Below are 66,108 nucleotides of genomic sequence, written 5' to 3' on the forward strand. Positions count from 1 at the left end.
TCAGTTAAGCGCTTTTTCCTGTCCTTTATTCGTTTCGCCTTCGGGCTTCTTCTTTTGCGCTGCTTCACTTTTGTTAAAATGGACCAACTAGCCGAGCAAAAAGTTCCATTTCATTATTCATTGTTGCGGACCCAATATGAAACATGTATCGGCATTGGAGCTGTTTCCTCACATCGCGCAATGGAAACAGGAAAGCATGCTGCCTTTATGCGAAATCACAGAATCGGCACATAATTACATAAATATGAAATATCAGGCAACATTGGCAAGACAAATTGTTACAAGGGTCTAACAACTGACGCGGGGTTTCATATGCGATCAGCGGCTACACTCGCAATGTATGATGCTTTTATAATCAGGTGAATAAGTATTCTTCTTGCAATTATTTTTATTGTTATTGTAACTCCGGAATAGTTCGCTCGAAAGGCAAATTAACTCATTTTGACCTCATGATTATGCGGCAGTCAAGTGGCGATCAGATGTCACAATAAAAGAATGGTTGCTTCGTGAGGTGTTAAATTGTTTTAATCGGGTCAATGGCAAATTTATGGCACGGTTTAATTATAAAAGGTGAGCCTTCAATTTAACTTAATGTGACGGGCCTACTGAAATTGTGATAAGTGTAAATGTCTTGCCATGTGGTCTTTTATGGGTTCCATTGCTTTGCATATGTCCACATATGAGAATGCCCAACGCAAAAGCGTGCTGTAATTTAATAGAGGTAATAGAAAATCACTATACGTGTTAGTTGCAAATTTAGCTTCTGCTAGGGTGACCACTAACGTTTTCAAAGGAGCTGGACAGGTGAAATATTGCCTGTTGAGATACAAAGAAGTTTAAGAGACCTGTTTATTTATTTTAATTCTGAACAACACGTCTGGTCGCGCGGGAGATTTGTCTACGGCAGTGTTATTACTCATTCGTAAGTTTTCAGAGAGATAAATGTAAAAGAGACCGTATCATCTCATTCAGTGAGGTAGCATAGAACAGGGCAGAAATAACCAGTATCCGGACAGTCTCCGCATATAATAAAAAGATTTGATTTGAAACATCAGGAATCACATAGGCACTGCGAAACGAGGGAGTTGGAGTGTAAAAATGCACCTGAAAATATAACGAGCAGGAACAAAGGACACCGTGGGCCTATCAGTGTAATATGCACATAAATCCTGCTCCCTGGTGGTTCATTTCGCAGCGGTTCAGAGGAGGAAATTCTGAAACACAGTTCCCACTTTGAGCCCACTAAAAGAAAAAATGCACCAGGGATAAACACAAGTGGCATGTGTAAAGTTTAATCTTATCGTTACATAAAGGTGTAATTTGTTCGCAGTTGCAGTCGAACGACTGCTTGGGTAATTAGTGCATCTTAGGAAGAGAGAAATGAGATGCCCGCTTGCCGGTGGCGGCTGAAGAGAGAGAGGAGATTGCCAGGCACTGCCGCTCCCGCTGAGAAGGTTCGTTTTTTACTGTGATCTCATGGCCTGAGGGTGGCGACAACTAGTCTGTCTCATTTCCTCCTATGTGAAAGTGAGGCGGTCGTAGAAACGAAGAGAAAATGAGTTCGTCACGAGCAGACAGGGAAAAGGTAACGGCGGCGCTCTTCAAAGGCTGTCTCTTCTGCTTTATTGGTTATCATGGGCCTTAGCACCGTGGATAAGGTGCGTTATTGCTTTATTTTTTTTTTCACATAACCGTAATCGTCGAAGCAACGGGGAGGGAAGAGCTGTCATGTAACAAAGCAAAAAAAAAAGGCGGCAAACTTTGCAAACAGGAATCTATTGAGCTGACGCACAATGAAAATACAAATGTCGAGTTAACTAAGCTGAAAGAAAAAAAAGGCAAAGTGCTACCATTGAAAGCGAAACAAAAACTAGCAACAATGTAAGAACGCATACAGAGAAAACGGAAGCACCGGCTAATGCTTCAGTCTTCGGTGGTAAAATAAAACATACACTCGCAAAAAAAATGGTTTTTAAAAAACTTGACGTTTCGGGACCCCTACGGGTCTCTTGTTCACAATTAATGATGGACGGAATGGGCCGCTTCTTATATGCGCACTTGACAGCGCAATGAGTGGGCGTAGTTATCCGGGAGATTACCCTTCGTCCTGTTAATGACATGATCCGTGGTCTGTATATAAAAAGATTCTAAAAGCAGTCGTGACGATGTGGGTTTCATGGTATCTAATATGGTATCTAATGGTAATATGGTATAATAATACAATAATATAATAATAATAAAATATAATAATATAATATAATAATGGTAATATGGTATAATATCTAATTCAGTCTTTGCGGCAGGGTGCTTCCAGTAGTCAGATATATGGGCACTGACTGTTCTAAAATTTGTGCTAGTAATTAACTGGTGAAGAAGACTACTATTGCGCAGATTTCGAGTGGCTTTGCAAAAGCTAATGATGATGGTCGTCATGAAACAGAACCAGACAAAACAATATTCTTCGAAGTGACAAAGCTGCGGGGACTGGCTAGTGGTTGTGCGGTTACAGTTTGAAAGAGAGAACTAAGTGGGAATGTTATAAGTTAGTTTTATTAGCTATATTGAATTCACGTCGTTATACTCCCAGACTTATGCTGAGTACTCTAATTGGAGCGTGCAAGACATTTTTTAAGAAGCGGTTTTAGTGAAAAAGGAACTGTAATAAAGCTCAGTCTCAGTATCCAAATGTGCGATTTGAGTTAGCATCAGGCAAATATCGCGTGTTGCGTAAATCAGAGAAAATCGAAAAAAAAAGTCTCTCGGCTTAACCGCGTTTTTGTTTGGGCTCAAATTTCGCACAGAGGTTGCATTTGGTGGTCAGTTTTGTTTTATATTACATTTAGGTGGGGTACTTGCCTGATTCAGTCAGAATTTTTTGGAAAACCCCATCGTATGTGGCGACGACGATCCAAAACTGAGACATCGCAGCAAAGGTACTCGTAGCGCCATCTCGCACCCACCGGAGAAACCCAGCTGTGCTAAGTGGAGAGCTCGTTTCTCCGATGGCTGCGAGATGGCGCCACGCATACCATTGCTGCGAAGTCTTTCGATTTTGGTTCTCCGTCGCCACAGACGATGGGGATTTCCAAATAATTCTGCCCGAATCAGGCAAGTACCCCACCTAAATGTAGTATAAAACAAAACTGACCACTAAATGCAACCTCTGTGCGAAATTTGAGCACGAACAAACGCGCGGTTAAGCCGAGAGAATTTTTCTTCGATTTTCTCTGATTTGCGCAACAGTCGGTATGAGGCTTATTGGTTAATGCTGAAGTTGAAGTCGACTTCCCTTGTTAAAAGGAGAAGCTGTGACTAAATACTGTGCCAAAATCTTGACAAACGGTCGTTATTACATGTACTGAGATTAATGTAATCATGATAGCATCTTTAAATAAAGACACCGCACAATAAACGGAAGTTTACTGCTGTTCGGTGTATAGCTGGACGGGCATCCCAAACGTCGTGAAGCGCTTATCAGTTTGCATTCTTAGTGTCTAGTTCCATTGCCCGCTTTCATCGTTAAAGAAGGATGTTATTCAAGTCTAACTGAAGGGCTTGCTGTCACTGACATTTCTAAATATCGTAATTGCCGGATTGGCAGAATGAATACTCAGTGAATTTGAGCGAAGGTGAAGTGTGTGTTTAAAACATCAGCTTTTATTAGCTTTGTTCATGAGAGATTGCACTTCGTTATACCAGGAAAGCTAGCGATTCGAAAACAGCAATGAAGCCCAGTTAGAAACCGAAAGACTATTATGCCTACGTACACAAGCTAGATTACTATGTTGCACTAAGCTTAGAACTGCAGTTTAGTTTATTCTGCAAGAGTACATACTTTACGTCTCTTTTGCCACGTATTAATTTAATTAATTAATTATTTTACCCTCATGATCGGGGGCATTACAGAGCGGAGTGAATGATTGGAACGAATGCAATAAAAAAAAGAAAATGCGAAGAAGACAAGTCAGTTATCTACATATGCAATAAGGAATGTCTTCAATGCTGGAAATCGATCCAGGAAGGTGGTTCCACTCCTTGGATGTTCGGGGAATGCACGAGTCGCGGCGTGTTTTTGTCCCCAATGGTGCAATTCAAACCCCGTGAACGTGGTCCAGACGAGATGAGATGTACGACGGCCAAGCGATGAGTGCGGTACGAATCTTGGGACAAATATTAAAAATAATATGGAATAAGCAACTGCGAGAAAATTCCCGACGAGAAGCTATTGAGGGTAGGCTTAACAAACGTTTCATTGATGGTATGCTAGTAGTAGTATGATAGTTATGCACAACGAAATGTGCGGAGTTATTCTGAACAAGCTCGATGCCATGAGTTAGGTACGCACAACGTGGGTACAAAATGAATGCAGCGTATTCTTGTTTGCTACGGATAAGTGTCTTGTACAAGAGGAATTTAATTGAGCTGGGGACAGAAGAAAAAATTACGACGAAGATAACCAAGCCTGTGATTAGCATTGTTGATTACTGTTGATTATTGTTGATTACGGTTGATTATTTTTGTTCATTAGTGTGATGATTATAAACAAGCACTCGATTCTGAATCTTTCAAAATATTTTCAGAAAATTTTTACGCCAATCTGCTAAACGCTTTTTTGAAAGCCGCAAACTCCAGAGCAGGGATGATTTTTTTTTCGGCGGAAAAATGCACGTTGCTGACAGGCGCGCAGGGATAGTAATCTCCCCGCAATATTAATGGCCGTATAGATGCCTTACATTAATTTATTGAAGCACAGCTAATCGCCTCAGGATTTTAGCCATTCCGTCATTTTGAGGTATTTTATGTTGGCCATACACAACTTAACAAGAAAAATGTAAGAGGGCCCTCAGCGAAGCGGGAGATCTAATTTCTTCATACTATGGGCTCGTAGGTACGAGAGCACGGACCCACAGCACCACTACTACTTCGCTCAGCTAGACAATGGATCGCACGTCGGTGTCATTGGCGACGTTGTCCGGAAGGTGAGCTGCTTCACCAAAAGTTAGTGTTTTCCCTTTCTATATGTTGGCTTTCTCCTGGGTCTGATCTCATTTCTGGCCTTTTTCTGCTTTCATAGTGACCCACATCATCATCATCATCAGCCTGAATACACCCACGGCAGGATAAAGCCATTTCCCGTATCTTTCCGTATCTTCCCTGTGCCCGCTGCGGCCAGCTTATCCCCGCAAACTTGTTTATCTCATCCGCCCACCTAACTTTCTCCCGCCACCTGCTACGTTTGCCTTCCATTGGAATGCACTCCGTTGACCTTAAGGACCAGCGGTTATCGTGCCTTCGCATTACATGCCCTGCCCAAGCCCACTTCTTCCTCTTGATTTCGACTAGGATGTCATCAACCCGTGCGGATGTCATTAACACGCGGGGAGAAAGAAAGGCTGCTGTGCGAGCCGACATTTTTTTTCCTGCTCTTACTTTATCTAAGGCTTCAAGGAAGCTTTAATGGACCTGCAACCGAATAGCAGGCACATATATATTATTTCTAGCGCATTAACACAGAGCATGTTACGTGTCCCACCCGAGCGTTCAAGTGCACCTGAGGCTGAGATCGTAGATTGTTAGAGTTCCAGCGACTTCAACCTACAGTAAGTGCAGGCGCGTGTTTTCGGAAGTCATCTTAAGTAGAGACGGTAATTAGCACAATTGGACATGGCAGCGAGAATGGCAGAGAAGCTTAAATCTCTTTCTCACGAGTTTACACCTAATGTATTCGCAGATCTCCTGTCGGCAGGCTTGAATCTCTTGCTATTAACGTTCTTTGCTATCGTCAAAAGCGTTTTCCATTGGTTTTCTATTGCAGCTGCAGCTGCTCGATGCAAGCGATGGAAACACTATAAAAGAAAGATTTTGCTACATATAGGAAGAATGGACTATTAGTTTTAAGATTTCGATACCCGTACCTTACAGTTTTCTAGTATTCAATATATTTGCCCAAGATTGTTGGACATGACTAGAGAGGGCATCATACTTCGCTCTTCGCTGTTTTGGTGACTCTGTGGGCACTCCACAGGTGGCCGACGTGGCTGCGGGTGACCTCTCGCGGACGTCGGCCCGTGACGCACTCGTGGACTTCACCACCTTCATCCTGGACGACGCCGTGACGTTTGTTTATTCGCGCGGAACCAGAGAGCCGGGGCTCTGGACGGTGCTCAAGCCTTTCCCCACCTCAGTGAGTCCCAGATCCCCACAGTGCTTGATACGAATGTTGTAAGAGAATCCGTGGGCATGTTTACACGTTCGAGACTTGAAATTTGGTGGAACTGCAGCATGATGGTCAAATTTTTAGGGGAATCCCCCAAGGTGGAGTAAATTTTTAATAAGGGAGTAAATCCTCATTGGCATCCACCCAAGCGCAGCCATACGGCTACAAAGGAAAGCTATACAGCTTTCTCAGAAACTTCGTAGTTAAAGAAAAATTCGTTCTGGTCCGGGGTTCGACCCCGGGGCCATCGCTTCATCGGAGCAGTCGCTCTACCAATTGAGCTAACCGGGACGGCAAGCTTATGATAGGACGAGAGCTGCCACTACCATAAGCTTGCTGTCCCGGTTGCCTCAGTTGGTAGAGCGACTGCTCCGGTGTAGCGGTGGTCCCGGGTTTCAACCCCGGACCAGGAAGAGTTTTTCTTTAACTGCGAAGTTTCTGAGAAAGCTGTATAGCTTTCCTTTGTAACCGTATGGCTGGGCTTGGGAGGATGTCAATGAGTAATTACTCCCTTATTACAACTGCAGCATGACTGTGAGGAAAATTGGGGGAGGAAGGTAAATATGCTTGTGATTACAGTAAACTGCTTCCTGACTCGGCGTTTATATAGTGAGCTCGAAAAACGTAATATTGAAGTGAAAAGACGCTTACAAAATTAAACGTGTTGCAGCACACTATGCGGGACTGTCAATTTATAAACGTTGCTCCGAAAATGCTTAAGGACCGCGTGAGAATTCATAGGCATATGCTAAAATTACTTTCAGTTTCTACGTTCAGACCTACTTCAACACTAATACCGCGCGAGGAGTTGCTGACCGTGCTCTTTTCATACCGCAAATTCTGTCATCATCATCAGCCTGACTACGCCCACTGCAGGGCAAAGGCCTTTCCCATGTCTCTCCAATTAGCCCTGTCTTTCGCCAGCTGTGGCCACCGTATGCCCGCAATTTCTTAATCTCATCCGCCCGCCTAACTTTCTGCCGCCCCATGCTACGGTTGCCTTCGCTTGGAATCCACTCAGTTATCAAATTCTGTAGCTTTTTTTCGTTCTGAATGGCGTGAGCGGCATACATTGTACCCGAAAAATGTCGTGTATTCCCTATAGACTAGAGACATAAATTCAGCATTTGGTAGGAACGTTATAACATTACGTATATTCGGTTTTCAATGGGCTCCTTGCCAGAGAGAAACGCAGGTACAAGACACGCGACTGCTGTTTTGTACATGGTCGGCAGTTTCACTGAAAGCGACTCTGAAAACAACAGTATTCAATTTTCGTTCGGTAGTTTTAGAAAAAGAAAAATTTTCGCTTCCGGTTCAAGGTCCGAATTCTTGGCGTGAAGACCGAAAATGAGTCCGTGACCACCGTTGGAAAGAGAACGGCAGTGTCGCCTATCTTCAGAGATCTGTTGATATAAATAACTTACATGACGTGACTGCAGTTTAGTTGCGGAAACGGCCGGTGGTGCTGATGCCTATATTTTAGGAGCACCCACCGTTGAGCGAGTTGGTGCATTGCAAACAGGTACAAGCGCACAAGAACATGGACAAAGAAAGACTGAGACAACACGAGCGCTACTTCCAACTGAAAGTTTACTGACACAGAAGTACATTAAATACACCTCGCATCATGACGTCAGCTGATAGCACTGCAGACATCAAGTGGCCGCGCACAAAATCTTCGTTTCTTTGGTAGTGAGTGTAACAGATGGTGCCCTGACGCAGGAAACCGGGTGCATCCTGTGTCAGAGCACCATCTGTTACACTGAATCCCAAAGAAACAAAACTCTTGTGAGCGGCCACTTGATGTCGGCAGTGCTATCATCTGACGTCATGGAGCGAGGTGTATTTAATGTGCTTTTGTGTTAGTAAACTTTCAGTTGGAAGTAGCGCTCGTTTTGTCTCAGTCTTTATTTGTCCATGTTCTTGTGCGCTTGTACGTCTTTGCCTATATTTCACTTCATGAACTTTTCTAGCTTATAAAAGCCCTATTTTCAGTGAAAGTATCTTATATATATAAAAGCGTGGTGATCTATCAATAACGGATAGCTTCAATCTTTCCTAAGTGGCCCTCTAATAATAAAGAAAGGCCCCTGGCATCGCGGATGAGCAAGGACAAACCTCTTAATTCATCTGCGGGGGATCGTTTGCATGCTCTAGCAGTCAAACGTTCATTATATACGAGGTCGACACTACTAATTTCGTTATATCCGTGATGATCTACCTAGACTCTGTATGTCCAAGGTAACACATGAAAGTTTGTTATATCCTAGGTCGTATATATGATGGTTCGTTATATCCTAGTTTATCACACGAAATCTCGTTATTGCCTAGTTAGCGTACTAGGGTTGGTTACATTCGAAGTAGTATACTAAGTTCGTGCAGGTAGTATACTAAGTCCGATCGTAGCCTGGTGGGCAGATTGCCACCTTCTCAAGTAGCACAGGTAATCGGGCCAATATTGGGAATGAATAGTTTCACTCCGGTCCTTTGTTGGTCCGGCCGTGGCCAATGTATTTCCAATACTGGGCCGGTTCGCTGTGCTGCTGGGGTTGTACTGGCTGCCAACAGATGACGCTAGGCGCTTCAGCTTGCAGTGACTCTTCTAATGCCAACGCATTAAAAATGCTTATGTCCCACACGAGCGCTAACCACCAGGTGAAATTTAATTCGTGAGATAATTTCCGGCGGGATGCAAAGAAATGCGAACAGTGCGGCGCCTTCGCGCTCCGCTTTTGCCGTTAAGGCGAGAGCCTTTTATGCCTCATCGTTGTCGACAGAAGGTTGCCAGCAGAGGTGTCACGCTTTTCGGTTGGTCGAAATGGTTATGACGTTAGAGTGCGCGGGTTCGAAGTAATGAGGTCACCCACGGATGCCTGACGCCCCCTTTTGGAGCAGACTACAATTAATAAAAAATAGTTGTCGTCCGCTCCGAGAGGCGGCGCAAGGCGTCTGTGGGTGACCACATTACATACATAATTACTGCAAACAGAGCCATGGATGCAACCGAACTCATCGAAGCAGAGAGATTCGTGCAAAAGAATCAGTCAGCCTTCAAAGTGTGTAGTCAAATGATGCACTAGTACAGCACAAACAGTCTCGCAGTCAATGGGCCTTTTTCACGTAGGGAGAGCGCCCCTAGTGGCGGCCGCCGAATTACAATTGGTGGCTCGGTCGGTCGGTTCTCGTCGCGCGGTCAGCAGCAGTCGGTGCGGTCGGTTCGGTGTTCCGTCCGTGCGTTGATCAGTTTCTGAAGTTGTCGTGCTCATCCGAACGTCGCCTATAATGTTCCAGTATGCTTTTACCTTTAGTGCTGTGAAAATTTTCTTTTTGTTGAGCTGACAATGGATTTCGCGCAATTTTTGGACGCGAGCAAGCAGTGGAAGAATGATCTGAGTAATGTGTTGCCGGTTAGTGACAATGTGTTTGACATGCACTTTGGCGCATCGAACAGGCTACTGCGGAAATGACGGCCTCTCAAAGAGGAGAAATACATTTGCCGCATTTAATATTGCCTCCTTCAGCACTCGTCCGAGGGCGAGCTGCTGATACTGAGGTAGCGAGCGACAGCCCCGACGCGGCTGCATTCTTGTGTTTGAAGATCGATGGTTTGAAAGCCCGATCGGGGTAGCTAGTCGAACGTGCTCGCTGTTCGGTAACAAGGCTCTGCCAGAGTGTTGATGATGCGCAGACGATCTCGCAACGTAGTACAGCGCTGTGGAGGTACCGAGGCTCTTACTAACCAGCGTATTCGTCTTGCTCGCGAGCGCACGAGAGTTCCGCTGAGGAAGCCGTCGCCTCGCACTCGCATAGTCCACTGCACTGCTATGGTCTGAAATGGGCACAATCCACTGCAGCAAAAGATGTCGAGGCGACTGCTTTCGCAGAGAAGTTGCTCCTGAGGAAGGTACCCGGCGTTCTGGAAACATCGCCGTCGTTTCGGCGAACGCACGGCCGCACGCACGGCGCACGCACGGCGCACGCACGGCGCACGCACGGACGCACGCACGCACGCACGGCGGAGGGGAGCGCACGGCCGCGGCCGTGCGCTCCCCTCGAGGCCGGCCGTGCCACGGCGCGCGCACATTCCCGCAGGCGTGCTACATTCCTTTTACCTTTCACCCTATCTTTTAGGCTCCCTTCTATCCGCATGCAGCAAAGAAAAAACTGCGCGAACGAGCCAGGGACGGCGAAAAGGCAAAGACGCACACAAACACTCAGTCTTTGTCTCTTCGCTGTCCGCGTCTCGTTCCCGCAGTTCTTCGCGTCTATATGAACCAACTAGCTCGACAAGTTCTACTGAAGTTAATATAACCCACGGGGAGTAGTTGACAGACCCGTGCAGTTTCCGCTTATTCTTTTGTGCAGCCACTCCTTCTACACTAGCAAACGGACAACAGAGGCGTCACACCCCGTGTTTCACGCTACAGCTTCTTAGAAAACTGAATACAAGAAGAAAATGTGCTTGCGCCTGTCACAAAGTGATCGCTGCAGAGACGCGAGCATGCTGCCTCGCAGCTAAATCAACATTCACATGGCACATTGCCTGCACCCACTTGCCCTTTTGCTGCATGCAGTGATGCCACTGGGAACTTAAAAAAATCTTAATTTCCTCGTTTTCTGCTAAAATTAAAGCATCTCATGGCGGCGCATCGCTGAGGCATCTCGCCAGCAATTTCAGCAGGAACGCAAAGCGCAGAGTTGGCGACAACCGAGCAACGCAACCAGCCGCTCAACAGGCCGACGAACCACCAAAAAACGTGGCGGTCGCGCGCTTCCCGCAATGCATTGCATGCGCATGCGCAGAGGGCCACCATGAAAAAGGTCCATTCCAAACAGTGCGTCAGGAAAGGCTTTCGCCTTGCAGCACTTTAGAGAGCCAAAGTGCCTCCTGGATTTTTTTTCATCCCGCTTGTGCCTTGATGTTAAGAAAAAGAGGATACAGACGCCCCTGTGCACACACAGTACAAAAAATGGACAGTGCTTCAAGAAAAAAATGAGCAGTCGCCGGTTTTCAGCGAATACATTTTAATAAATAAAGCAGCGAAGATTTTGAACTAATACAAGTTGAAGAGTTAGAGGTGTAAAGGTCCCTCTCGGGACGAAACAGCAAAAAAACCGTAAATAATAGAACGAACAACGGAAACGTGCCTAAATTTGGTGGGGATAAAATACAAATCACAAAACAACCTACAAAGCATTGGTGATTACAAGACGGAGAGCCGAATATGGTATTTCAGGATATAAGTACTTGAATAAAATCGGAACGTGAATGACGTTTGAGGACCCGAAACAAGTGACCAAAATCGATTTTTATGCTCAGTGCATGGCCAGTGCAATTTTATGCATGGCCAGGAATCCAAACGCTTTCTTAAAAAGAGATTGCGGGCTTGCACAAACCTGCTTACGACGAATTTCCGGGTCTCGATGAACACCCTGGTTAATTCATGACATTCTTTCCTGATAATGTGGTTGGTGGTTTGTGGGAGATTAACGTCCCAAAGAACCTCAGAGTATGAGGGACGCCGTAGTAGAGGGCTCTCGAAATTTCGACCACCTGGGGTTCTTTACAGGTAATAGCAAGCTCCCTCAGGGTGCGTTCGTTAGTATTACATATTACTTATAGTGCTTGCTGATATTCCTAGAAACTGCAGTGTTGCCGATATTGTTTTCGTACTCTTTAGTTCTGACATTAAAGCGCCTCCCAGTCTGACCAATGCACGTCTTTTTATAATTCTAAAAGTAGCACAAAAAACTTATTGATTGCAATGCCTCTGCTCAAAGACTGACACATGTCGGCGATGGCAGCGCATTGTCAAACTGCAACATATTATATCTATATTTTCCTGCGAAATAAACCTAAGTTGGCAGTGAGAGCTCAAGTCTGGTGCCGAGTTCCAGTGCTTGTTCATTTCGCGCTGTTGTCACAGTGGGGCACCAGCTGGCTCGCCAGCTCAGACTTAAAGAGAAAATTTCTTGCCATTACTTTAGCCTCTCACAAGCAGCGTAGAAATTCCGAAGATAACAGGAAAAAAAGCGTACACTTTTGTATTTGCTCTACATTTCCCAAGCCATTTCTTGTGATGGGCAAAAATATGGTTAAGGGTGATCTTCGACGCAGAACTTCATGTTGCTCACCGAGTACGCCTTCACTACAGGTCTGGATGCTCACATTCGCCGCTATGGTCCTGGTCGGAGCGTTTCTTCTCGGCTTCAACGTGGCCCGGGCGTTTCTCACAGGCGTCCACTGCCCTCCCAAGCGCGGAAGCAGAGTGATTGCCGTTGCCACGCTGGTCCTGCAATCGCTACTCAGACAAGGTGCTACGAATGTATAGCTTTCTTTCTTTTTAATTTATTGCATGTGCACAGGGTGAGCAGCATAGCAGTGTAGAAGTAACTTGTGGTTTCTGCAGCTCGTAAACGCCAGTACAGGGTTGGATTGAAAACGGGCCAAATGGGACCAGCCGCCACATCCAGTCGTCGCGATGAACGGTGTCGATGGGGCAAACCACGGCTGGTGTTTCCTTTTCAGCTATTCTCAAGGATTAGCGCTTGTTTTTTCAGGTACTAATCATCGTAATCCACGTAGTACTGATGATGAAGCTCTCAGGCTTAATGGCGCATACCCACGTTGGGGGACTGGCGTTGTAATAACCGTTATATCCCTCTTCGTCTTCTTTAGCGTACAGGGCAGTGACCGCTGCAGAATGGATGTCAACCCGTCTTTGATGGTCGATTACGAAACAACCTTATGTTTTTCGAAAATTCCTAAATAGTAGTTTGATAGCGTTGTTCCGAAGTGGTGTTCCAACGCTTTTACCCACAACGCTTGCAAAACATTCTCTGCTTCCAGTGCGTGGAATTGGAAGCATCCAGTGCTTGCCTGGAAACGATCTATGCAAGAAAGGTGAATCATTTGTAGCAGCTTGATGCCGACGCAGTTCGTCAGCTGCAGCGTTGGCCTAGAAGTGACGCTTTACGCCATGGTGTTGAACATAAATGTTTCAACAGTGAAAGCTGTATGACGTATACACTCGATCTATTCTAATGAATTCTGTTCCATAACACGGCGGCGATGTTAACAACTAATTGGGTACATATCCCATCTGCGCTTGAAGCATCTTGCTTTACCTTACTATTACTTTTAGAATGCATTAGTGTCTGAACTTATGGTCAAACAGGGCAGATGTTGTTTCATAAACCTCGAAAGAATTCTTCAGACCGACTGTAAGACAAGAAGCCCGAAGGTGAAACGAAGAAGGGAAAAGAAAGAGCGCTCTTTCCTGTCCCTTCTTCGTTTCACCTTCGGGCTTCTTCTTTCACGCTGTTGCACGTATGTTGTATGACAAACAGTACTAGATGGACAGTGCATGTAAAAGAATGGGTTTCGACCATTGAAAATTCATTTGCCATGCTGCAGCAGTTTTCGCGATGCCCTGTACAAAAGATCGCAAAAAAAAATTCGGATGTTTTTATCGCAACGTACACCACTTGAACTAATACTACCGCCATTCCTGGAGTGAGAAATTTTGGATGCAAAAACTGCATTCTCTGGTGGAAACGTTTCCTGGTCCAACTGATTTATGGCACAATGCGGTCGATTTTAGTTGGTTCCTAATGGAGCCCGCAGGGAATTGTTTCACAATTCAGTTGAACTGGGAAAGATTTTCACTAGAGATTCCTTTCACTTTTCCTATGAAGAAAGCTCAAGAAGTGCATTCTGCTAATAGTAGAGCGCTCCCCATTTCTCCACCCCTATCCGCCCGCTCCAAGAGTTGCCAGCAAGTCGACCTTATTAGAAAACTTTCCATAGCAAAATTTTTTTTACCCGCGTAACCTGAAATTTCTTCCGTGAAATGTGCAATCATGTACAAAAGTTTAGAGGATGGGGTATTGGAGAAATAATGGGGACCCTTAATATCAATATGTGACGACAATGCATTTGCACTAGGTCTGCTCTTTTCTTTTAATTCCATCTGTTCATCTTATCTTTTGCTATGCTGCTTGCTGAGTCATTCGTAGTAATTTGCAGTTTTTCTCGGTCCTACTTTGGCATTTCAATTTTTTCTGAGTCATTCTCAGTCACTATATTTTTTGCTATGTCATTTTTGGTCACTATTAATCCTGATCATTTTTACAAAGTGTTTTGTTAGGTTCATCCTCTGGAAGCCACTTTTCGGCTTCTCCATCATCTCCTCTGCAAATGGAGATGGGGATTTTCCTCTCCTCTCTTTGTCACCCGCGAGTCTTGGCAGGGGGCAAGTGTACAGTCCCGGCCACATTATTATGGAGCACGCTTCAACAACCAAACTCCTGTAATGCCTTACCTAGCAAAAATTAAGAAGTACTTTATACATATACTAGCACATGCCGCTAATTCGCTCCCTTATGTACCTAGCAAACCACCACATCTTCCCTACGGAACGCGTGAGAAATTTTCAAACGCCTAAGAGTGCTCAGTCATTCTTTGGCCACACCTGCGAACAACACCACGATGACGGGCACGCCATAGTGGGGCTTTTAATGATAACACATTAAAGCATTTCCTTCTGATTTATTTATCTTGCTGCACAGCCACGTGGTGTTCGAGTGTGAGGAGGGTGCATGTCGCGTCACGTTTACAAGTGTTTCACAGTCGCAATTGCATGACGGCGGAGAAATTAGTTTTCCTCAAATCTATAACTTGTGACCTTTTTCCCACGATGGTACGAAGGCCGGAAATGAATCTAGCAGCTCCGTCACACCATAGCCGACGGTACAAAACCATGCAGACTCCTCTACGAAGGGAGGACCGAGGCCTTTGCTGGGCTGTTGGTACGTGGTGTGCCTCGTGCTCAGCACCGTGTACTGCGGCCGCCTGACCGCCTTCTACCTGCCCACACTCGAACACACACCGTGTGCTGCACCGTAGTGTCCGTGGCAGGGGCGCGGGGTCCGTCGTGTCGTTGGGAGCCCTTTTCGTGGCCCGCTTGCGGCGACACCGTGTGCTGCACCGTAGTGTCCGTGGCAGGGGCGCGGGGTCCGTCGTGTCGTTGGGAGCCCTTTTCGTGGCCCGCTTGCGGCGGCACTGCGTGCTGCACCATAGTGTCCGTGGCAGGGGCGCGGGTTCCGTCGTGTCGTTGGGAGCCCTTTTCGTGGCCCGCTTGCGGCGACACCGTGTGCTGCACCGTAGTGTCCGTGGCAGGGGCGCGGGTTCCGTCGTGTCGTTGGGAGCCCTTTTCGTGGCCCGCTTGCGGCGACACCGTGTGCTGCACCGTAGTGTCCGTGGCAGGGGCGCGGGGTCCGTCGTGTCGTTGGGAGCCCTTTTCGTGGCCCGCTTGCTGCGACACCGTGTGCTGCACCGTAGTGTCCGTGGCAGGGGCGCGGGTTCCGTCGTGTCGTTGGGAGCCCTTTTCGTGGCCCGCTTGCGGCGACACCGTGTGCTGCACCGTAGTGTCCGTGGCAGGGGCGCGGGGTCCGTCGTGTCGTTGGGAGCCCTTTTCGTGGCCCGCTTGCGGCGACACCGTGTGCTGCACCGTAGTGTCCGTGGCAGGGGCGCGGGTTCCGTCGTGTCGTTGGGAGCCCTTTTCGTGGCCCGCTTGCGGCGGCACTGCGTGCTGCACCATAGTGTCGGTGGCAGGGGCGCGGGGTCCGTCGTGTCGTTGGGAGCCCTTTTCGTGGCCCGCTTGCGGCGACACCGTGTGCTGCACCGTAGTGTCCGTGGCAGGGGCGCGGGTTCCGTCGTGTCGTTGGGAGCCCTTTTCGTGGCCCGCTTGCGGCGGCACTGCGTGCTGCACCATAGTGTCCGTGGCAGGGGCGCGGGTTCCGTCGTGTCGTTGGGAGCCCTTTTCGTGGCCCGCTTGCGGCGACACCGTGTGCTGCACCGTAGTGTCCGTGGCAGGGGCGCGGGGTCCGTCGTGTCGTTGGGAGCCCTTTTCGTGGCCCGCTTGCGGCGACACCGTGTGCTGCACCGTAGTGTCCGTGGCAGGGGCGCGGGTTCCGTCGTGTCGTTGGGAGCCCTTTTCGTGGCCCGCTTGCGGCGACACCGTGTGCTGCACCGTAGTGTCCGTGGCAAGGGCTCGGGGTCCGTCGTGTCGTTGGGAGCCCTTTTCGTGGCCCGCTTGCGGCGACACCGTGTGCTGCACCGTAGTGTCCGTGGCAGGGGCGCGGGTTCCGTCGTGTCGTTGGGAGCCCTTTTCGTGGCCCGCTTGCGGCGACACCGTGTGCTGCACCGTAGTGTCCGTGGCAGGGGCGCGGGGTCCGTCGTGTCGTTGGGAGCCCTTTTCGTGGCCCGCTTGCGGCGACACCGTGTGCTAGGGGCGCGGGTTCCGTCGTGTCGTTGGGAGCCCTTTTCGTGGCCCGCTTGCGGCGGCACTGCGTGCTGCACCATAGTGTCCGTGGCAGGGGCGCGCGTTCCGTCGTGACGTTGGGAGCCCTTTTCGTGGCCCGCTTGCGGCGACACCGTGTGCTGCACCGTAGTGTCCGTGGCAGGGGCGCGGGGTCCGTCGTGTCGTTGGGAGCCCTTTTCGTGGCCCGCTTGCGGCGACACCGTGTGCTGCACCGTAGTGTCCGTGGCAGGGGCGCGGGGTCCGTCGTGTCGTTGGGAGCCCTTTTCGTGGCCCGCTTGCGGCGGCACTGCGTTCTGCACCATAGTGTCCGTGGCAGGGGCGCGGGTTCCGTCGTGTCGTTGGGAGCCCTTTTCGTGGCCCGCTTGCGGCGACACCGTGTGCTGCACCGTAGTGTCCGTGGCAGGGGCGCGGGTTCCGTCGTGTCGTTGGGAGCCCTTTTCGTGGCCCGCTTGCGGCGACACCGTGTGCTGCACCGTAGTGCCCGTGGCAGGGGCGCGGGGTCCGTCGTGTCGTTGGGAGCCCTTTTCGTGGCCCGCTTGCGGCGACACCGTGTGCTGCACCGTAGTGTCCGTGGCAGGGGCGCGGGTTCCGTCGTGTCGTTGGGAGCCCTTTTCGTGGCCCGCTTGCGGCGACACCGTGTGCTGCACCGTAGTGTCCGTGGCAGGGGCGCGGAGTCCGTCGTGTCGTTGGGAGCCCTTTTCGTGGCCCGCTTGCGGCGACACCGTGTGCTGCACCGTAGTGTCCGTGGCAGGGGCGCGGGTTCCGTCGTGTCGTTGGGAGCCCTTTTCGTGGCCCGCTTGCGGCGGCACTGCGTGCTGCACCATAGTGTCCGTGGCAGGGGCTCGGGGTCCGTCGTGTCGTTGGGAGACCTTTTCGTGGCCCGCTTGCGGCGACACCGTGTGCTGCACCGTAGTGTCCGTGGCAGGGGCGCGGGGTCCGTCGTGTCGTTGGGAGCCCTTTTCGTGGCCCCCTTGCGGCGACACCGTGTGCTGCACCGTAGTGTCCGTGGCAGGGGCGCGGGGTCCGTCGTGTCGTTGGGAGCCCTTTTCGTGGCCCGCTTGCGGCGACACCGTGTGCTGCACCGTAGTGTCCGCGGCAGGGGCGCGGGGTCCGTCGTGTCGTAGGGAGCCCGTTTCGTTGTCGACCTGTGTCGACAGTGGCTGCTGGTCCGTGCTGTCACTCGTATCGTGTGACACTTGTCGTTGAGCAAGAAGCCGCCGCAGATGGTCTCTCTCGGCCAGCAGTTTTTCGAATTCCGCCCTCTCGGCTTGGCGGCGGGCGTTGTCGTCTATGATCCGCGTCACGATGTCGTCCTTGCGGCCGCTGCACGAAAGTCCTCGGCATCGGAGCTCTTCCACCAGTTGCCGTTTCTTCAAGGTGGTCAGTGCGTTGCGTGCTGCCGATGCCAGAAGGGACAGGAGCTCCAAGCTCACCGTCGGCGTTCTGCTGTGCTCCACGCTGTCGACTCGGTCTTCGTTCAGGAGTGACGCCTCTGCAGATCCTGTCGGCTGCGCCATGTTAGCAAGAAGTGGCCGGATTCTTTTCGAATTAAGAAAACAGGTTTAATTTAAAACTTAAGGATACAAGAATGAGATAACTGGATTATTGAAACGTAGGAGGTTCGGCGGATCTGCAGAGTTGGGAGGGCCTCGCCGACGCGTCTCGTATCGTCGGCGCCTCTCGGTCATCTCTCTTCTCAAGCTGCAGCGGTGGGGCTTTTATAGCCTGAGGAACGGTGGCCCCTTCGAACCGGCCAATCCAAAGGCGGCACTCGACGGCAGTCCGAAAGGACCAACCAGCGACCGCGCGGCCAACCGCTTCAAACTTTGCCGCGCGCAGTGGCGTCCGGGGGAGGAGGAAACGGCGCCTCGCTGTCTGGCCTCTTGCGACAAGTCCAGGCGTGTTGGTTGAAGATACTTCTCCTTACGACTCCGCTGCCGTAAGGCGCAGCATCGTGGCTTGTCAAGGGGGACGCTCGTAGGAGAAAGTTAGGATGCGGGGCGCCTCGTGGTCGCTGAGCAGGAGCGTTAAATGTCGTGTGCTGGCGTGTTGGGGCCGCGTGGCTCGTAAGAAATGTGAATGCTGACAGTCGAATTGAGGGGGGGGGGGAGGGGGAACAGGCTTTGCACAATATGAATGCAAAGTAGAGAATTTCAAATTTCGCACATGTATGGGCATTCACCTATTAATGCTACCGCGTCATACACTTAAGGCGGAGCTTAAGTCTCCCCTGCATTTCTTTTATTAACGATGAACATGCATCGAAATGAAATAGAGATGAGCAGCCTCATCAGGAGCACGCGATTGGTCTGCTGCACAGCTAAGAGCGCATTTAACTTTGGCAGCCATGGTTAAATATGGGTGTCGACTGCGTGTGCTTGGCCAAAATACAGGGGTACCTGCTCGTCGATCCAGTGGCAGGTCTCCGCTTCGCGCTTGCACCTCCCTCCGTAAGGGCCGCGCTGGTCGTTTACGTCAAGGCGTACGACACGGTGCCGTGTTACCGCGCGTTATACGAGGTGCAAGGGCCAGCGAGATCAACTGATGGCTGATGACCCCGCGATGCGTCCATGCGCCGCTTCGACCTTTGGAAAATTTCATCACTTGGAGTGACTGCTGTGCCGTTATGACCCTTTTTTTTTGCAGTCCGCTGTTCTAATCCAGCCCTAGTATTGCTTTATTTCTGCTTTCGTTACTGGGTCATGCGCACTTGTTTCTATTATTGTGAAAGCAATACTACTCGCACTTTCAAGCCTTCGCGTGATCCTGCCGCAGTTACGTTTGACCTTTAGCGGAGTGAATATGGGCGACCAACTCGCTCCTTCAGATAGCTCGGCTGCAGTTACGCCGCGCACCGGTGGCGCTACTGCCACTGTGACGTCATACCAGCTGTAGATTATGGGCGACTAACTCGCTCGTACCGAGAGCCCGGCTGCAGTTATGTTGTGTGTTTGCCGCGCTGCGCACCTGTGGCGCTACTGCCGCTGTGACGTCATTCCAGCTGTAGATTATGCTTTCTTTCTCTCAGTCGCAACAACATCAAAAACAAAATATAAAAAAAGTTACCGAAGACGCTTTGAGTCGTCGCCCAGCGGCGGCCGGTAGCCACGCGTGACCTGTAGGTGCGGCGCACTGCGTTCCTTCAGTTGGAGGCGCTGCGCTTTTGCTTTCGCAACCTACCAGGCTTAACCAAAGCTAAGCCCCCGCCAATTTTTTAAGTAAATGTGCTTTTCTTTCTCAAAGAGCAGAGTAATTTTTCGGAATTAAAAAAAAAACAGTCGCAGCCCTTGGAGTTTGGCGTGGTTGCGCTGCATGCTCACTGACACTTGGGAAACCATCTCGCATGAACCATTTATTCTGCTAAAACCGCAGTAACATCAGAAGCCTACATGCTCCTCTATGCGCACTCGCAGAGGAAAGTAGATTCGGAGGTCCGCAGAGACCGTGTCGTCTGCCGTTGCTGAGCACGCAGAACTCTGAGACGTACCTAGGCAATAAGGTTCGCATACAATATACGTTATGCCCACAGGTTGGAGAACTCATGCATCGACTCACTGGGGCTCAGTCAGGCTCACATTAATTCATAATTTTAGTGGTGAGTGACTCGGGACACGCATTAAGATTATGATCTGAGTCGTGATTGAATCCGGGCTCACATTAAGATCATGATTTGAGTCGTTAGTGGGCCCGGGCTCAGGCTCAGATCATGCTCTGTGTTTTGGGGACGATGCGTGCGCTAGTGCGCTAGCACTTACAGGGGCCATTCCCGCATTCAGCCATTGTGTGTTTGTGTGAATGTCCATCTGTTTGAAGCCTATTTTATGGCAGGCTGCTTGCTCACCTGCCCACTGGGTGGTGGGAAGTCTACCGAGGTGGGTGTATATATATATATATATATATATATATATATATATATATATATATATATTGTTACGAAGAAGTGGGCTGTGACGCGGGACGGAGCGCTCGCGCTAGGCTCGCAGCCATAAAATCATATTTCATCGGTCATCATGTCGCTGCGTTCCTTGGCTTGCCACCTCGTATCATTTGGTGCGAGGTGCAGCGTACATCATCATCCTGGTCCCTGGAGCATCGCCGCCTTCTGCTCGCCTTGGTTGTCGGCCGAGGGGACCTGGACTCCGCCGCCCGGCTCACCCCAGCTCGACTCGACCAGAACTGACCAGCCGCTTTCCCGCCGCCCAACCACAGCCCCGGCCACAACGCACGATGACCAGGACCATACGCGCTATGACCAGACGACGACAGGAACCAAGACGGCACCCCCGCCCAAGCTGCCCGCCGAGTCCGTAAACCTTGACCTTCAGCTCTGGACGACTGACCGCTAGCCCTGAAGCTCCGGGGGCAACTCTTCACCAGAACATCTAATCCATCGTGGTGGCAAGCCTTTCATCTTCTTCTATTCTTTGTGACCATCCTTACCGTCAGCTCATGCTTCAGAATTCACGCAATCGATTGGGACGATCGCTCGGCGGCCCAGGGTAATGTTACGAAGCAGATGAATAAGTGGGCTATGGCGCGGGACAGAGCGCTCCCACTAGGCTCGAAGCCATAAAATCATATCTCATCGGTCATCATGTCGTTCTGTTCCTTGGCATGCCACCTCGTATCAATATATATATATATATATGTGTGTGTGTGTTGTTATTATTGTTATATATTATTGTTACAGACGTGACGACGACGACTCCGGAAGCCGGGACGGAAACGAGAAAGTAAAAGCGAATGTTGATTTTTCGGGGGCTAGCGTCTTCCAGCAAGCGGCTGCCTGTCTCTGTGTTCCTGCGTCGGTAATTGTAACGTTTCGGACGTTACTGTTTGGTGGAGGTTGCCGATTCGACTCCCCAACGTCCTCAACAGCACCGCCACAGCCGCTGGAGCCTCGCCGCAACCGCCGCCACGCCGCACTTCCACCACTACCCATAACCTTGCAGCACGCGGACCCTTTAAGCTCGGCTGCCGAACGACCTCAGTCTACTCCCAGTAGACCTTCTCAACCATACTGGGAATCGCGGCCCTTGACTGGCGCAGCGGGCGAGGATGTTGATGACTGGCGTACTCACTATCAAAGGGTGAACCTGATACAACCGGTAGGACACTGCCGCACAACTTGCAAACGTGGTTTTCTTCCTGACGAACACAGCCCTGATCTGGTTCGAGAATCATGGAGCTACGATAACCATGTGGGAGAGCTTTGTCACCGAATTAAAACAGTATTTAGGCGACTCCGTCGCCCGAAAGAGACGAGCAGAGCAAGCTCTAGGTCATAGTTTCCAGCGGCCCGGCGAAACATTCACTACATACGCCGAGGAAGTCCACGGATTTTGCAAGACCATCAACTCTGGCATGTCTGAGGAAGATAAGGTCGGTCATCTCCTGAAGGGCATTGCGGATGACGTTTACAATTTCCTCATTGCCAAATATGACCTGGCAACCATCTCTGACCTCATACGTCACATCCGCACGTTTGAAGCTCTGAAGACACGACCCATAACGGCAAGATTGGGCGGCTGGTGAATGTAACAACCTTAGCCAGCGTTGACGACACCCTTTGCTGTGACCTTCTCTCGACTATCAGGCAGATCATCCGGGAAAAACTTCATCGACTGAATCCCCACACCCGGGATCCAGCATCCGTGTCCTCTCACCCCTATCTTTCCCCAAGGGCCACCTCCGCACTCCTTCACTGCTTCCCTCCGTTAATGAAGCTCATGTCTCCGCTTCAAACGACCACCGAGGATCGCGTTTCGATGGACATCTTTCGTCGCCGCGTTCCGATCCATTCTACGAGAATCCCCCGCGAGCTCCCCGCTTTTCTAAAGTACCACCTCGGCTGGCTGATCAGCGTGATAATGACTACGTTTATTCTACACCTCCTGATACTTCTGAACCTTTACAGGAGTAACGTTTCATCAGCCTCTGCCATTTGCTAATGGTGTGGCACCCCGGGACATATTTCCCGGTACTGCCGCAGTCTCCCGCCTTCACGGTACGGGCGAGTGAATCGTGCCGCACCCAGTGATCGCCTCTTCGACATCTCTTGCCGCTGGCCGGCTCCTTCGCGCAACCATTTCCAGCCTGACAGCATCCGACACCACTCCCCGGCCTCCGACCGAAATGCTACCCCCCGCCCCTCTCTCGTGCGCGCCGTTCGCCGTCACTACGGCGCCGCTACGCATCGCCACGGCCTGAAAACTAGTCCCCGCACCCGATGCAGCTGAGGTCACTAGACGCTATTCACAGCTCCCAGATATCCCACCCGCCGTTGTTATGCTTAAAAACAAGAGACATGTATTTGTAGGTGGTGTTTCAACTATGGCGATTGTTTCGTGGCTGTCTAATTTAGGATGACTCAATTAACTGAGGACTTCTTTTATATGGGAATTATTGGATGTTTATTACAGTCTGGGCTACATAGGTCTGATTAGGAGGAATACATGGCTGGGTCTGCTGCGTAGCTGTTCAAGTGGGGACGCCGTGGAATCCGAGTCGTCTGCCACTTGTCTATAAGAGGGTGAGGAGGACGGCGGCCGTCGGGCCCGTGCGCTCGGCGCATCGACTGCGAGGGTGGCTGGCTGCTGCTCCGACAGCGGAGGTAGCGGAGGGTGCGTTGCCGGTACAGCTGGCGCCATCTACAAGAATGTCTTGTAACATTCTCCCTTTTTTGTAGCTTGCCGTCATCCAACCAGGCAATCGTGAAGTCGCTTTGGGAGCATTCTTGTTCTTTGAGGTCGTGCCGGCGTGCGAGTCACATCAGGGCGCTGCTGGGTTTCTTGCTGTTCAGTATCATTGGTTTGGTTGTCTCCCGTTTCAGCATTTCCTTCTCGATCGGGGCATAGCGACATTCTGTCGGTGTTAGTGCTCTGCTGGCGAAAGATACAGGTTTTCCTTCTTGGATGAGAGCTGCTCCAAGTCCGAGGTCGCTGGCGTCACATTGTATATCAACAGGCTTTCGCGTGTCGAAGTATGCTAGAATAGGAGCTCTTGTCACTGCATCTTTTGCCTTCTAGAACGCTTGTTCTTGTTCTTCTCCCCAGTGCCACGGTGTGTCTTTCACTGTGAGCTTCCTCAGTGGTTCCAACACTCGTGAAATTCCGGGCAGGAATCTGGACAGGTAATTGATCATTCCGCACAACCGCTGTACGCCTTGGACATCAGTTGGTCGAGGCATTTCTTGAATTGCATTTGTTTTCTCTAGATCCACTTTCAGTCCTTTTGTCAGCACGTGTCCCATGAAGACTGTTGTGCTCATACGAAGTTGCGTCTTGTTCTTGTTCAGACGTATTCCAGTCTGTCTGCATCTCTGCATTAGGTTTTCGAGCTTTCTGTCGCGATCTTTAAGAGCATCCTTTTCAATTTCACCAACTCAATAGACGAGGATGTCATCTGCTATGCACAGAACTCCGTTTAGTCCTTCAAGTGTCATTTGCAGTCTCTTCTGAAATATTTTACTGCTGACCGCTAACCCAAATGGTAGGCGCAGCCATCGATATCGGCCGTTGGGCGTTTGAAATGTGGTCTTTAGACTTGACTCTTCATCGAGGCAGCATTGCCAGTACCCTTCTTGTAGGCCTAGTTTTGAAAAGATCTTGGCTTTTGCAAGCTCTGGCAAGACATCGTCGAGAATGGGCAATGTGTGGCGCTCTCGTTCTAACGCTTCATTTAGCGCTTGTGGGTCAATGCACACTCTCATGTCGCCATTTTTCTTCATCGCCACGACCATTCGGCTCACCCACTCGGTTGGCTCGGTGACACTTTTGATTACTCCTCTTCTCTCCATGCTTTAGAAGGTTTCTTCAAGCTGTGGTTTTATGCTGACAGGCACTTTGCAGCTTGTTATCGCTTTCGGGACTGCATCCTGTTTTGTTACCAGATGTACTGCTCCCGGCAGTGTCCCTAGTGCTTCTCCAAGGACGTCTGGGAATTTTTCCACTATGCGCTTTGTGAAGTCTTCCTCTGGAGCGTTAACTGTAGCTACCAGATCATAATCGATTGTTATGAGACCCATGGTTTCTGCTGTCTTCCTTCCAATGAGAGGTGTGAGCTCATCAGCAACAACTACGAACTCCAGGACATGCTTCTTTCCATTTTTGGCAGTGACCTCAAGTTGGGCTTTGCCTTTGGAGCAAACTTTGCTTCCGTTCCATGTCCGCAGTGTCGTTGCGCTCGCTCTCAGCTGCTGTGGCTGGACGTATTTGGCTGTAATCACATCAACTGCCGCTCCACTGTCTACTTGAAACTTCACTTTGTTTCCGTTCACTTCCAAGAGCGTGTAGACTGAGCTGGGCTTTTCGCTCTTAACTGCCAAGATGTCCTCTTCGTCGCTATCGACCTCCAGACTAGCCACTGCCCTGCTGCCTTTGCGCACTGTTGCGAAGTGGTTTGGCTTTTTGCACTTAAGGCACACTTGTTTCCAAGCTGGGCAGGCTGTTCTTTTGCGTTCGTGGCTCCTTCCGCAGTACTTGCATTTCGGAAGATTTGCCATCAATGGAGGTTTCCTTTCTTCTTTCAGACTTTTACTGGCATAGTTGCGACGGTTCTGCTTTTTCACAGTGTGAAATTCGCTGTTGCTTGCAGCTGATCCCTCTTTAAATGCTTTCATTTGATGTTTTGTAGCCTCATGAGCAAGACGCTCGCGCTCTCTCGTCGTAAATTCCACAGACGATCTGGTCGCGGATCAATTTGTCTCGTTCGTTCCCGAACCCGCAGTCGCGCGCTTTCAATTTCAGGTCGGTCAGAAAGTCATCGAACTGCTCTTCCTGTTGCTGCATTCGTGAGCGGAAGACGTATCGCGAGTACAGTTCGTTATGCTTCGGTAAGAAATGCACGTCGAGAAGGCTTATCACATGCGTGTAGTCAAATTCTGGGTGTGGTCTTGCTCCTGTTGTTTTCCCGAGGTCCAAAGTGTTATAAATGTCAAGAAGCGTGGAGCCTCCGACGGTCAAAAGAAGTGCTACTTGCCGGTCGGACGGTGCTTTCGCTGTGTTGGTTGCTTTGAGGTACAGCGTGAAGCTCTGCTTGAAGGCTCTCCATTGTTCCGCTGCGTTGCCAATGGTTTCGAATTTCGCAAGTGGTGGAATCTTCTCCATGTTGAGGCGTTGGCGGTAATTTTACACTTCTGACACCATGTTTCGTGCCTGTCTAATCTAGGATGACTCAATTAACTGAGGACTTCTTTCATATGGGAATTATTGGATGTTTATTACAGTCTGGGCAACATAGGTCTGATTAGGAGGAATACATGGCTGGGTCTGCTGCGTAGCTGTTCAAGTGGGGGCGCCGCGGAATACGAGTCGTCTGCCACTTGTCTATAGGAGGGTGAGGAGGACAGCGGCCGTCGGGCCCGTGGGCTCGGCGCATCGCCTGCGAGGGTGGCTGGCTGCTTCTCTGACAGCGGAGGTAGCGGAGGGTGCGGTGCCCGTGCAGCTGGTGCCATCTACAAGAGCGTCTTGTAACAGCGATAGTGGACACATTGCAACTATTTTTGTGATGAGCGTATCTTTTAAGAACATGTTACGCCGCAAAGTGCTGTTTATATGAAAGCGAAACGTGATTTTTAGCAAGTGAATGGCGCCCTGTTGCGTTGTAGGAGTTAGGCGTATTTAGGGTCTTCACCTGGACCTGATGGTATACCTGGCGCGTTCCTTCGCCGTTACGCTGAAACACTGAGCAAGTTCCTCGTAGTTATATTTCAAGCTTCCATTAGTTCTGCGTCCATACCTGACGATTGGAAGACTGCACGTGTGGTGCCCGTCCTAAAGAAGGGTGACCCGCTTTCTTTATCTAACTACCGCCCCATATCTATATTATGTTCTTCTTGTAAGTTCATGGAGCACATTGTGTCTAACCTCATTTCAAAATTTCTTCAAGAAAATAACATTCTGTCGCAACACCAGCACGGCTTCAGGAAAGGGTTTTCTACAACTACTCAGTTAGTCACCATATTTCACTTCCTTGCTTCCGTCGTGGATAGGGCTGGCCAGGTAGACTTAATTTTCTTAGATTTCAGCAAGGCTTTCGACCTAGTACCCCATAATAAATTAATTGAGACACTTGAACTGATAGGGCTGCCAGATTTTATTATTGCTTGGGTATCGAGGTACTTAATACAACGCAAACAGTACGTAACTATTAATGGAGATGATTCTTGCGCTCTTCCGGTCACATCTGGTGTCCCTCAGGGCAGTGTGCTTGGGCCGCTGTTGTTTTTGATATATTGTAACGATATTGTAGATGTGGTTGATGAACCTGTACAGATTCGCATGTACGCTGATGACTGTATTATTTTCAATGAGATCCGATCAGCTGACGATCAGGCAATACTAAACACGTCCCTTAATAGTATCCACGCATGGTGCAATCGATGGGGCATGAAACTTCGAAAAGACTGTCCTACTACGTGTTACAAGATAACTTAATCCATTTAAACGCTCCTTTTTTCTGGGTTCAGGAGAAATTACCGAAGTAACTGAATATAAATATCTTGGTGTTACATTAACAAACAACTTAAGCTGGAACACTCACATTTCTAACACTTGCTCGTCTGCCTTACGAAAACTTTGCTTGTTGCGCCATAAACTAAAAGATTCACCACTTCAAGTTAAGAGACTAGCATATGAAACCTTTATAAGGACTAAAATGGAATATGCGTGCATTGTATGGGACCCGTATACTCTCACTAACATAAAAGCACTTGAGCGGATCCAAAGGAAAGCTGTGATACGCAATACAATAGAACTGCGTCTGTCTCTGCATTAATGCATTCGAATTCCATACCAACCCTTCAGTCCCGGCGCAAGTTTCTTCGGTTGAAATTCTTATTTTTGTTATTTAACCATAAACTTGGAATTAATTCTTCGCCGTATCTTAATCTACAGAACACCAGACAAACCCGACACTCCCACCCCCTCTCTCTGACCCCGTACTTTTGCAAAGACTAACTTATTTCAGCACTCTTTCTTTCCGCAAACCATCAGTGACTGGAACAGCTTACCAGCTTCGTGTGTACGGTCTCTTGATTTGATAAGTAACCATTGTTAGTTTGTTTTTAGTTTATTTTGTTAGTTTCTTTTTCTTTTCCATGTCATTTCGCGCTGCTCGTTTTCTGTTTGCACTTTGGTATTATTGCTCAATTTGTGTTATGTTCTGTATCCACTCCTGCTTGGGCCTCACGGCCTGCAGTATGCCATAAATAAATAAAATAAATTTGTTTGTTAGAGATTAAAGTCCCAAAGCAACTCAGGCTATGATGGACGCCGTAGTGAAGGGCTCCGGAAATTTCTACCACCTGGGGTTCTTTAACGTGCACTGACATCGCACAGCACACGGGCCTCTAGAATCTCGCCGTCATCGAAATTCGGCCGCCGCTGCCGGGATCAAACCCGCGTCTTTCGTGTCAGCAGCCGAGCACCGTAACCACTGCGCCACCTCGGCGGGTCGTTGTAGGAGTGTGTAGTGTTAATGTGTGTCTGGATGGAACAGTGTTCTTGGCGGAATTCGCAGTGCTTCCTCACTCTACGCATGATGCTATTCTAGTCATAGACTTTCTGAGCATGTGTGGCGCCACTGTCGACTGCCGCACGGGCGAGATAAGCGCTGAAGGTTGCCTCACACAGAGCTTCATCGAGACATCTCCGCGTTGTGCCGATGTGCTTTGTGTCTCCACTGATACCATCATGCCTACAATGTCTTTGCTTTGCGTACTGGTTCCTTGTTCCAGCAGTGTGCCTGAGCATTTTGACGTACCGTCAAGCCCAACTATTCCAACTGCGCCAAGAAATCGGTTTTGATTCCCATTGCGTGGTATCGGTGACCCTAGGCTGCACACGCTTGTGGACTATTAATTGCTCTCGGCAGCCGGTGCTTTTGCCAACTGCTATGAAGCTTGCCGCTTTTAGTGAAGACATTCCACCATCAGTGGCTCTGGTAACGGATGTGCAGGACGACCATGTTGCTGCGTCCTCGGTACGCTCCCGACTTGGTATGACGGCTATCAAATCGCTCAGCACCGCGGAGCGTGGTGCTCTGGCGGACTTGCTGTCGACGTATTCAACCGTGTTTGACTTCTCGCAGCCGGACAGTGCACGTCCCATTCCAGCGTTCCGCATCAGTCACCGTATTGATTGAAGGAGTGTACGATGGGGGGCTAGTTGGTAATCCATGATCTAAGAACGAAAACCACATAAAGGACGATACACAGGGAAGAAGTAGACAGGACGAGTGCGGACTTGCAACTGTTTAATTGAAACACATCTTCCTTCCATCACCAACCCTACGCATGCGCAACAAGCAATCACTATCTAATCGAGTTCAGGAACTTCAGTTCCTTCTTGTACAGATGGACCGAAGCCTCGCTTACACACCTTTCGGCCCATATCTATCAATCTGCCAGTCTTCGATGACCTCACGTGTTTTCTGGTCCTTGGCCCTTCCGATTATCTTTGTACGCTCAAAGAGTGGCGTGCATTTATTGTCACACGAAAGACAGTGTTTTGGCAAATGCATGCCGCTGCGAGAGCCCAACGAATTTTTATGTTCTTGTAGGCGCTTATTAATGCAGCGTCCCGTTTGTCCCACGTAAACTGAGCCGCAACTAAGCGGGATTTCATACACTACTCCCATTCTACAGGACACAAACTTGATTTTGTGGTTAACACCACAGCCTGCTTTTGTTCTTGATTCATTGTTAGTTAGCGCGCACAAACGGGACAGCTTACAAGGCGCCGAAAAGAAGATTTCCACACCGAATGTTCTTGCCACCCTCTTCAGGCCATGCGAGGTCTTATGTACATAGGGCAGTACTTCAAACTTCCGCCTCTCACGAATGCCAGGTTCTCGAGCACTAGAAGTTGGGAGGAGGGTTTTCAACAGAGACCCGGCAGCGGCCTGCAGAAGCGACGAGGGAAACCCAGCAGAACTTAGGCGTGCGACTTGAGCGGATAAGCTGAGTGAAACCTTGTGAAAACAGGACTTAAATAATGATGACCTGAAGGAGGATGAAGCAATTCCTCTCTTAATAAGCTTAGAGTGACAGGAGTCATAGGGTAAAATGGCCTTTTTTGTTCTAGGCATGTACATCCAACACAAGTGGTCCGGTTCACTGAAAAACAATCTCAAGTCCAAGAACTGTAAGCAAGAGTTCTCAGGCAATTCTACGGTAAAATTCAAATTGGAAGCCTTGGATTTAAAAGACGTTAAAGCTTCATGAGTGACCTCTTGTAGGTTGTCATTAGGATTCATTTTTAAGAGTATTAAAAGGTCGTCTACGTATCGGAAAACTCGCGCGATGCGGTCGTCAGTTAGCGCCCGTGAGAGTGAACAGTCAACTTCCGCTAAATATATTTCAGTGAGAACTGGTGCCACACTGACCCTATACAAATGCCTCGTTTTTGCACATAGAATTTATCCTCAAAACTCACTAGCGTTGAGGAGAGGTACACATTGAACAGTTCCATGAAACCTTCTATCGAAATGCCGCAGGCATTTTGGAACCCCACAACCCCCAAACGCTCTATACAGTTGCTGACCGCCATGAGCAGTTCATTGTGAGGAACCGAGTAAAACAGCTCCTCAGTGTCAACCGATAAGCCGTAATTAACACCTGGCATGCTCTCTTTGAAAATTTTCACCATTCCGTCCGAGCTGATGATCTTGTAGGGGTCTTCAGGCGACAGACTCTTCAGGTGTCTTTGAAGGTATCGGCTAACAACTGCCTGCCAGGTTCCTCTCTCCGTTACGATTGCTCTGAAGGGGCATTCCAGCTTATGACTCTTTGCACTAAAGAACACAGTGAGCACATGTACATTGTTACTCATCACTCCATTCTTCATCCGCTCAAGCTTCAAATAATCTAAAAGCGCAACCGCTTTGGCCTTCGCCTTCGTCGGCGTCACATCCGCAACTCGGAAGTTCTTGTTGATCGCTGTTAGTGCCTTCTCCCCGAATAGTTTCCGCGGTAGGACCACGAAGCCGCCTTCTTTGTCGGACAAAAGAACCCGTAGCCCAGAATCACAAATTGAGCTAGCCACTCTTCTCAGCAGGGAAGTGCAGTCCTTCTTTTTCTGATAGGTGTTGCTCACTGAATCAACTTCTTCCGAAAGGCAGCATCCTTTCTCTTCCCCTTCTACTTTGTCAGCGATCCTGTGAACCGAAGCCAAAAGCTCAGAAAAAGAAGGACTGCACTTTCCTGCACATGTGCTCACTGTGTTCTTTAGTGCAAAGAGTCATAAGCTGGAATGCCCCTTTAGAGCAATCGTAACGGAGAGAGGAACCTGGCAGGCAGTTGTTAGGCGATACCTTCAAAGACACCTGAAGAGTCTGTCGCCTGAAGACCCCTGCAAGATCACCAGCTCAGACGGAATGGTGAAAATTTTCAAGGAGAGCATGCCAGGTGTTAATTACAGCTTCTTGGTTGACATTGAGGAGCTGTTTTACTCGGTTCCTCACAATGAACTGCTCATGGCGGTCAGCAACTGTATAGAGCGTTTGGGGGTTGTGGGGTTCCAAAATGCCTGCGGCGTTTCGATAGAAGGTTTCATGAAACTGTATGAAACCATGATGAATCCCAATGACAACACACAAGAGGTCACTAAGGAAGTTTTAACGTCTTTTAAATCCAAGGCTTCCAGTTTGAATTTTACCGTAGAATTGCCTGAGAACTCTTGCTTACAGTTCTTGGACTTGAGATTGTTGTTCAGTCAGCCGGACCACTTGTGTTGGATGTGCATGCCTAGAACAAAAAAGGCCATTTTACCCTATGACTCCTGTCACTCTAAGCTTATTATGAGAGGAATTGCTTCATCCTGCTTCAGGTCATCATTATTTAAGTCCTGTTTTCACAAGGTTTCACTCAGCTTTTCCACTCAAGTCGCACGCCTAAGTTCTGCTGGGTTTCCCTCGTCGCTTCTGCAGGCCGCTGCCGGGTCTCTGTTGAAAACCCTCCTCCCAACTTCTAGTGCTCGAGAACCTGGCATTCGTGAGGGGCGGAAGTTTGAAGTACTGCCCTATGTACATAAGACCTCGCATGGCCTGAAGAGGGTGGCAAGAAAATTCGGTGTGGAAATCTTCTTTTCGGCGCCTTGTAAGCTGTCCCGTTTGTGCGCGCTAACAATGAATCAAGAACAAAAGCAGGCTGTGGTGTTAACCACAAAATAAAGTTTGTGTCCTGTAGAATGGGAGCAGTGTATGAAATCCCGCTTAGTTGCGGCTCAGTTTACATGGGACAAACGGGACACTGCATTAATAAGCGCCTACAAGAACATAAAAATTCGTTGGGCTCTCGCAGCGGCATGCATTTGCCAAAACACTGTCTTTCGTGTGACAATAAATGCACGCCACTCTTTGAGCGTACAAACATAATCGGAAGGGCCAAGGACCAGAAAACACGTGAGGTCATCGAAGCCTGGCAGATTGATAGATATGGGCCCGAAAAGTGTGTAAGCGAGGCTTCGGTCCATCTGTACAAGAAGGAACTGAAGTTCCTGAACTCGATTAGGTAGAGGTTGCTTGTTGCGCATGCGTAGGGTTGGTGATGGAAGGAAGATATGTTTCAATAAACAGTTGCAAGGCCGCGCTCGTCTTGTCTACTTCTTCCCTGTGTATCGTCCTTTGCGTGGTTTTCGTTTTTAGTTCACCGTATTGATACTAGATATGCACACCCGATTCGCCAGGAACCGTACAGAGTGGCGCCTGTCCATGCGAAAAGTCATAAATGAGCAAGGCCATGAAATGTAACAAAAAGGGCTGATTCAGAAATATACCTGTCTTGGGCGGCTCCTGTGATTGCAGTCATATAGAAACACGGAACATGGCAATTTTTCGTGGATTACCGCCGCCTGAATGCAATCATCGATAACGCCCCGCAAGGATAACTTCATCTATTGCTCGTTCTCGTTCTCCACCATTAGAGGGGCTCTGTTCAAGACCTGCCATCATAGGATAAAAGACAGCCTGGATGCGCAGATTTCACGCCTTATGTCCGCTGGCTACCCTCAACATGTGATCTCCCGGTCGTGCGAAAAGATGGCCAATCACATAAAAAGCCCCACCGGCCAAGCTAAGGACAGGCAGCGAAAGAAGTTGGCCGTTATACCGTATATTCATCGCACTGCTTTAGGTCTAAAAATGGTTGCTGCTCGTTACCGTGTCGATGTTGTTTCTTCAGCACCAAATAAGCTGAGCAGGATTTGTCGTGCGGTAGATGAGAAGGCCTCAAAGCAAAACGCTGGTGCGCGTAAAAAATGTGCAATCAGTCACGAAAACCCCTATGTCACATGCAAAAGGAACGTGGTGTACATGATTCCCGTGTCATGTGGGGCTGTGTATATCGGCGAAACTGGTCGATGCATGAACACGCGCCTCGCAGAACATCGCCGGGCTTTAGGAAGTGGCACAGGTACGCACCTGGGAAGTGATGTGCGTAAGCACGGGGAACAAGACAAGTCCTGCAAAGCCCAATTGGATCTAACGACAGTGATCTTTTCGCATCACGACCAAAAGACCAGGGAAATCATTGAAGCCTATCATATTGCTAAGACAAAGGGCTGTGTCAGTGAGCCTTCAATTTTGTTGTCGGAGAAGGAACGAGCGTTTTTAGATAGTAACGGCAAATCTCTTTTTCTGTCCCGTTATGTTTGGTTTTTTATGTTTTTTGTGACCCCTATTTATTTCCAGCGTTGCAATAAACGTTTTTTGTTGCTAGTAAGCACTTGTCGTGAGTGTTCTTTTCCTTTCGTCTGCGTCTTGTCGCGCTTTGAAACCCATCATGAATGAAACCCATCATGAGTAGGAGCAGCGATGGCGTAGAGGTAGAACATCCGCCTCGCGTGCAAGAGGACCGGGGTTCGAATCCCGGTGCCACGCAATTCTCCACCGGATATAAAAAAAAACTCCGCGTGTCGATGGCATTGCATAACCAGGCTTGGAGTGCGGCCTGATTTCGGTGACCAGAACCGACAACGCACTTCCTCATCAGAACAGGATTTGGCCACCCTGGTGTAGTACTTGGCCACAACCTTCTATGAACAAACCATTTAACCCTCGGCCCTCAGTCCCCAGCGGCTGCGGAGCAACTGACCAAGGCGGCGGTCAGATCTGTGACGCAGCGGAGGGTGCTAAGAATCTCTGGCTCCGGACAGGCCGCCATTGGAAACTGAACCTGGCAACGTTTAACTCAAGAACCTTATCAAGTGAGGCTAGCTTAGCAGTGCTGCTGGAGGAATTAGCCAGTATTAAATGGGATGTCATAGGGCTTAGTCAGGTTAGGAGGACAGATGAGGCGTATACAGTACTAAAGGGCGGGCATGTACTGTGCTCTCGTGGATTAGCAGATAGGCGAGAACTAGGTGTGGGATTTCTCATAAATCAGGATATAGCTGGCAACATCGAGGAGCTTTACAGTATTAACGAGAGAGTGGCAGCTATCGTAATCAGGCTGAATAAGAGGTACAAGCTGAAGGTGGTGCAGGCCTATGCGCCTACATCAAGCCATGATGACCAGATAGTTGAAAGCTTCTATGAGGATGTGGAATCGGCAATGACCAAAGTAAAATCACAGTACACTGTACTGATGGGCGACTTTAATGCAAAGGTAGGTAAAAAGCAGGATGGAGACAAGGCGGTAGGTGACTATGGCATAGGTTCTAGGAACAGTAGGGGAGAGTTATTAGTAGAGTTCGCAGATAGAAATAATTTACGGATTATGAATACCTTCTTCCACAAATGAGCAAACAGGAAGTGGACGTGGAAGAGCCCCAATGGTGAGACTAAAAATGAAACAGACTTCATACTGTGTGCACACCCTGGCATCGTAGAGGATGTGGATGTCCTCGGTAAGGTCCGTTGCAGCGACCACAGAATGGTAAGGTCTCGTATTAGCTTAGATTTGAAGAGGGAACAGAGGAAACTGGTGAATCGAAAGGCTATTAACGAGTTAGCATTAAGAGGGAAGGTAGAGGAATTCAGAATGTCGCTGCAAAACAGATTTTCCGCTTTAACTGAAGAAGACGACCGTAGTGTTGAAACAATGAATGATAATCTTACAGCTATCGTTACAGAGTGCGCCGCAGAAGTAGGTGGTAGGATGGTTCGACAGGATACCAACAAGCTATCTCAGGAGACTAAAGATCTGATTAAGAAACGTCAAAGCATGAGGACGTCTAACTCCGCAGACAGGATAGAACTAGCAGAGCTATCTAAGTTAATAAATAAGCGCAAGGTAGCCGACATAAGAAAGTTTAACATGGAGAAAATCGAGCATGCTCTAAGGAATGGAGGTAGCCTAAAATCAGTGAGGAGAAAACTGGGCATAGGTAAAAACCAGATGTATGCGCTAAAAGACAAACAGGGCAATGTCATCAGCAATATGGATAAGATAGTTGAATTAGCCGAAGAGTTCTACACAAATCTATACAGTAGCGAATGTAATCATCAAGTTACTGAGGGAGGCAGTCGAGCACAGCAATGGGACATCCCGCCAGTAACGAAGGAGGAAGTAAAGAAAGCCTTAGGAGCAATGCAAAGAGGGAAAGCAGCTGGTGGGGATCAGGTAACCGCAGATTTGCTGAAGGATGGAGGAGAGATTGTGCTACAAAAACTAGCCACCGTGTATAGGCAATGCCTTGTGACCTCGAGAGTACCAGAAGCTTGGAAGAACGCTAACATTATTATAATTCATAAGGAAGGAGACGTCAAGGACTTGAAGAATTACAGACCGATCAGCTTATTGTCCGTTGCCTACAAGGTATTTACTAAGGTAATCGCTAATAGAATCAGGACAACCTTGGACTTTAGTCAACCAAATGATCAGCCAGGCTTTCGTAAAGGATACTCGACAATAGACCGCATTCACACTATCAATCAGGTGATAGAGAAATGCGCAGAATATAACCAACCCCTATATATAGCCTTCATTGATTACGAGAAAGCATTCGACTCAGTGGAAACCTCAGCTGTCATGCAGGCATTGCGGAATCAGGGTGTGGAAGAGTGCTATGTGAAAATATTGGAAGATATTTATAACGATTGCACAGCTACTATAGTTCTCCATAAAGTCAGCAATAAAATTCCAATAAGGAAAGGTGTCAGGCAGGGAGACACGATCTCGCCAATGCTTTTCACTGCCTGCTTACAGGAGGTATTCCGGGGACTGGAATGGGAAGAGTTGGGGATAAGAGTTAATGGAGAATACCTGAGTAATTTGCGATTCGCTGATGACATTGCCTTGCTAAGCCACTCAGGACAAGAACTGCAAAGCATGATCAATCAGCTAGACAGGCAGAGTAGAACGGTGAGGCTAAGAATTAACATGCAGAAAACCAAAGTAATGTTCAATAGCCTTGCAAGGGAACAGCAGTTCGCAATTGGTAGCGAGGTGCTAGAAGTAGTAAGAGAATATGTCTACTTAGGGCAGGTAGTGACCGCAGATCCGGATCATGAGAGGGAAATAACTAGAAGAATAAGAATGGGGTGGAGCGCGTATGGCAGGTTCTCTCAGGTCATGAATGGTAGCTTACCAATATCCATGAAGAGAAAAGTATATAACAGCTGTATCCTACCGGTACTCACCTATGTGGCAGAAACGTGGAGGCTAACAAAGAGGGTTCAGCTTAAGTTAAGAACAACGCAGCGAGCTATGGAAAGGAAAATGATAGGTGTAACGTTAAGAGATCGGAAGAGGGCGGAGTGGGTGAGGGAACAAACGCGGGTTAATGACATCCTAGTCGAAATCAAGAGGAAGAAGTGGGCTTGGGCAGGGCATGTAATGCGAAGGCAAGATAACCGCTGGTCCTTAAGGGTAACGGAGTGGATTCCAAGAGAAAGCAAACGTAGCAGGGGACGGCAGAAAGTTGGGTGGGCGGATGAGGTTAAGAAGTTTGCGGGGATACAGTGGCGGCAACTAGCAATGGACAGGGTTAATTGGAGAGACATGGGAGAGGCCTTTGCCCTGCAGTGGGTGTAGTCAGGCTGATGATGATGATGATGATGATGAATGTTTACCAACATGCCCAACTTTTTGCCCTCCTCCACCTCGCGCTTTTCATCTGTCAATCTGCGGTCGGGATACTGGCAGATGCCGATGCAGCAAGCGGACAAGGAAAATACTGCCGTCATTAAATCCGATGGTTTGTTTGAATTTAGTGTTATGACATTTGGTTTGTGTAACGCACCCGCAAAGATTGAGAGATTCACGGGGGCCATATTATGCGGCTTCAAAAGGCACATCTCTGTGCGATATTTAGATGATGCCGTTTTCTTTCGCCGGACATTCCGAGAGCACTACGAGCGCCTCGTGATAGTCCTGGACTGCTTGCAGCAAGCTGGCCTTGCTTTCTATTGCAAGAAATGCCGCTTTAGCGAGCGTCAAGCATTTGTGCTCGGCCACTTCGTCGATCGAGAAGGCGTCCGGCCTGATCGTCAGAAGTCTGCGGCCGTTGCAGCGTTTCCCTGCATCACGTCCGCAGCAGAGGCATGGTTTTATTTTGTGGTGAGAAAGCTGTAAACACCTTCGGCAATCACTTTTAGAAGATGGCCCACCTTGTCCTCGTCAGTCATATTCCTGTTGACAAGCCGGCAGAGTCGGAGCTATTCCTCGATGTATATTGCGCACGTCTCACCCGGGCTTGAGCTCTTTATGCTAGTATCATCTAGGCTCGCTTCTTTTTGGCCGTAGTATTGCCGAAGCACTTGGTAATTTCGTCTACAAACCGGGTCTAGGTGGTCAAGGTGCCTTCATGTATCTCAAACCAGAGCAGGGCGATCCCGGCGAGAAAGAAGACGACGTTACTCAGCTGAACTCTCTGGTCCCAGCGGTTATACTTGCTCACTCGTTGGTAATGAACCAGGCAGTCTTTAACGCCGTCCTCAGATTCACCGGTAAACGGGCGGGGTTTCCCGCTGCGGCCGCCAAGCACTGAGTGGTCGAGGAGATTGGGTCAGACCTTCCTTAGCGGGCATGACGCTAACTTCCGGCGGGAGGGGTGGAAATGCAGCTAAGCACGTGCTGCGACGAAGGAACAGGGTGTCCAGGACGGCGTACGCAGCCGACCTCCACCAAATATTGTTACAGAAGGAATGTGTTTATTTACACGTGAATGCTTGGCGGACCAGGGGTAACGCAGCAGGCAGCCAAGCGAACGTCCTTCGCGCGTGTTCAGCTTCGTTCTTTTCTATTGCGGTTCCTCTTCTACCGCGGCTACCACGGTTCTAAGGCGCATTACAATATGTCGCTGTGCTGGGGCGCGGGTGCTTTGCCACCCGTTTCGGTCGGCTTGGGGGCATGCCACATGGGCACTTTGTGAGCCCACGTGTGTCTTGAGTTGAAACGAGCGAGTGAGCCCAAATGAGTTCATAGACAAAATAAGTGAGTGAGCCCAAATATGTCTCGAGCCGAAGTGAAGTATTGAGCTCAAATGAGTCGAGAGTCGAAATGAGTGATTGAGCCCAAACCGGTCGAGAGTGGAAATGAGTTGTGGATGCATCAGGTGGTCTAAATGAATCTGAGTTCATTAGTTCCAGTGAGCCCGGGATTATGCGAGCCTGAGTTTGAGTGAACCCATACGCTCACCAAACTTTTGTGAGTGAGCCTGAGTGCGCACTCGTGATTTTGCCAACGTATAGCTATCCCTTGCCGTGACTTGCGCTTATTTGAACAGCCGCCTCATTCCGCGCGCGACAACACGGCGGCGTGCGGCCGCGCGGCGCTGGTGCTGAAGCTCCAGTAACTAAAGCGGTAACTGCAGAAATATCAGTAGCAACTGGGGTGCCTACCGCAGCTTTACTAAACGCAGCTCGCCGCCGACGTGCTACAGACAAGGCTGGTTACATCTGTACCCTGTGGCCTCTATGCTATGCCCGGTAGGCACTTTTGCAGATAGGCGTATTCGTCTTCGATGATTCGATGGGTGGCCATAATTGTTTGTCGCGAGTCGCGAAGCAGGCGCTTGGCACCGTGTATGTAAACGCTATCGAGTCCAGGAATTGGGTTAACAGGAGGGAGAGGAGAAATACAAATCTATTTCGGATTGACGCCGTCGTGTCTCTGAGACAAAGCAATTTTCAACGCTGTCTGTCAACTCTATCCACAACCTTGCGCGAGGCTAGGCGCTGCGGCAGGCTCATTTCGCTGAGACTGAGTTTATTTTTTTAAAGCCCAGTCATAGAGTTAAGGTAACTTGCTTAGCCTGACGTCTGACTCGAAATGGAACTATACGGTTCATGGAAATGAAGTTTCTTCAGCAGATAAATTCAGTACATTAGAGAGTCGGAAAGATAAACGACACTTACGGCCAAGCCTGTGGTGGCAAAGCATAGCCAGAGTTGACCTGGAGTGTGACTGAAAGCTTCGACTTGCACGCCACAACGGAGCGGCAGTTCCCAAAAGACTATTGATAAGCGAGCCCTTCAGCTATGCCTGAGGCATGAAAAATCGCCTACATGGCATTTGCCGCACTCGTACGCAGGTGATGCGACATAAAAGGTTGAACTATGGAGATCGACAACTGCTTGTGTTACCGGCAGACAGGGAAGGTGTTCTGTTCAGCAAGGGCAAGCTTGCTGTTTTATGAATTGTTTTATTACGAATTGAGGTAATCTCTGTAGTTCTAAACTTATTATTTTAGAGACTGTCCTCAGCGTGGCCACTGAAGGCCAGAAATGTGGTCTCTTCGGTAAGTGAGAGATTTCTTATTTTCTGCCATGGGTCTGTGTTGCGTATGTCAGAGAAGGGAGATTGTTGTCGTCTCTACTGACATATTTGAAGAGAACAACGCTAATGCGACTTCAAATTTTATGTTAGATCCGGGGTGAGAGAGGTGAAAAAAGTTTGATAGACTGCGGCAAGATGTGCTTGTAATTATTATTACTCTGGAAACATGCAGTTCTGCTGTATAGTTGTTTGCGGCACAACCAGGTCCAGTTCTGCTAACTCGACATTACACTGATGACGTTGACACGATAAACATGGCCGTTTCAAGATTATTGCGCGCAATGCGGGAAAGCTTGTGTGGTCAATGAGTGCTGGGACGAAATTTTTAGCTCTTGCTAGCTGAACGTATCTAACACAATTTCAAGGTAGCCTGCCAGTACAAACGCCCTTGATATTGCATTTTATAATTACATTAACAAACAAGGCATCTAAGAAACTGTGCACAAACGAAAAGTTGAAAATGCTATGAAAGTGGTGAGTTTCCCACGAAAAAAACTGATTTTCTTTCTTTGTTTCGCTTTACAGCGGACATACATAAATAAGCAGAAGTACTGAAGTACTGTGGTAATTTATTGCTGATAGAAGCTTTTGAAGACCTTAGAGGACGGAAAACACTGTTTGAAGCTTTCTCGTATCCTTTCAGCACGCTGCATGCCGGATCCTAAAGACTGCGTTATCAACACGAATCTCCAGAAGAGAGATTAAGGATCTACAACGTACCTTCCTCAACGACAACTTTAACTTTTCTGGTCTGAACTTCTTCGTAGTCGTCGTACGTCGCCACTACAGATGTAGCACCTAAGAGAAGGAAAACGCATACCGCTGCGGTCGTCATGCCTTGCTTGCTGGAAGATATGATCTGTCCAACGGCTGCGCAGGAATTTATGAGCATAGCGTGCTGTTCAGCTGCATAAAAATTATAACAGTGTTATGCGCATTTGTAAAAAAGGTTAATGCCCTGAAAGCATTCGAGGTCAGGAATATTTCAGCATATTCAGGGCTCACAATGTTGGCGACTTCAGAGTAGGACGTCTGGAAGCCGAAATTAATATGCAGTGATTTTACTTGCTAGAAATGCTTCGATGTTCGTAGGTTTTCATATCTTGATTTTGTTTTTCTTTTGTGTTGCGTTTTGTGTTTCTTTACTTATTGTATACGCTCAAGGCGAATTGAGAATTTATTACACTTTCCGTTACTTTCACGCAATAAAATAAACAGCAGCAAGGGAATGTGATTAAAAAAATTGTAGATGCTACAAATTCATGATGACAACACTGGCTTCGAAAACTGAATTCTTGTTGCGTTGTATTCTTTTCGGCAGTAACATTGAGAGATATGCATAGTGACTGCTTGCGTTAAAATGCAGTACATTTGTTGGTTTCCAGAGTTATCTGTTATATTCTGTTAGACATAAGCAGCTCAGCGGTTAAACCTTAAACCGAAGAAGGAGTTCTTCCTCTGTATTCCGCCAAATAAAATAAGAAAAAAAGCTGCGCGCAGTTGGTTAAAATGATTTGCATGCTGAACTCATTTACTATCAACTGTGAAATTCTCGAGAAATGCACAGTGTCGCGTGTGCACCTCATTAAATCCTTCAGATGCATAAATTAATGTTAACTCCCTACGCCAAAGAAGCTCAAGAACGCATTGGTTTCCTGTGTTTTGAGATTAGACCGCCAGCTCATGCATTTTTTTGCAGTTCAATGAAAGGTAATAAGGGTAAAGCACTCGTTTGAAAGAACTGCTGCATTCTTTTAATTTTGCATGTAACAGATTTTCATGACATATATGGCACGCTAGTGGCAGCTAGTTTTTCAACATACTGCCTCAGAGCGATGGCACGTATTAGGCCACACAGCCCCTCTCATGGGCGTTAGGACGCTAATCGATATCCCACAGCCGATTTTGTTTTCAATGAAATTTTTATAAATTATTGGCAGATGTGTCGACGCAAATGAATAGACCATAGCCGTACAAGAAATGCTGTATATTTCATGAAAAAAAACATGTCACAAAAGATAGAACATGTAGAATTTGTGATTTCTCAAAATTATAAGTGTGGATCCGTGTAAAACAAAACATACAATTCTTTTTGCAGGAGAGCAAGCTGCCGGGCTAGTTGGTGAAGCATGTTATATAGAATTCAGCGCAAAAAAAACGGACAAGGGACAAAGTAAGGGACACAGAGACGTTCACGAGCGCTAACGACCAACTCTTTATTCATGTTGAAGTACAGGGGATATATAGGAAGGCAATGGCGAGCATGCGTATAGAGAGGTACAGAAAATGCACATCTTTCAAGCAAACAAGTTAATCAAAAAACGAATCTGAAAAAGCACATTCAGCTTATTATATGTGTACAATTCTTGGATCCTGAATCTTCGCTAATATATATTGTATTAAATTACAATTAGTAGATATAATAAAATTACAGTATTTCACTAATTATACGCGTACTAATCAGCGTGAAGCAGCGCAAAAACTTTTTTTTTGCGTTTTGGGATTTGGCAGCAAGAAAAATCGCCAACTTTGTTGCAAGAGTCATTCGGACCGAGAAGGGCAGTTTTCAAGACGATAACGGGACAAGAGAGGACTTAACATTCCATGCTGCCTCCGTTCTTCCCGCCCTTACTCTTGCTGTCTATTTCACCTTTCTGCTGCGTCAATGACTAGTCCAGTGTGGCCTCATGATTAAGTTCAGCAAAGTGGTTGTTTGCGTGTGTTGGTAAGACATGATATGAAGTTGAAGTGCCCAGCCAGACGAGGACGGTGAGAGACGAGAGACAAAGGAGCGCTCACTTTCACCAGTTTATTGTGAACCGCGAAGCAGCTTCGCGGTTCACAATAAACTGGTGAAAGTGAGCGCTCCTTTGACTCTCGTCTCTTTCACCGTCCTCGTCTGGCTGGGCACTTCAACTTCATATCATGATTAAGATACCGTGTTTTTGGTATATACTAATACCTTCTGATATATGCTAATTAATTCTTGAAGGGCTGCCATTTTAGTGCGCAGGCTCTTCGTCAAAAGTCCAGGCAAGAATTTCAGCCATTTCAGCACTTTCGTTTCTTACTTGTGATCCTTGAAAGTCAGCTTATCACCCTCTTAAGGCCACTTTAGGCCGATGGCCAAGTCTCTGGCCTTGGCAACGAAGCAAGACGATGATTTTGTATGCGTAAAAATGTGAGCTCTGCTTGATACATGACTTAGTGCCTAGTCCTAAATAAGGACTGCAAGCAGCACAGTTCTTATATTAAATAAAGGCCTCACTGGTGTTTGAAGCGTTGGCGAGAAATGTCGTTAGCGAACCTTGACTGTTCGCGAAATCCACCCATGATTTATTCGGTATATTTATTTTGGGCGCTTAAGGATAAGCAAAACAAAGAACCAGCAGAGAGACAAACTACAGGAAAAGGTCAAAAGTAGGCACGTGTGAACTCGCGGAAAGACGGTTGCTGGAAGTAGGATGTTCGTGGCTTGTAAATATTTTGGGAAATAAGAATAGAAAAAAATTGAATAGGAAGTAAAAACAAAAATTTAACTTCGTATAATGAATTCCATATGAAATAATGGGTAAACAAATAATTGATAATGATAATAGTTTATTCATATAAGGATTCAAACTTTCACATGCTGGAGCCCAGATAGATAGATAGATAGAGAGAGAGAGAAAGGCAGGGATGTTAACCAGAAAGGATTCCGATTGGCTACCCTACACAGGGGAAGGGAATGAGGGGAATTAAAGAGGAAAGAGAGAAGGAACGGGAAATAATCACAGTCTGTCAATCAAGGCAGTCTCTTTCAAAAAACAAAAGAGTGCCTTGTAAGCCTTGATGGCAGTTGACTGTTGTGGCCACGGACTGAGGATCTTGGCCTCTGTGAAAGGGCGAGGATCCAGGCGGTCCAGAGCACAGCGCAGCTTATGTCTTTCGGCCATAAAGGCAGGGCATTCACAGAAGAGATGAGTGATTGTCTCTTCACAGGCGCAGTTCACACAAGAAGGGCTGTCGGTCATCGCGATCCGGAAAGCATACTTATTCGTGAAGGCAACACCGAGCCATAGACGACACAGTAATGTTGTTTCACGACGCGCTACATCACACGGAAGACGGAGGCGCAGTCCAGGGTCCATGGATGGATGGAAAAACTTTATTTTCGTCAGAGAGCATGTGTGGACGATTCCGTGTTAGATGGCCATCAACCCATGGCTGACGACGACCTGGGTGACCCACTCCACGGCCCTGGTCTGGACGACCGGATCTGAGCTGGCCAACACGGCCTCCCACTGCTCGAGGGAAGGATCACGCATAATGTCCGCCGGTGGCGGTGCTATGCTACAGCTCCATAATATGTGGTCATAGGTTGCCAATTCGTGACACCATTTGCACTCCGGCTGAATGTCCGGGTAGATTTTGCTCAACACGTATGGGTTTAAGAAACATCTAGTCTGCAATCGTCGCCAGACGCATTCCTGCGCCTTCACCAATTGCTTGTCCGGGGGTGGGTAAATCCTCCGCTCAAGTCTGAAATGATTAGTAATGTCATGAAAGGATACCAGCCCATATCTCGTGGACCTTCCCGGGACGTCTGGCTCACCTACTCGGCTGACGAAACCTCGAGCATTCATGTGAGCCGTCTCGTTCCCAGGGTTCCCAGAGTGTGCAGGTACCCACACAATTTCCGCCTCCGTAATCCCTCGCTCCGTGGCCCGATTCAGCAACCGCGCCGCTGTGACAGATATTCTGCTCCTCGCCAAATTTCGGATGGCTGTTTTTGAATCGCTGAAGATCAGGTCAGCATTACTAGCTAGTGCTATCGCCGCTTCCTCTGCAGTTTCTGGGGAGCGGGTTTTGACTGATCCAGAGGCGATGAAGCGTCCCCGCCCGTCCACCACCGCAATTGCAAATGCATCCTTGTCCTTATACTCGGCGTCATCTACATAGACTGCCCCGTTGTACTTCCCGTACTTAGCATGTAAAGCTTTGGCTCTTGCATTCCTGCGGTCCTCGTGTTGTATTGGATGCATGTTCTTGGGCAAATGTTTTATGTGCAAGCCCTTGTGCATTTCCCGCCTCATCTGAATTTTCGTCTCACCGGCTGGAACGTCAACTCCAATTCCGATCCTTTCCAATATGTCCCTTCCTGCTTTTGTTTTTGAAAGCCTACCGAGCTGCATCACCAAGTGCGCCTCCAGTAGTTCTTCTAGGGTGTTGTGCACCCCTAATCCCAGCAGCCTTTCGGTAGACGCATTGTGAGGCGATCCAAGGGCCGCTTTATACGCCTGCCTAATCACAGCCTCCACCTTTCCTTTTTCCGCCGCGTCCAACTTCAAATAAGGCGTCGCGTACACTATTCTACTCAGCACAAACGCCTGCACTAGCTTACACAAGTCTTTTTCCTTAACACCTCTATTACGATTGGTGATTCTCCTGATTAGCCGCACGGTAGCATTGACCGTATTTTTAAGCCTTTGCAAGGACTCGCTATTCTTCCTGTTAGTCTGCAGATACATACCCAGGATCCTGATCGTTTGGACCTCAGCGACCGGTACTCCCCCCACTTTCACCTCTAAAGGTGGTGGCGGCATATAGTGCCTCGCATGTGTCCCTCTTGGTTTATCCCTCAGCACAAAAAGCTCGGACTTGGGCTGAGAGCACGAGAGTCCTGCTTCCCCTGCTAGCTCCTCTACAATATCCACCGCCTGTTGTAGAGTTTCTTCCAATTGTGCGTCACTGCCTCTTGTTACCCATAGAGTAATGTCATCCGCATAAAATGTATGTTTAAGTCCCGATATCCCTTGCAGCCTGGGTGGTATCTTGATCAAGGCTAGATTAAATAGGAAGGGCGATAATACCGACCCTTCGGTGTCCCCCTGCCCCCCAATGGGAAGGGATCCGATTTCATTTCTCCGACTACAATCTCCGCAGTCCTACCCTCCAGAAACGATCTGATGTACCGGAAGGTTCTACCCCCCGGTCCTATGTCCGATAGGTTCCTCAATATTGCCTCATGGACAACACTGTCAAAGACCTTAGTGAGGTCGAGCCCCAAGATAGCCTTGGTGCCCCTGCCGTACCCAGGATCAACCACGTCTTTTTTGAGTTGTAACATGACGTCCTGCGTTCATAAATTAGCCCTGAAGCCAATCATTGTTTCAGGTATCAACTCATTGTCCTCTACATAACCCTGAAGCCTGTTCAGGACTACATGCTCCATCAATTTGGCCAAGCACGACGTTAGCGAGATTGGACGCAGATTCTCAATGCAGAGCTTCTTCCCCGCTTTAGAAATAAATGTAATCCTAGCATGCTTCCACTCTGGCGGAATGTCCCCGGTCGCCCAATATTTATTCATCAAATTCGTGAGTGCCCCCACTGACTTGAAATCCAGGTTCCTCAGCATTTTATTAGTAACCCCGTCCGGACCCGCTGCTGACGTGGTACGAAGCTGGCCCATTGCAACTCCACCTCCGCCACCGTAAAGTCTGCATCTAATTCAAGGTTTTCCTCTCCCGAGTAATCCGGCAAGCAACCGCCCGCCTCTCTGTTTATGTAACAACTTCGGAGTTCATGTATAACTTCCCCAATCGTGCCTTGATACCGATGCACTAACCTAGCCATTTGCCCCTTCTGCGCAGATTTGGTTGCCGCCGGGTCCAAAAGGTGCCTCAACAACTGCCATGTTTTTTTGCATCCGAATTGCCCATTCATCCGGTCACAAATCTGCCCCCACTGTTTGCACTGCAACTCCAATATGTAGGTTTCGATTTCTCGTTCTAGCTTGGCCATCTTCCTACGGAGGACAACATTATGCCTTTGTTTCCTCCACCTCCGAAGGAGACTCGCATGTGCTTCCCACATGTGTAACAATCTAGAGTCAGCCGTAAAACCCTCCTCCTCCGTCGGAACCTCCTCTGTGGTACTCTTCATGGCCTGCTCCTAAGTCCTCGATTTCCCCGTTCACTGTGTCATTCCTGTATTTCCGAAATCGGTCCCAGTCCGTCACTCGGGTTCCTTTCACCGTGTCTTTGTGCTTAGCAGCACTAAATATCGTGGAAAGGATATAGTGATCACTTCCCAGTGGCTGTCCGGTGTTTACCCACTTTGCATCCCTAATACCATTCACAAATGTGAGGTCTGGAGAGGTGTCTATGCTCACGCTGTTGCCTATCCTGGTATGATCTAGCGGGTTGTTCAAGATCGTCCATCGCAGGTCCTGGGCAACCTGCCAAAGCTTATTTCCCTTCGGGCTGGCTCGGATGTAGCCCCACTCCGGATGAGGCGCATTGAAATCTCCCACCACGATGAGTTGAGACCTAGCCGCTAGCCGTTCCGTCTTTATCAGAAGGTCTGGCAAGCCCACCCCCTTATCCCTTGGAGAAGAGTATACATTAAGAACAAATAGACTCTTATCGTCCTTTCTTTTGGGCAAAATCTCCAGCAGGACGTAGTCCTCCCTGGTGCTATCTATGGTATGATTAATCACTGTGGTGTTGCGATGGACTAGCACGGCCGTGAAGACGCTCGAAACGTCCCCTCGATCAATCTCTGGTGGTGTAAATGTCTTAAATCCCGGTAATTTCACCGAGCCGCTAGCCTCCTGGAAAGCTATAATGTCCGGCTTACTATCCAGATTTTGTATATGTGCAACTGCGGGTTCCCCCGCTTACGACGGAAGCCCCTGCAGTTCCACTGCCAAACCTCAATTTGCTGGCGAGGGGCCATGGTGAGGCCCTAGGTTCACTAACATCGGCTTTTGGCCGACTACGGGAGGCAATCTAACCTCTAGCATAGCATTTAGCTGTTTAAATATGTCCCTTACCTGGGTCTGGAAACCTCGCATGTCATTGGTGAAGGCATCAAGACGCTCCTCAATGTTGCCTCGTCTAGCTTCGATCCTGTCGACCCGACGTTCCAACCAATCCTGTCTTTCTTCCAGTTTTCCTACTCTCTCCGCAAGGGTAAGCATGTCCCTCCTAAGACAAGTGACTTTAACTACTGGCTGCGGCGTGTCCGCCGCCGAAGTTTCTGCTACTCTCTTTGCATGAGCTCCCTCATCTGCCGGAGGTGGCCTTTTGACCGTTCCCCGATTCTCCACTTTCTCCACTTCCATAGCTGTGTTATCGTCCACGCGAGAAGCGTTCGCCTGCGCCGCTTGCTGCGGGGCCTGGGCCAACGGCGTCTGTACCCTTTCTACTCTGCCGGTTTTAAGCGCGCGTTCCATCTCTGCTATCCTAGCTTTCATCTTTTTGATAGTTTCGGCTTGCTGCAGCACCTGCCTTTGCAGCTCCTTCTCTCGAGCAGTCTCATTTTGGGAGCCCGCGTTGGGCCAGCTCAGCTTTTTCCTCGTGGCACTTGGGCTTCTTCCATGACCGCAACCTTGCCTTCATCCTTTGCCAGGCTCGGGTCCGGGCAGTGGCGGGAAGGAACCTGACCGGTCCCTGCTCTTGCTATCGCTTCTCGCACCGCTAGATGACCGCTTGCTAGGCCTCAAACGCCGCTCCTCCTTGCCAGTTTGGCTCTTGTCCTCGTTGCTCTTCTGCAAACCCGTCGGCTGCTGACGGGCTAGGCGAAACTTGCAGTTCCGACTTCCCGTGCTGTGCGCCCCATGACACACGATGCAGTCCGGCGTGCAGGTCAGCGACTCTCCTTTCGGTGGTGCAGGATGTTCTTTCCCGCAGCGGCGACACAGATTAGTCTTCGGACGATAGCAAACGTCCACCCGATGTCCCACTCGTCTGCAGTTATAGCAGGTCTCGACTAACTCTGTATATGGGATCACAGCGTACAGACAGTTCCAATAGATGACTTGCCGGGGAACGCGCTTCCCCCCGAATGTGATCTGAATCGCCTTTGACTTGCCCAAAGGTCTGGCATCCAAAATTTCCATGTCTTCATTCCTCTTCAAGAGTCCTGCGCGAACTTCTGCCAGTGGGCATCCGTTGTACGCATTGTAAATTACTCCGAGCACAGAGTTCTCCGGCGCCGCCACGTACACCGAAACCTCAAGGTCACAACCGCCCAGCTTGAGCGTCTTGACATTCGCATATGTCCCACTACGATTCATACACGGCCTGCTCACCGTCATCGTGTTGTTTGTCTCTCAGACCCGCACCAGGTCTTCTTCCACCGCAGTCGCGTTCGTCAGCTCCGCTGCCGCTCTCAGGGCACATCCGAGCTCCCTCGGCGTCACTATGCTCAAGTCCCAATTCTTGGGCCGGCACACAACCTTGAAATCCTTGGCTGGTATCTTCAGAAACGGTCCCCGTTTCTTCCACACCGGCGCTTTACTCCTCTTGACTTGGGCTGCTCCGTGCGTCTGGCGTCCGTCGCTGCTCGCCTGTTTCTCGGTAGGCCTACTCTCGGAGTGGTCCCCGTACACAATCTTGAAGAGATCTTGCGCCTTCAAAACCCTCGCCCATTCTGCCGCCTCGAATTCTTCGGGCGTTATAGATTCTCCCTCAACGGAGTACTCCATCATCTTTAGCCTTGCAAAGGCCCACAACCACAAGGCACGGCCCTGGAGCCCAGCGCCGCAGGCGTCGGCTCGGCCTATAGATTAGGCCTAATTTTGCCGCACCGTGGTCGACTACAAATCGTGAAAAAAACCCCTAAAAGGGGGAACACTTGCCAAAATATGGTGTCCACAGGTACAGGGCAACTTCCTGCAGACGATCCCACAAAAAGCAAGACCAAGGCACAGTGCGTTCTACCGAAAAACGGTCTCAAGGCGGGAGCTCATGCGGAACACGTCCGCACAGCGTCCGCTCGGGTGTCAACCAGGGTCCAATGTCCTGAGGCGACGGTTGCACAACTCTCCAGTGTTCCACGCTGAAAGTGTGAGCTCCAGCCTCAAGGAACGAAGCCCACACTCTGCGTCAGCTCTCGTTACGGGGATATTAACGGGGATTCCGTCATTGTGGGCAGAACGGGCAGCTTTGTCAGCCTGGTGATTTCCATGAATGCCGCAGTGGCCCGGCAGCCACTGGAAAATTATGTCATGTCCTTTCAATGTGGCGTCATGGTACAGCTTGCGGATTTCGGCAACGAGTTGTTCGTGTGACCCACGGCGTAGTGCAGTTTGCAGGCCTTGAAGGGCTGCTTTAGAGTCGGTGAAAACTGTCCAGTCATGTGCAGATTCCTGACTGATGAACTGAACTGCAGCAGGTGAGATAGGTAGTCCTCACCTTCATTGAAATAGACCTGGCCGGTATCACCACAGACCTAGCAGAGCTTGTTGAAGTCACTGAGCCATCTGTGTAGACATGTATGCGGTGTTTATGGTTAAAAGGCAAATGATGCAGTGTCAGTTGCTTGAAAGCAGGCAATGATAAATCAGATTTCTTATTAATTCCCGGAATAGATAGGTGCACCCGGGGTTCATGGAGACTCCATATGGGTGAGCATGATCTTCATGGATGGGCGAACTGCGAAGGAAGATAGGCACGGTGAGCTTGAATTACATTTGCAAATGCAGAATGTGGTCTGAGTACGGGAAGAGCTGCAAGATGATGACTCGGAACTTGAGTGAGGTGACGAATGTGTGTTCTCATGGTTTCAACAGCAATGTATGAAATAACAGGATGCTCCCCAGCGACAAGAATAGTGGCTGCCGTTGCGGCACATTTAGGTAGCCCAAGGCAGATTCGTAGAGCTTGCGCTTGAACACTTTGAAGTGTCTGAAGGTTTGTCTTTCTGATATTGTTTAAAATGGGAAAGCTATACCGCATGTATCCCAGGAAGAGCGAACGATACAGTTGAACCATCGAGCGTACAGATGCGCCCCAGGACTTTCCCCCGCGGAAGGAGAGAATATGAACAATCGCTGTCAGTTTCTTTCGCATGTCGTAAAGATGGGGACTCCACGAGAGGTTCCTATCGATAACAACTCCAAGGAAGCGATGGTTTTTGGCGTTGCCATTAATATATATTGGGTAACTTATCATTTTTTTTCGCGTGAACGACACTAGGGAACATTTCTCGGTTGAAATATTTAGGCCCTGCTGACGAAGGTATAACGTCAGTATCGTTGCCGCCTTTGGTAGTCTCGCACGAACTTGGGGACGGGTCACGCTTAATGCCCGAATACAGATATCATCGGCGTATATTGAGATCTGAACTGATTGTGGCAATGAGACAATCAGGCCGATGAGAGCTATGCTGAAAAGAGTTGGGCTCAGCACTCCACCCTGCGGGACTCCGCGCGAATTTAGATGCGAAGAGGTTGGTCCGTCTTCAGTCTGGACAAAACACGACCTCCCTGACAAATAGCTGCGTATCCAGCTGAACATGCGGCCTCCAATCTCAGCGGCTTCTAATGCGTCCAAAATGGCCTGATGAGTTACGTTGTCGTAGGCGCCCTTGATGTCCAAGAACAGGGCCGCAGTCAATCTTTTTAAGTTTTTTTGGTGCTGGACGGATGATACAAGGTCAACCACATTGTCAATGGAAGAACGGCCACGTCGAAACCCAGACATAAATGAAGGGTAAATTTGGTATCGCTCCAGGTACCATTCCACGCGTGTTAACAAAATTCTTTCCATGACTTTCCCGACACTGCTGGAGAGTGCAATTGGTCGGTATGCTGAAATGTCGAGTGGTGACTTTCCCAGTTTAAGGAGTGGTACAAGACGACTGGTCTTCCATGCATTAGGAACTATGCCCTCACACCATGACTTATTGTATGTATCCAGAAGAACCCAAGAAGAAGCCCAAATTTTTGGATAAGAATGGATCAGAATCCTGATAAACGAAGGAATGCGTACTCGGCTTTTGGGAAGGTTAACAAACTTTATTTAAAAGCTACAGAACGGCGTGTAGCGCCACCTCCCTCGCGTGCCAGCGTGTAGAAGACGGTGAGGTTAGAAGGCTTCCAGTGAACGTCGGGCGTTCTACTAAGCGGCGGCCCGCCTCCGGGAACGATCGGTTGAGTTTCGGGTGGTTGGTTGAGGTTTTGTTTTTCTCCCTGAGCCTTTGCCCTTATCGTTTTGTGGGCATAGAGCACACAGTGAGGCCGTAAGCCCGGGGTATGTCTACCCAGTCTCCCGGCCAGGGGAGCTCCTCCTGGTCGGCATCCCTTTCCCCTGAAGTCTTGCCCTTGGAGGCTTTTTTGCGCAGTGGCGTCGGCTGCATCCCGGTTGCGCTGGTGCCTAAGGATGGTGGCGCCATCAAGATGACCAATCCTGGAATTGTTCGGGCTGCGCTCCAGTCAGCCACTTCTCATTATGAAGCCATCATTGAGGTCCGCCAGTTTGGACGCGGCGGTATTCTCTGCAGGTCCTTAGACCTCGCCTGCGTCAGAGATCTCCTAGCTACCTCGTCTTTCGCATCTCTCCGGGTAAGCCCTTTATTCCGCCACATCTGGCTTGCACGAAGGGCATTGTCCGAGGCGTCGACTCTTCGCTGTCTCCAGTTGAGACCCTTGATCTGCTGTCCGCCGCAGGTGTTGTTGCTGTGCACCGCTGTAGCCGAGATGTTGGCAACATGCGGGTGCCCACTGAGTCGGTAATTGCCACCTTTGCCGGCACGTCTTGCCCCAGTGAAATAAAGGCCTGGCCTTTAATTTTTCGGGTTGACCAGTTGTCGTCTAGGCCTCTGCAGTGCACCAACTGCTGGCGCTGTGGTCATAGCGCCGGCGGTTGTAAATCCACCTTGCGCTGTTGCCACTGTGGAGAAGATCATGCTTCGAGCACTTGCTCTGATCAGAACGAGAAGTGCTGCCTTTGCGGTGGCGCCCACGCTGCTAATTCTTCCAACTGCCCCTCTCGTGCGCAGGAGATTCAGATCCTGGAGGTTATAGACCGGAAACGATGTTCGCGCCGAGAAGCTATACTGGAAATTAAGGAACCGGCCTACGGGTATGCAGGGGTGACCGCTCGTCAGGGAATGACATTAGATTCATCGCCGACTCAGGCAATTGCGTCTGCTGTGGAAGCGTCCGTGACAAAAATGGTAGAGAAAATTGCTGCAAGCGTTTCGGAATGCCTCACCAACGTCCTCGCTTACCAGCTGACTAATGCTGTGCAGACCAGTTTGGCTTCTCTATCGAATGTAATTACCCCTGCTCTTGTCCGTTCTTCTCTATCTGCAACATCTCAGCCCCAGGAACAAACTTCTGCACCCAACACTGTTCTTACCTCGGGTACTTCCAGTGACGCTGGAGTTATATCCGATTCCGAGATGATGGAGCCTGATGTGCGGGTCCTAAAGCGTAGAGGGTCCCCGATATCTCCTTCATCTACTTCTCCTCGTTCACAATCCAAATCAAAGAAGAAGCAGCTTGGCAATATGCCGAAGGACACCATTTTAGAGCAGGCAGTTGCTGCTGCTCTACTTTCGAAACCATAGTGTCGTTGCGAGTTTTGCAGTGGAACTGTCGCTCTATTCTTACAGCTTCAACAGATTTACACTGTATTTCTTCCCAGCTTAATCCGGATGTCATTATTCTTCAAGAAACGTGGCTTTCAGCCGACAAACATTTTCACTTAAAAAATTATCGTTCATTTCGTCTAGATCGCCAGTCGCGAGGAGGGGGTTTGCTAACGTTAGTGTCTTCAAAACTTTGCCACAAGGCTAAGGTATCTTTTCAGCTAATGTCCCCTGACTGTGAGATTTTGGCATTAGACTTTGTTCTTCCTGGGTGCTTCCCATTTTCCTTAGTAAATGTTTATTTCCCCTATGGAGTCCAGGATACTAGACCGCTAGATTCGCTTCTCGCTAGCTGTGGAAACCCACTTCTCATGGCTGGCGATTTCAATTCACACCATGTGTCTTGGGGCTTCCGCACAAATCTATGTGGGAAGCGCCTTTGGGACTGGGTTTCTGATAACAGCCTTACGTGTTTAAATTCTGGATCAGCTACTTACCTTTGCGCTCAGTCTAAATCTGTTTTAGATCTTACATTCACCAGTCCTGGAATTGGCATAATGAATTGGTCGACTGTTGATTGCGGCTCCTCAAGTGACCATATACCTGTTCGTTTTGATATCTTATGTCGTGAACACCTGCGGCTCGTCCGTTGCGGACGCATGTAAATTATGACAAATTTGAGACGATGTTGCGCTCTGCCCTCGCATCAGTTTCTAGCATCGCCGAAGACCACCAGTCAACCTGCCTGGCTTTAGAGGATTGCCGGAAAAAGTCGGAGTTCCTGGTGCGGCCCTCAATGGGAATTCCTCTAATCATTGGTGGAACACGCATTGTACGAGGGATTTACAGGCGGAGGAAGGCAGCATGGAAAAAGCTTCTTTATAACCAATGCCCAAATAACTGGAAAGATTATAAATTCATAGCAGCCACCTTTAAACGCACAGTTTCTCGTGCGAAAGAGAAATATGACTCTGAACATTTTGATTTTTTTTCCAGGTCAGGCAACCGACGGCCATTATTTGGCTTTTTACGGTCCAGAAAACAGGTCCTGCCTTTTCGTGATTTACAGTCGTTAGTTATGTCACCAAAGGAAGCTATCGAGGTGGTTGAATCAATTGCCGCGGGCTTGCATAAGCGGTTCTCGTCTCTATTTCCTTTATGTCCCATGTTGTTTGCGCAAAGGACGCCAGATAATTATTTCACTATAGTCACTCTTTCGGAGCTTTCTCAAGTTGTTCAAAGATTACCAGCTTCTGCTCCCGGTGCTGATGGTGTTACTTCAAAAATGCTCGAGATTCTATTTGAGGCGTCTCCGGACTCTTTGTTACACCTGGTCAACTATTCTATCAAACACGCTTGGATCCCTTCTGAGTGGAAGCTGGCCAAGGTGATCCCTTTACTTAAAAACCAGGGTGGAGGATATGAATTGGAAAATATTAGGCCTATTTCTCTAACATCAAACGTGGTAAAATTAATAGAAAGGATGTTACTTATGCGGGTTTCTGCCTTTGTGGACCGCAGAACTATTCTCAGCCCGTGTCAACTCGGCTTCCGGCCGCGATGTTCGATATGGAATGCACATGTAGATCTTGAGAGTCGTATTCTTCTAGCTCGTCGTCAACGCCTGTATGCTGCTTTGGTTACGCTCGACGTCTATAAAGCTTATGACAGTGTAGAGCATTCCATTCTAATACACAGGTTACAGTTCCTCCAGTTTCCAGAATATTTAGTTGCTTGGACATCTGCGTTTCTCTATAACAGGGAATTCTTCTGCGTCCATAATGGGGTAAAATCCGAGAGGTACAAACAGACGAGAGGTGTTCCGCAAGGAGCTGTCCTTTCGCCTGTGCTGTTCAATATTCTTCTGAGCTCCATTCCTCTCCACCACCATGTTCGCACTTACGTCTATGCGGACGACATAGCATTTTTTGCGGCTGCGCCTGATATACATTCCCTCTATGATCAGTTGCAATCATATTTGGGTTCTCTTGAGCACTGGTTGAGCAGTTTACACCTCACATTAAATGTTAACAAGTGTGCCGTCCTTGTTTTTCCTCTAAAGGATCCTGTCGTGCTCTCTCTTTCATGCAAATTTCAACCAATACCTCAAGTTCAATCCCTAAAATACCTGGGCGTCATTTATGACGACAAACTCACCTGGCGGCCTCACATTGATCATGTTGCTGTAAAAGGGACTCGTGCCGCAGGCATGTTACGGAGGTTATGTAGTCACAGGTACGGCTTGCGCAGGGATACGCTCCTAATGATTTACGTATTGTATGTTAGGCCAATTTTAGAATTTGGCTCTGTGTTGTTTTCAGGCTCGGCTTCATACAAACTTCGTCCTCTCATCCTTTTGGAGAGGGAGGTGCTTCGGATGTGCCTTGGCGTCCCCAAATTCGTGGCTACCAATGTGCTGTACCCTGAGGCCCGCATTCCTCCTCTGTTATCCCGATTTCACTTTCTAACTGTGCAGACTTTCCTCAAAATCTTTGAATCCCATTTTCACCGTTCGCAAAGCATTTTCTGTTGCCAGCCGGCCTCCTTTTTTGGTGTCCACTGGCCTCGTTTTCACACCCCACAGGTTGTGTTCGTGCAAAGGTTGCTTGAGCCTTTAAACGTTCAGATTTACAACATCCTTCCAGCATTAAGCAGTGGGTCCTCTGTCCACATTGTTTTCCACAACATTTTCCCTCAAAACGCGAAACTTTTACCACCCCGTATTTTAAATGGTCTATTAGAGGATCATTTAAGGTCCCTACCTACAAAAATTGCAATAGCAACCGATGCCTCTCAGTTCAACGAAAAGGCAGGGGTGGGAATTTACTGTCCGAGTTTAGACTGGTCCTTTTCGCTGCGCCTTCCGGATTTCACCCCTATTTTTCAAGCTGAGTTTCTGGCAGTAGTTCTTGCTCTGCGCAAGTTTGATCCTTCTATTTCCGCAGTGGCAGTCATTACCGATTCTTGATCTTTGTGTTCGTCCCTCGCATCGCATGTTGACTGTCCCACTTTAAGCACTTTTTTATCGCTTATTCCTTCGCATTTGAGCCTTGTTCACTTGATATGGGTACCCGGCCACAGCAGCGTGACTGTAAATGAGAACGCGGATAACCTTGCAAAGGCTTCCCTAGGCGGCCCTGTGTTGCCCATCATCCCGGCTACAGCGTATATCACAGCATCTAGGTTCCGGCGACGAGCGTTATTAAGCGAGCAAGACACAACACATTTAACATCGGTGGAATATCAGCATCTGAAATATTCCTGGAGCAGGAAAATTTGTCCATCTCGGCAGCTAGAAGTATCTCTGACGAGGTTGCGCTGCCGCATCCCCCCTCTAAATTTTCATCTGCACAGATCTGGTTTGGCGTTATCTCCCCTCTGTGCATTTTGCCGTGAGCCTGAATCTATCGATCATTTTTGGCTCCATTGTCGTCGTTTCACCTCTTTGAGAAGAAGACTGCTGGAGTTGCCCTTACAGCAACTTGGCCTTAGTTTGAGCAGCCCACACTTGCTATCATTTGGTGCCACCACACTTGGGTTCAGCCACAGGTCTGTTTGTGACGCTGTTCAAAATTTCTTGCTGAAATCTCATCCACTACATTGCTAAAGCTTTCAGTATTTTCTTTTTATGCCTCATTATTTTTCTAATTATTCTCTCTTTCACTCTCTCTCCAATCCAAACTCCTTTATATATATATACATATATATATATATATATATATATATATATATATATATATATATATATATATATATATATATGTATATATATATTAATATATATATATATATATATATATACGTTAAAAGTTATATACGTTATATAAAATAAACGTTAAAAGAACAGTCGCGTTTGTCGTAATCCTGTACCTATATATATATATATATATATACATATATATATACATATATATATATATATATATATATATATATATATATAGGTACAGTATTACGACAAACGCGACTGTTCTTTTAACGTTTATTTTGCCAACAGTTTCGGGAATGGTATTCCCTTCGTCAGGGCAGGCTTTGCCCTGACGAAGGGAATACCATTCCCGAAACTGTTGGCAAAATAAACGTTAAAAGAACAGTCGCGTTTGTCGTAATACTGTACCTAAACTAGTAAACTGGGCCATTGGAACCCCCACTGAATACAATATATATATATATATATATATATATATATATATATATATATATATATATATATATATATATATCATATATCATATATATATAATCATATATATATATATATATGATTATTATTATTTATAATTCTTATTCTTATTTTTTTTGTTTTTTTTTCATCCTCTCCGTACCCTTCTTGTGGTAGACTCCCCCGGTGTTCCTTTCCCGTGTGCTTTCCTTTTGCCTTTACTACGTACAGGTGAATACCAACCTTTACCACCGGATTCTTGGCCGATCCCCCAGAGTGGGTATGTGCCATTCTGTCGTAGGCTACAACAAAACAACAACGGCTGCCTCGCAGAGCTGACGTGTCATTCAGTTCACCGCCGCTTTCTTCACCAAGCGTCATGGGGCCTTCCTTAATAAATGTGGACCACTCTTCCACAACTGGTGACCCGCAGACTTCCGGGCAGCTGACGCAAGCAACTACGCCGACTCATCTGCTCACCCATTACTTCGCTACCTGCGGCGCCATGGCCACGTCACACTTTGCCCCATCCAGCCAAAGCGAGTCCGTTCTAATGCCTTGCAGTCAGACTGATTTCCCTGAGCTGCACGGTTTAGGGCCTTTTTACGTCAATGACCCGCCCCTCTGGTTCGCGACGTTTGAGTCCCATGTTTACATTCATGGCGTCTCAAGCCAAGCCATCCGCTTCTACCTCGCCAAGCAGCGTCTTCCGTATGGCCTCTTCCAGCACCTCACATTGCCACCTCTTGGGCCCACGCTATACGATGACCTCAAGGCGGCCGTCATCAGGCACTACGGTTTAGCGCTCGCACGACCACCGCAATTTCTGCGTGCCGAGACGGTGCAAGCGGAGACACTGCAGTCTCGTGAGCAGTCCTTCTGCGTCCCGACGCAATCCCTTCGGGCTATCACCGCAGACCCGTTGCCATGTGCGTCTCTGGAGTTGGTGTCGCCCGATTCACACCACGCTCCTGACCCCTCGCCACACCTTTGTGCCTCAATCCCTGAGGTTCTCCCACACATCGATGAGACGTCGAAAGACTCCTGTATCCCAGCGTCTCCTCCCTTCACACGTAACTGCGATATGGACTCCTTTCCACCAGAAGGGGTTCGCATTGCGCCCCCCTTGCAGTTCCAGAGGCTAGTTCCGCCATGGAGCTGTCTCCACAGCAACGCCAACAACCCGAATTAGGTGTTCTATCATCTGCATGCGGCAGCACTGGACGTCGCGGCCTATGCCCACCAACTGCGTCTCCACGGCTTTTACATACGACGCCGGATCACACTGCTTTGAACTCACCTTTCACGTCCACAACATACAAAGGGCACCAATCCTTCGCTGCCGCGCACACATCGTGCACGTTTCTGTTCCCCAAGGGCCTCCGCTGTTCTGGCGCTCCCGACCTTTCAGCCATGGCGGCGTCGCTACCACCAACAGAGAGTGCATGCAGCTGGAAAGCCAGACCTGCATGAATCTCACCAGGCTTTGTCTGCAAGGCTCTGTCACAACCGTAAGGGTCTGTGCATGCCGAGTTCCTTGAAAGAACACAGTCCACATCAGCTACTGCCACCTCCACTCTGCCTTCCATCATCAGACATTTGTGTTGCCGACTTTGCGCCCGCCCTCACAACGACTTCTGCTTTACCGCTTCCCAGCACAGCGGTACCTACTGGCCGAACTCTACATTTCACTCAAGCGCGACCTTCTGAACTTCGATTTTGATTTTCTCTGATTAGCCATCAGACTACGGCCTGAACGCGGACTTAGTGTACATACGTGTAAACAGTTAGTACATAGTGTCGCCATCGCTCTAATTCACCCCGCTTCAAATTTGTTTCATCTCTCTAGCTTTACTTTTTTATAGACCAAAGGTCTAGGAGGGGGCCCTGTAGCGCCACCTCCCTCGCGTGCCAGCGTGTAGAAGACGATGAAGTTAGAAGGCTTCCAGTGAGCGTCCGTGGCTGCCTCGCAGAGCTGACGCGTCGTTCAGCTCACCGCCCCTTTCTTCACCGAGCGTCATGGGGCCTTCCTCGATAAATGTGGACCCCTCTTTCACAGGCGGATGGCTGAAAGTCAGCCTTGACCCCGTCGTGGCCGATCTCCGAGTGCCTCATTTATCACGCTGCTCGAAACCATGCCCTCCTCCACTGCTTTAGGGGGGGGGGAGGGGGGCTTTTCTCGCTTAGGCGATGAGATTAGGACACCGAGCTAGGAGCGAGATAGTGACGACCGAGGGCAATATAAACATCTGGCGGCAGTCGTGCCGTAGATAACATCACTAGGGATCCCGACGCAGAGCCGTTACCGTGGGCGCTAAAGGAGAAAGATGCTGCACCCGCCAGCAGTTGACGTCTGGCCACTAATAGGGAGATTTAGCATGCCGGAGACGTATTAGCGTAGACCGGACGTCAGCTGCGCACGCGCACTAGAATGGGTGCGGCCAGAAGGGGACACTGCACGAGCGCAGCAGGCGTCCGGTAAATCGGTAAACGTCTACGCTAGTACGTCTTCGCTACGCTAAATATCTCACGCGCTTTGCTAGTCCCTATTTAGCGCGCTTCCGCTCCATCGGTTTAGACCCAGGATTCAAGCGAGGACGGATGTCAGACGCCAGCGCAAACGCAAAGGTGTCTTGGCGTACTGCTGCTCTAAGACGGCGCCAAATAGCAAAGACAAGCAGGCAACGACAGTGTGAGGCTAGAAAAATCGAAGGACCAACACCAGATGATGCAGCAAAGCGAGCTAGGCTAGAGGAACAACAAAGGATTCTTCGCCAGCGTCAACAAAAGCACGATTTAGAAGAGTTTTCATCATGAAGCCCTCAGGCAAAATCGCCACAGCTAACGCATGGTGCGACGCTGCTCTCATCGGGTTGTCTGATCGTCCGTCCGTTTTTTTTCCTTTTGTACGTTCTTTTAAGTTGTTCTTCCACCAGCCTCTCGGCTTTGGGTGAGGGGTATCTTTGCTTGAACGGGAGGCGTTGCAGCTTTTGTTTCCTTTGCCAAAGGGCGTCTTCATGCTGTTATGCCCGAGCTCCTTCCAGTATACAGGAATGCGCAGTATTCATCGAGATGTCGATACAAGCATAGTCACTCTCCCTGAGGTGTTAAGGTGTAGAGATAACGTAGGTAATGTGAATGAATCTGCGGTAGACGTTCGCAAAAAACGATGGCAATATTAGTGGCTGAAAAGCAGGGTAGTGATGCAAGGATGCAAGGTCAAGATTAAAAAGTGGTCAGACGTTAAAGTCAATAGAATTTGTGTTTAATAGAAAATTGTGAATTGATAAACATTTTGCTAGTCTTGACAGATCAATTTAAAAATATTGCAACGGATAATCTCCGTGAAGACGACGTAGAGGAAGTGCCCGGTGTGTGCGCGCTTGCCGCTCGGGGCTAGCTGTGACCTGTACCCTGTGCTCCGGTCGTCCTTGTGCCGACAGAGACTTCGGGCCACGTAACATCTTTGGTGGACGTGCCGGGTAAGCGATCTCCACGCCACGCAGCTCCGAAGCGGTCGTCAGGCCGGGGCTACTACCATCATGGCTCCACCCGGCGAGTCACGAACCACTCCTGCTGCTCCCTTCGTGGTCATGGCTCCTCCCCGTGACCCCGGTACCTTTTCTGGGAACGACGGCACCGATGTCGACGACTGGCTCAGCCTATATGAACGAGTGAGCACCTATAACCGGTGGGATCCCACCGTGATGCTAGCGAATGCCATCTTCTATCTTAGTGGCACGGCCCGGGTCTGGTACGCAACCCACGAAGAAGAACTGACGAGCTGGGACACTTTTAAAGAAAAGCTCCGTACTTTGTTTGACAGACCCGATGACCGGAAGCTCTCCGCGAAGAAGCAGCTCGAGTCGCGCGCCCAGTCGTCAACCGAAAGCTATGTGGCATATATCCAAGATGTCTTGGCGCTTTGCCACAAGGTCGACGCCGCCATGACCGAGTCCGACAAAGTAAGCCATATTCTTAAAGGGATTGCGGATGATGCTTTTAACTTACTGGTTTGCAAAGACTGCACCACCATGGACGCAATCGTAAAAGAATGCCGTCATTTCGAACAGGTTAAAAGCCGCCGAATTCCACAGCAGTTCTCTAGGCTCCCTAATACTGCCGCCACTTATTCCTGCGAGGAACAACGATTACCGCCCCGCGCTTCTTCCGATGATGACCCCGTTGCCGGCACTGTGACCGGCATCGTTCGCCGCGAACTGGAAGCCCTTGCGCCTGTTCTGCCCCGTCTGACCACACCTGATAACTCTCTACCCGCCGTGTCGCTCATTCAGGCCGTCGTGCGTCAGGAACTCGCTAACCTGAACCTTCCTCCGGCTGTGTGCACCATCAGAAGCCCGGACACCCCCCAGCCACCTCTCTCTGTTTATCGTCGCACCTATTATTCTCCGCAGCGTTATCGCAATCCCAATGAGTGGCGTACGGCAGACGACCGCCCCATCTGCTTCCGGTGTTCTCGCATTGGCCACATCGCCCGACATTGCCGCAGTCCATGGTCTTCACCAGTCCGCAACGTCTGCCCCTCCTTCTACAGTCCCACCTCGACCCGCATCTTCTCGCCCCGAGCCCCGTCCGAACCATCTGAAGCAGCCGTTTCCCCTCCACGCTGATTCTTCCGCTCGCCGTCGCCGCAGGGCCGCCGCTCTCGCTCCCCACAGTCGCCTTCTACCAGCCGCTCCCATTTGGAAAACTAAATGATGCAGCTCCTGGAGGTGACGCTGCATCAACGACCCGGACCACAAATCCTCTCTCGACCTCTCGACCAAATCTCCTGGACGTCTTTATCGACCGTGTTCCTGTGCGCGCCCTGATTGACACCGGTGCTCAAAAATCAGTGATGAGTGCTGCCCTCCGCCGTCGCCTCCGCAAAGTCCTCACGCCTGCAATGTCCCGTGTGCGTGTCGCGGATGGTGGCACGCCTGCTGTCGACGGTACGTGTACCGCGCGCGTTACTATTGCCGGCCATAGTATACCGGTTCAATTCACCGTGCTGACCCCCTGTGCCCATGACCTCATTCTTGGTTTGGATTTTCTGACTGACCATTCCGCCCTCATTGACTGCTCGGATGGCGTCCTACACCTCGAACTTCCACTGCTGGATTCAGAACCCGTCGATATATCCCTGCGACTGTACAGTACCGATTATGCTCGCCTGTCATCCCGAACCGCCTCTTTCGTTCCACTGACTCCATCTCGACCAGTTCCTGATGGCGACTATCTCGTTACGCCCAACCTTGACCTCCTGCTGACCCGTAACGTTGCCCTACCTCATACCATCGCCACCATCCAAGCTAACGCCCTCTCTCTGCCTCTCAACTTCGGCGTCTCTTCTCAAGTGATCCCGTCCGGCATCTGCGTGGCTACACTATCTCCTCTCGCTCCTTGCCACGTCGCTCAGTTGGCCAACACCCCTATTCAAGACACTGCCACCCCGCGCCGGCAGTCTCCACAGTCACCCGACGCCTTCACGACCATGATGGCCACCGACCTCAGTCCCGACCAAACTGCCCAGCTTCGTGCCCTTCTCGAATCTTTTTCGGATATTTTTGATGTCAACAACACGACGCTGGGCCAAACTCTCGCCGTCAGGCACCGCATTGAAACCGGCGATGCCCCTCCCATCCGCCGCCGCCCCTATCGAGTCTCTCACGCCGAGCGTCAAGTTATCAATGCGGAAGTTACTAAAATGCTTGCGAAAAACATTATCGAACCCTCACACAGTCCCTGGGCCTCACCCGTCGTACTTGGGAAGAAAAAGGATGGCTCCTGGCGTTTTTGCATTCATTATCGGCACTTGAATAAGATCACTAAAAAGGACGTGTACCCCTTGCCGCGTATTGATGACGCCCTTGACTGCCTTCATGGTGCCAAATTTTTCTCATCCATAGATCTTCGCTCCGGCTACTGGCAAATTGCTGTAGACGACCAGGACCGTGAAAAGACCGCCTTTGTGACACCTGATGGGCTTTACCAATTCAAAGTTATGCCTTTCGGATTATGCAACGCGCCAGCCATATTCGAGCGCATGATGGATGCACTTTTGCACGGCTTTAAGTGGTCCACCTGCCTGTGCTACCTCGATGACGTCATTGTCTTTTCGCCTACGTTTTCCACTCATATCACTCACCTTTCCCAGATTCTTTCCCTCGTTCGTCATGCCGGCCTGCAGCTCAACTCGTCTAAGTGCCGTTTCGCGCGCCGCCAGCTCACCATCTTGGGTCATGTTGTCGACAATACGGGTGTCCACCCTGACCCTGAGAAGATCCGAGCCGTCAAAGACTTTCCCCAGCGACGTTCTTCTAACGACGTCCGAAGCTTCTTGGGGCTCTGCTCCTACTTTCGTCGATTCGTTCAAGGCTTCGCCGACATCGCCCGCCCCCTAACCAACCTTCCGAAGAAAGACACCACCTTCATCTGGGGACCCGACCAGGCACAAGCGTTTTCCAACCGGATATCGAAGCTTACTACCGCGTCAGTTCTCGCCCACTTCGATGTGACCGCTCCCACTGAAGTTCGCACTGACGCCAGTGGCTACGGCATCGGCGCTATCCTCTCATAGATACAATCCGGAGAGTACCGTGTGATCGCGTACGCCAGCCGTCTCCTCTCTGCCCCGGAGCGGAATTACTCAATTACCGAACGCGAGTGCTTAGCTCTTGTCTGGGCTGTTGGGAAATTCCGCCCATATTTACACGGCCGCCTCTTTACAGTTGTCACTGACCACCATGCGTTGTGCTGGCTCTCTTCCTTGAAAGACCCTACAGGACGGCTTGGTCGCTGGGCACTGAGCCTGCAGCAGTACCATAACTCGGTACTCTACAAGTGTGGCCGCTTGCACGCCGATGCCGACTGCCTTTGCCGTTACCCCGTTGGCCCGTGTGACCATCTTTGCACTGACAGCGAGGATGCTCTGTGCTTCCTCTCTGTCCTCGCTAACATGGCCGAAGAACAGCGCCGCGATGCCGAGCTGCGCTCAATTTTCGACCGCCTCAACACCGCCCCATTCGACCCTCCGATGCGCCGCTTTGTGCTCCGTGATGGAGTTTTATACCGCAGGAGCCTTAACCAAGATGGCCCAGGCCTCCTTCTCGTTGTCCCCGAGCACCTTCGCACTGCTGTCCTCCAAGAGCTGCATGGTCTTCCCACTGCTGGTCACTTGGGTGTCTCCCGTACTTACGACCGCGTGCGTCGTCGATTCTTTTGGCCGCGCCTCTGCCGCTGTGTACGCCGCTATGTTACTGCCTGCGACGAGTGCCAGCGTCGGAAACGCCTCACCACTCTGTCAGCCGGTCTGCTTCAGCCCATTGACGTCCCACCCGAACCTTTCCATCGCGTCGGCTTAGACCTTTTGGGACCATTTCCGGAATCCGCCTCGGGCAACAAATGGATAGCTGTTGCCACAGACTACGCTACCCGTTACGCGATCACACGGGCACTGCCCACCAGTACGGCTACTGATGTTGCCGACTTTCTTTTGACCGACCTTATCCTACATCATGGAGCTCCCCGTCTCCCCTCTATAATGCCTCTGGCCCTGAGGGTACACGAAATAAATAAATAAATAAACTTCTTACCGACCGAGGCTGATACTTTCTGTCCAGAGCTGTCGCTGACATTCTGCGGTCATGCTCTACGAAACAAGCTCACCACCGCCTACCACCCGCAGACGAACGGCCTCACAGAACGCTTCAACCGCACTCTCACCGATATGCTGGCTATGTACGTTTCTCCGGACCATCGCGACTGGGATACCGCTCTCCACTTTGTGACCTTCGCCTACAACTCCTCCCGCCATGACACTGCCGGTTACTCCCCTTTTTATCTTTTATACGGCCGCGAGCCACTGCTTCCCTGGACGCGCTGCTTCCCACTTCTACTGCTCCGCCGTCTGCATACGCCCACGACGCCATTACTCGCGCTGACCACGCTCGCTAACTCGCACGCTCCCGGCTCCTCGCTTCCCAGACCTCTCAGCAGGAATTCTACAACCGCCGTCACCGTATGGTCTCCTTCACCCCTGGCTCCTCGTCTTGCTTTGGTCGCCATCTCGCCGCGTGGGGCTCTCTGAAAAACTTCTGTCCCGCTACATCGGCCCGTACCTTGCCCTGCGCCAAGTCACCGCAGTCACCTACGAGATCGCTCCGGCCTTCCCCGGTGCCACGTCCTCTCAGCATCAGACCGATGTTGTGCACGTTTCTCGCCTCAAACCCTACGTCTTGCAGTCCCCCTCACTACCCTGATGAACACCGAGACGGTGCCTTTCCGACCGGGGGGCCATGCAACGGATAATCTCCGTGAAGACGACGTAGAGGAAGTGCCCGGTGTGTGCGCGCTTGCCGCTCGGGGCTAGCTGTGATCTGTACCCTGTGCTCCGGTCGTCCTTGTGCCGACATAGACTTCGGGCCACGTAACAATATAAAGAAAACTAATTGCCGAGAATGGTGGCGCCTTCCATAATCCTGTTTGAAAGGGGACGCTCCTAAAGTCCGTCCATCCATCGAGCAGATGAGATAGCCATATCATCATAATCCGCGGTGACGATAATTCAAGAAACAGTGCTCTGCTATTTGACGCTACCTCGGGTTGCTTTAGGGCCAAGCAATATGCCTGTAAATACCAAAAAGGAAATGATATTTGCGGAGCGCGCAGGAGCAGTGGTGAAAGCAATAAACACGTTTTGATGAAATATAATGCTATAAATTCTATAAATCCTGACATTAAACCGAACGTAGTGAGCCCTGTAGGACGTCTGGGTTTTCGGAACAGTGAAAACAAAATTAACACAACTACAGTTGCAAGGCTGAATGGTGAGCTTATTGCTATGGTATGGTGAAGAATATTTTCGCCAGCCATTGTCCTGTGTTGTTCTCCTTTGTGTGCATGTCTTTTTTTTGGAATGGCAAAAATCCTCTTGAACATAAGAAGTAGAGAGAAGCAAAAGAAGGCGGGTACAGATGACATAAAAGTCTAGGTGAGTAATATTAGGAACTGCCCAAGAAGTCTATTATAGCTTAATTAGAACAAAAAATAGCTTGAAACAGGGAAAAAGGAATCAGGATAAGCCTGAAAGTAATAAAAAAAGAAAAAAAAGGCAAAATCAATGAAACAGGCATTTTCATTTTTTAAAGGCAAGGTGGCACTGGCCCTCGCCAGGATTCAGAGGGGAAGCCGATAGTATCTGTCTGTCTGTTTCAGCACCAGCCACTTCAAAGAGGAAGAAGAATATGCTATAAGCTCTGCTGCTTCAACTTTATGACGGCGAAAACTCCGAAGGCGCCTTCTGACTTTTCTTCCC

The 66,108-nt window shown here is 49.2% G+C and overlaps 1 pseudogene; it reads right to left on the minus strand.

Moving 5' to 3' along the window:
• Positions 1–29,404: 29,404 nt before the first annotated feature.
• LOC149347087 (uncharacterized) lies at positions 29,405–48,350 on the minus strand (annotated as a pseudogene).
• Positions 48,351–66,108: the final 17,758 nt, after the last annotated feature.

This window comes from Amblyomma mixtum, chromosome 4 (genome assembly GCF_055824585.1).
Source record: "Amblyomma mixtum isolate Tamu chromosome 4, ASM5582458v1, whole genome shotgun sequence".
Taxonomy (NCBI): domain Eukaryota; kingdom Metazoa; phylum Arthropoda; class Arachnida; order Ixodida; family Ixodidae; genus Amblyomma; species Amblyomma mixtum.